The 72,089-nt window shown below is 40.4% G+C and overlaps 2 protein-coding genes across 2 annotated transcripts; one reads left to right on the top strand and one right to left on the bottom strand.

The window, feature by feature from the left end:
• Positions 1-12,341: 12,341 nt before the first annotated feature.
• LOC133778297 (leucoanthocyanidin dioxygenase-like) lies at positions 12,342-14,365 on the top strand. The gene is made up of 2 exons (XM_062218179.1): positions 12,342-12,961; positions 13,617-14,365. Exons 1-2 carry the CDS (start codon positions 12,465-12,467, stop codon positions 14,179-14,181), a joined length of 1,062 nt encoding a protein of 353 aa, XP_062074163.1. The 5' UTR covers positions 12,342-12,464; the 3' UTR covers positions 14,182-14,365.
• A 3,133-nt stretch (positions 14,366-17,498) lies between these two features.
• Positions 17,499-44,932, bottom strand: LOC133778299 (glyoxylate/hydroxypyruvate reductase HPR3-like). Its single transcript, XM_062218181.1, has 2 exons — positions 44,389-44,932; positions 17,499-18,302 (listed from the first exon to the last, which is right to left on the bottom strand). Exons 1-2 carry the CDS (start codon positions 44,872-44,874, stop codon positions 17,784-17,786), a joined length of 1,005 nt encoding a protein of 334 aa, XP_062074165.1. The 5' UTR covers positions 44,875-44,932; the 3' UTR covers positions 17,499-17,783.
• Between the last annotated feature and the right edge of the window lie 27,157 nt (positions 44,933-72,089).

The following is a 72,089-nucleotide window of genomic DNA, read 5'->3' as shown; positions in this document are numbered from 1 at the left end:
ACCTAATCAAGAACCAATAACGAAAGTTAGGATCTGAATAAAAGGAACTAAAGAAAACTAAAGAGTTTTAAAGAATTGGACTTAAAGAATAGGAGTACCTTAGTTGACCTTATGGATTGGTCTAACTCCAATACCGAAATACACTAAACCTCACTTCCCAAGTATTTTATAAAGCTTAAGAATGCCAAAGCTTTTTCCCAACCCAAGTGTTTATCACTCTATGGTAGTACTAGCACCTTGGAGTCTGATCACAGCTGAAGAGTGAGGAGAAAGGCTGGATTCTAAGTCTTATTTATAGAGTTCTAGTAATATAAACTTCTTTTTGGCTTTGAATTAAAATAATGAATTTAATTGAAAATATTTGAATATTCTTCAGTCAAAGGCTTAGGACTTGGTCAAATCATTCAGAGGTAGGTCTAAGGAGCAAAGCTTGTTTTAAAAATTTAAAAAAAAATAAAAATAATAAAAATAGAATCCTAAATTCTAACTTCCTAAATCTCGTAACTCTAAACTCATCTGTAGTAAAATAAATATAACTGGAGTTTTAGAACTCTAATTTAGACCATCTTTATACCGTTAGAAAGCTAATTCAATTATCTACAACTTTCTAGAAATACTATTTTTCGAAATTCATAATATAACTAGCTTAAAAATAGGTCAGAAGTTACAATACCCTAAAGTTACGGAAAAATATATTTAATTGTCTAAATAACAACCTAATCCACAAATTTCTTAACTAACCATAAAATAACAAACTCTAATTCCCTAGTAATCATGCTTATGACAAGTGTCATATTCTTATTGGCTCTATCTAAACCTTTAGGTTATAATAAATAATACACCTAGGACCTGCAATATTAATCAAACCTTATGTTATAATTAATATTCTTAAACTATCAGTTAAACTTATAAAATTCATAACTATTGCTATGAGTTTCCAACTAAGTCCCGACTTGAACCAAAATCCACGGAATCTAACATACAGCAAACTAATATGAACTACTACTACTACTATCTAGCTAGTTAAGTAAATATTCTGCGACTCTACACCTGCTGGCCCCCACCCCAGCCCTTTGTGATCTTGAAACCTGGCTTCTCGAAGGTTGAGGAGCTCTGTGCTCCTAGGTAGCCTCCCTTTCATTCCCCAGTCTAGGTCTGTCCTGTCAGTTTCCATCCTGACTGCCACTGCAAGACGACCTCCGTGGTACAAGTCGTGGGACCTCTACGACTGGTGAGGGGTGCCTTATTGGAGATGGTGGATGTTTTATGGATGACGGCGACTGCCTTCCATTGTTGGGCCTAGATGGTGCAGAGTTGGCCCGGACAGGTTCCGGGTTATTTCTTGCAGCTTTGGGATTTGGGTTCCAAGCTACTGGAGGAGCTCTGTTATTCCCTATCCTTGTTGACAACTCCACAGTCGGGTTGTTAGTGGCCTCAGACCGGGTGTTTCTTCGAGGCCTCGGCTAATCCTGATGTGTCCCTTGTTCTGCCCTCCTGGCGGCCGTACTCCCTTGGGGACGTCCTCTAGGTCTCCGAGGTGGTGCCTGGGCCTCAGAAGCTTGTCTGGCTAATTCCTCACTGCACTTTGTCGCCTCTGCCAATTGTTTGCGCAGTTGGTAATTCTCCAATTCCACAATAGGAACATATCTTTCTGAATTATAATAAAGATCCTCATTAGGCCTGGGAGCAGGCGGCCCCCGAAAATCGGATGAATCACTTCTTTCTTCAGGGGCCGGGTCAGCCATGGGCTGCTTTCCAGGTCGTCATGGATAGTCTTCGATGCGAGGAGTTAGCTCCTCTAGTATCTGGGGCAATGGTCGCCCACCAGTGCTGGGGTTGTTTACGGCGGCCATTGATAATTAAGAAGGTTTTTAGATTAAACAGGCTAACATTTTGTTTAATGGCTCTCAATGAAAGCACCAAACTGTTGACGTCATTTTTTGTCAACTTAAAAAAGGAGAGCAATAAACACTAAATTATAAAAAATCAATGAAAAACACACGATATTTTACGCGGTTCAGCAGTTAAAATCTGCCTAGTCCATGAGTCGATATTATTCAATTGTGGAATTCTCCCAAAGCTTTTAGAAAGCAGTTTAACAAAGTATTCCCAGTCCCCAAATTCAGCCTGCCTACAAATGAATTTCTCTAGTCTATTTATAAACTGGTTTACAAAACATCTTCCCTCTTATTTCATGAAGTTATCATACAAATTTCAAATAAATACAAATAAATGCTCTTAATTACATAATATCCCATGGTAATCGGGATTTAATAGCAGATTACAACAAATCCCCTAGATATAGGGATTTTAAAAAAGTAACCGTATTCAAACTAGATTACTGACTTCGAACATATAACTTACATACTTTCGAGATCGACTAATCATCGCGAGCTCTCCACTTTGGTTTTCCTCGGCCTTAGCAAATAACTTTATCGAGATCATCCTCTCTGAGCTCGCAATGCCCAAGCTCGAACCTTCTTGACTAATACTAGATTGCCACCAATAAAACTTATACAAGTGTTGAACGCTTGTAATTGTAGCTTCGAACTTGACTTGTAACCTCGGGACACCTTCGAGACCGCGCACAGTTCCGAGCTCACCAATTCCAACGTCGTCGTTTTAATACTGAGCAAGACTGTCAAAACCAATTCACATAAATGCTGATGACATGACACACTTGCTTATTTCGAGCTTACACTTTACGAGCCTCTCTTTCGAGACCATAATTTCTATTCTCGAAATTTGGGTACAACAATTCCGTTAAAGTTAACAAAAAAAAACCGCTAAAACAAAAAATTTCTGTTATCTACGCACTTTTTATATAGAAGAGAAATATATATATATATATAATATTTTGGTGATTAAATGTCATTTTTTGTGACTAATATTTGTAACAACAAACATTTTATTAATAATAATTTTTAGTCACATAATAGACTAAAAATAAGATTTATATTTTATAATTCATAAATAAGTTTTAAATAATTGATCGATAATCTTTCAATTGATTTCATCAAACCATAAATATAATTTTTTCCCCTTACCAAATTAAATCTCCGAATCCAAAATTATGATATATATATAATATACAATAAAAAATATCTTTTCTCTTGTGAGGGATGGATGCATTCCTTTGAGTCTTCAAATTTTAATTGTTGAATTAATAATTGAAATAATCAGATGATTATTAATTATTAGATGCCTAACTAATTGTTGGGAAAACCTATTGCAATAAACACAAAATTTTCCCTCTTTGTATGTAAAAAATTGAGATTACTTATCAAACACCACAACTAGCAATATCAACCAAAGCAACACAATCAATATAATCATAAACAATGATAAAAGTGAGACACCAGGATTTTTACGTGGAAACCCAATGTGGGAAAAACTACGGGGACTGTAGTCTGCTTAAATCATCTACTATTACCAAAGTACAATAATGAGATTACAATGTTCTTCTCTAGTATAACTAGAGGCTCATAACAACATCATGATTACAATCTTGGATCAACAATAGATATAGTCATCATCTATAAAGATGGATACACTAAAGAAAAAGTTTGGGTCTCACCAAATGGGAATAGTGGGAGAGCACCTCAGAGAGGACAAACACCAAATCTGAACTGGTATATTTGTAGAGCGCCTTGCTAGGATTCACCACCCAAAATTTGAGCTAAAATGGATGCGAATCGACCACTCAATCTTCAAGTCAAAGTGCCATAACCTACTTTTTCTCTCCTTTTTCCCTCTTTTTCTTCTTTATTCTCATGGCTAGGTTCTCTGTCTAAAATAGCACCCGACTCCTTTTCTTTTTGATTAATGCAGCTCACATAAGCTGCCTTCTTTTTCTTTTCTTTTCTTTTGGGCTCAAAGCCCTTATTTGGTCCTTTCCCAACAATAGGGGCAAACCCAACAATTCTCCCCCTCCCCCGCCTCAGTTGGTGGGCTCCAATAAGCCCGCTCTTCACCTACAAGCTTTAAGCTTCTCCTTAGGCAAAGATTTTGTCAACATGTCTGAACCATTCTCACTGGTATGCACCTTTTCTAAGTGCAATTCTTTCATCTCTAGCACATCCTGAATCCAGTGATATCTAACATCAATATGCTTAAATCTAGAATGGAATGTTGAATTCTATGAGGGGTGAATGGTGCTTTGACTGTCACAATAGACAATATATCTTTCTTGTTGGAAGCCTAATTCTTGTAGAATTTTTTCATCCACAAAGCTTCCTTACAAGCTTCAGTCACAGCTATGTATTCAGCTTCTGTAGTAGACAAAGCAACACATTTTTGTAACCTTGATTGCCATGAAATAGCTCCCCCTGAAAATATCATCAAGAATCCTGAAGTGGATTTTCTGGAATCCCAATCACCTACCATGTCTGCATCTATGTACCCATCAAGTATAGGTTCACCATTTCCAAAGCATAAACACAACCTGGAAGTACCTCGTAGATATCTCAATATCCATTTCAGTGCTTCCAAGTGCTCTTTACCAGGATTAGAGAGAAATTGGCTCATAGCTCTAACTGCATGAGCAATATCTGGCCTAGCACAGACCATATCATACATCAAACTACCTACCGCTGGCAAGTAAGGCACTTTGATCGTTTCTTCTTTATCTTTCTCACTTGCAGCACATTGCTGGGAACTAAGCTTGAAATGGCTTGCAAGTGGAGAACTAATTGCTTTGTTGAATCTTTCAATAAATTTTTCTACATAAGTTTCTTGAGATAGCCAAAGTTTCTCATTCTTCCTGTCACGGAAAATATTCATGCCAAGTATTTATTTCACCGATCCTAAGTCTTTCATAGCAAAAGACTTGCCCAACTCTCCTTTTAGCTTTTAAATTTTTCTAGCATCATGACCAACAATTAGCATATCATCAACATACAGCAAAAGAATAATAAAATTGTCATCAGAAAACTTACTTGTGAACACACAATGATCAGAAGTAGTTATGTTATACCCATGGCTCAACATGAAGGAATCAAACTTCTTGTACCACTGTCTAGGTACCTGTTTGGGTCCGTATAAGCTTTTTTTGAGCTTGCACACAAGATTCTCCTTTCTTTCGACTTTGAAACCCTCTGGATCCTCCATGTAAATTTCTTCTCCCAAATCACCATGAAGAAATATAGTTTTCACATCAAGTTGTTCAACCTCTAAATTCAAGCGAGCAGCTAAACCAAGAACAACTCTAATAGAAGACATTTTCTCAACAGGAGAAAATATTTATTCAAACTCAATACCTTTTTTTTGACTGAATCCTTTCACAACCAGTCTTGCCCTGTACCATTGTTGTGAGCTATTGTTTTCAGTCTTCAACCTGTAAACCCATTTGATCTTGAGAGATTTCTTCCCTTTAGGCAACTTCACCAAGTCATTTGTGTGGTTCTCAAGCAAGGATCTCATCTCCTCTTGCATGGCACTTACTCTTGTGCTCATGTAGAACAACTTCTTGGTAAGTTTCTGGTTCTCCCTCATCAGTAAGCATCACATACTCATGAGGAGTGTATCTTGAAGATGGTTTACGCTCTCTTGTGGATCTTCTCATTGAATTCTCAACTGGTGGTGGTGGAGGTGCTTGTTCAACATGTTCACCAGTTGGCTCAACATCATAATCATCATCAAATGTAGGGACACCTTCATTGAAATTCTCACCACGATCTTCTTGTTCATATACCTTTTCATTGGCACGCTCTTCATGGTTTTCCTATAAATCTCCCCCATGATCTTCATGTACTATAGGTGGAGGAACTGAGCTAGTACTCACGGGAACATCAACAGAGGAATTATGCTTCTGAACTTTGTCACTGTCTTCAAACATTTGATCTTCAAGAAACACCACATCCATGCTTCTAATTATCTTCTTGTTCATTGGATCCCATAATCTGTATCCAAACTCTTCATGACCATATCCCAAGAATATACACGGTTTTGCCTTATCATCAAGCTTGGCCCTCTCATCTTTAGGAATATGCACAAATTCTTTGCACTCAAAGACTCTCAAATGATCATATAAGACATCTTTCCCTTTCCATACTCTCTCATGTACATCACCGTTCAGAGGAACTGAAAGAGAAAGGTTAATTAAGTCAAAGTGCAGCTCTCATATCCTCCCCCCCAAAAGGACTTAGGTAGCTTGGCATGAGAAAGCAAACACCTAATCCTTTCTTCAATAGTTTTTTTCATTCTTTCTGCCACACCATTATGCTGAGGAGTTTTTGGAACTGTCTTCTCAAGCCTGATACCATGGAGTCCGCGCTACTTCTCAAATGGACCCTTGTACTCACCACCATTATCTACTCGAACACACTTTAACTTTCTTCCAGTTTCTCTTTCAATTCTGGCATGAAGTTCTTTGAAGACATCGAACACCTGGTGTTTAGATTTCAAAGAAAAAACCCAAACTTTTATAGAATGGTCATCAATAAAAGTAACAAAATAAATTGCACCTCCAAGAGTTTTAGTTTGCATAGTACAGACATCTGTATGTTTCAATCAATAACATTTGATCTTCTAAATGGTGGATGTGTATGAAAAGAAACTCTATGTGTTTTTCCAGTTAAGCAATTATCACAAGTTTTAAGAGGTGTACCTTGCAAATTCGGTAAGAATTGATTTCTAGCAAGAGTTTGAAGTCCTTTCTTGATGATATGACCGACCCTCTGGTGCCAAAGATCAATGCTTGCATCCTTTTGAACTGCATTAATCTCTCATTCGTGTAGCTTAGCTTCCATGACATAGAGAGTATTCATTTTCTTTCGTCTCGCCACAATAAGAGAACCTTTGGTGAGCTTCCATTTACTTTCACCAAACCAGTTTGTGAACCCCTCATCATCAAGTTTTCTAGTAGATATCAAGTTAAGGCAAATGTCTGGAACATGCCTAACATCTTTGTGAATCAATTTTCTCCCAACACTAGTTTCCAAGCAAATATATCCAATACCCACAATCTTTGATGCACCACTATTTCCCATTCTGACATTGCCAAAATCACTAGTAGTGTAAGATGTGAAGAAATCACCACGAACAGTAACATGGAATGAAGAACCATAATCAATCATCCAATTGCAATCTTGGGTTGCAAGACTAACACACCCATCATCACAAACAATGAAAACATCACCTTCAGTGGCAACTTTATTAGTCTCTTTCTCCTTTCACTTCCCTTCATTTTGGTATCTTTTCCATATTCTACAATCCCTCATTATGTGGCTTGGCTTGTTGCAATGAAAACACTTGATACCTTTTCGAGACTTGGATCTTCCTTTAGAACCTTGATGATTTCTACTCTTACTCCTTCCCCGCCTTTCTTGTTTTTCAATAACAAATGCCCTAGAAGAAGATTCACCTTGTTCTTTCCTTCTAGCATCTTTATTAAGCAAGTTGCTTTTAACCATGTCCATGGTCAAAGTCCCATCTAGCGTGGAGTTGGAACTCGTTATCACCAAAGTTTCCCAACTTTCGGTAAGGAGCTAAGAAGTAATGATGCTTGCATCTCATCATCCATCTTCATTTTCATGGCAACTAACTAGTTCACAAGACTCTGAAATTGACTTGTATGCTCAACCATACTACCACCATCATTGTACTTCAAATCAACAAGTCTTCTAAGTAGAGACATTTTATTCACAACTGTTCTTTTTGCAAAAAGATTCTCTAGCTTTTTCCAAACAACATCAGCTTTGGTTTCATCAAATATATGCTTATGCAGATTTATGTCCATCCATCGTCTAATATAAACAATGGATTTTCTATGTTGAACTTCATTTCCTCATCATCTATCTTAGACGATTCCTTACTAACCTTAATAGGTTTATATAAATCTTTACAATATAGCAAATCTTCCATCAATCGCTTCCAAGTGGAATAATTTGATAAGTTTAATTTTATCATCCCATCCGATTGCTCCATTTTTCAAAAAACAAGAAAACTAACACCAACCAACCTGGCTCTGATACCACTAGTTGGGAAAACCTATTACAATAAACACAAACTTTTCCCTTATTGTATGTAAAAAAATGAGATTACTTATCAAACGCCACAACTAGAAATATCAACCAATGCAACACAAGCAATATAAATCATAAACAATGATAAAAGTGAGACACCAAGATTTTTAAGTGGAAGCCTAATGTGGGAAAAACCGCGGGGATCGTAGTCCGCTTAAATCATCCACTATCACCAAAGTCCAATAATGGGATTACAATGCTCTTCTCTAGTATAATTAGAGGCTCACAACAACATCAATTTTACAATCTTGAATTAACAATAGATATAGTTATCATCTATAAAGATGGATACACCAAAGAAAAAGTTTGGGTCTCACCAAATGGGTATAATGGGAGAGCACCTTAGAGAGGACAAACACCAAATCAAAATCGGCAGATTTGTATAGCATCATGCAAGGATTCACCACCCAAAATTTAAGCTAAAATATATGAGAATCAACCACTCAATCTTCAAGTCAAAGTGCCAAAACCCACTTTTTCTCTCTCTAGCTTTTCTCTCCTCTTTCCCTCTTTTTCTTCTCTGTTCTCATGGTTGGGTTCTCTATCTAAAAAAACCACTTGATTCCTTCTTTTCTTTTTGATTAATGCAGCTCACATGAGCTGCCTTCTTTTTTTTTCTTCGGAAATTCACATATTTACCTAAGATTTAAAAAAAAAACTAAAAATACAGAATCTGTAAAAAATTACAAAAATACGAAATGACATAATCGTAAATACAATTTTTTTTTTTTTTTTGTAAATAAAGTTTACAAATTTGTAACAATATAGTTTTTTTTGTAACCAAAGTTTACAAATTTGTAACTAAAATTTACAAGTTTGTTACCATATGTTACAATTTTGCAAACAACATTTACAGACTAATAAAAAATTGTAACAGACTATTACAAAAATGTTACAAATTGTATCCATATTTTTGTAAGGGGCATGGTGCAAAATGACCCTTAATGGTGTGTGAAAATAAGTAAATGTCTATGTTTTTAATTTTGTAGTAAAATAGTCTAACCACCTTTTTAGTAATACCTATTACTGAATATGTCATTTAGAAAATTACTATTTTATTCTAAATATTTTAATATTATGGTATATGTACATTATTTTTTATTTTAAAGTTAATTTATTTTTATTTTTATGGGTTGTTGAATGATATACCATACCACAAAATATATATACTGAGTTGAAAAATAATATACTAACAAAACTTACAAAATTATTACTAAAAAATGTATATACTATGCTAACAAAATTATATATTACCATTAAAATTTCTATACCATGATACAAAATTATATACTACCATTATGTATAATAAGATAGAACTAAATATCATAAAAAAGTAATATACCATACCACAAAAAACATATACACTAGTTGGAAAATAATGTACCAATAACCCATAAAAAAACTTAAGAAATCAATATAACTTTAAAATAAAAACTAACTAAACAAAACTAATATATATATATACCACTATATTGAAGTCATACGGTCCTAAATAAATAAATAAAATTATAAAAAAATGACAATTTAGGTAATCAACGATGTAAAATTGTCATTTATCTACAATTTTAAAAATGAGGATATTAGCTTCTTGATGCCATTATTTTGGGCAATTTCCTATTATTTATCTTTTTGTAATTTTTGTAAAATTTCGTATTTTTCAAAATTTTTTGAAATTTATAGTGTTATTTGTAAATTTTTTTTCTTTTTTTTTGGGCTCAAAGTCTTTATTTGGTCCACACCCAAGAAAAGGGGTGGACCCAACACTAATTATATCAAACTAAACATAGAGTAGATATAAATATGGAAGAAATTAGACTGGGTGCCCACTTTTAGATAATCATTGAGGATAGCATAAGAAGCCACTTAACCATCATATCCAACTCATTTTACTGTTAGTTAATAGCTTTGAATAATATTTAATAACAAATAAACACAACAAATACATAGTTAAAGTAATAACTAAAAATATATACATTTTATTTTGTTAAGCCTAGTGGTATAAATTTTAAGCCTTGTGGTTTAAATTTTAAAGAGTCGTGATTTAAATTTTAAGTCTTATGGTTTAAATTTTAAAAAGTTGTGGCTTAAATTTTAAGTCTTGTAGTTTAAATTTTAAAGACTAGTGATTTAAATTTTAAGGAGCCATGGTTTAAATTTTAAAGGAACATGGGTTATATTTTATATGGTCGCGGTTTAGATTTTAATCACGTGGTTTAACTTTTAAGCCTTGTGGTTTAAATTTTAAAGAGTCGTGGTTTAAATTTTAAGGCTTGTGGTTTAAATTTTAAAGAGTCGTGATTTAAATTTTATGTCTTGTGATTTAAATTTTAAAAAGTTGTGGTTTAAATTTTAAGCCTTGTAGTTTAAATTTTAAAGACTAGGGGTTTAAATTTTAAGGATCCGTGGTTTAGATTTTAAATGATCATGATTTATATTTTATATGGTCGCGATTTAGATTTTAATCGTGTGATTTAACTTTTAAGCCTTGTGGTTTAAATTTTAAAGAGTTGTTGTTTAAATTTTAAGCCATGTTGTTTAAATTTTAAAGAATCGTAATTTAAATTTTAAGTCTTGTTTAAATTTTAAGTCTTGTTTAAATTTTAAATAGTTGTGATTTAAATTTTAAGTATTGTGGTTTAAATTTTAAAGACTAGTGATTTAAATTTTAAAGAATCGTGGTTTAGATTTTTAAGGATCATGATTTATATTTTATACGATCGTGGTTTAGATTTTAAGCCTAGTGGTTTAACTTTTAAGCATTGTGGTTTGAATTTTAAAAAGTCGTGGTTTAAATTTTAAGCTTTGTGTTTTAAAATTTTAAGTCTTGTGGTTTAAATTTTAAAGACTAATGGCTTAAATTTTAAAGAGTCGTGATTTAGATTTTAAATGATCATGATTTATATTTGATATGATCGTGGTTTAGATTTTAAGCCTAGTAGTATAACTTTTAAGCATTGTGTTTAAAATTTTAAGGAGTCATAATTTAAATTCAAGCCTCGTGGTTTAAAATTTTAAAGAGTCGTAATTTAAATTTTAAGCATTGTGGTTTAAAATTTTAAGCCTTGTAGTTTAAATATTTTAAAGAGTCATGGTTTAAATTTTAAAGACTAGTAGTTTAAATTTTAAATAGTCGTGATTTAGATTTTAAGCCAAGTAGTTTAACTTTTAAGCAATTTTAAATTTTAAAGAGTCGTGGTTTAAATTTTAAAGAGTTGTGGTTTAAATTCAAGCCTTGCGGTTTAAATTTTAAAGAGTTGTTATTTAAATTTTAAGCCTTGTGGTTTAAATTTTAAGCATTGCGGTTTAAAATTTAAGCCTTGTGGTGATTTAAATTTTAAAGACTAGTGGTTTAAATTTTAAAGAATCGTGACTTAGATTTTAAAATATTATGATTTATATTTTATATGGTCGTGGTTTAGATTTTAAGTCTAATAGTTTAACTTTAAGCCTTATGGTTTAAATTTTTATAAGTCGCGGTTTAAATTTAAGGCTTGTGGTTTAAATTTTAAAGAATGATGATTTATATTTTGAGTTTTGTGGTTTACATTTTGAAGGGTTGTGGTTTAGATTTTAAGCCTTGATGTTAAATTTTTAATGGTCATGGTTTATATTTTATATCTTGAGGTTTATATTTTATATCTTGAGGTTTATATTCTAAGCCTTGATTTTTACATTTTAAAGAATAATTTTTCATAGATTAAATACATTCCTATAAATATAGTTGTTACACATATGACACACTACAATTAGAATGTATTTCCAATTTAACTATAATATGACACATATAATACACATTACAACAACACTTAGAACCATGTGCTCAAATAAGGATAATTTAGGAAGTCTTGTGATAATAATGAGTACAATTCAACTAAATATATTTAGTGTATAATTTTAATTAACTGCTGTAAAAGTAGATAGTTGTCGTATGATATATTTAATTGTTTTTTTTTAAAGAAGGGGTCAAAATCCAAAGCATATAAATTATTATATCTTAGTAGCAAAGTCTAAGACTGTTAGACACTTTACGACTCTACTTACTCCCCATCCCATCCCATCCCATCCCCATCCCCATCCAAGCTTGCCTTCATCTTCCAGTCAAACCAGTCCACACATCTCACTCACTGGTCTTCATGCAGAAAGAGGTTGGCAAAACTGCCATGTCACGTGACCAAACTTGTACAACTCCCAATCTCTATAGCAATATACTATACACATAATATGTTGCCTTAATTACACCATGCATGTCCTGCTAATCTTTTTACCTACCTTTCCCCAATACGACTCTTATAAAAGACATGCAATGTTCCCAAACAAAAGCACGTCAAGTTTAGTTCTCTATACACAAGTCTCTCTTCTCCATTTTAAGAGCTTCAAAAACGTTTGTCTTTTTTGATCATTGAATAGTATTTATTGAAAGAAAGAGAGAGAGAGAGAATAATGGTGACAGCTCCAAGAGTAGAGAGCTTAGCAAGCAGTGGGATTCAATCCATCCCAAAAGAGTATGTGAGACCAGAAGAGGAGTTAAAGAACATAGGCAACGTTTTCGAGGAGGAGAAGAAAGTTGAGGGGCCTCAAGTACCGACCATTGATTTAAAGGCCGTAAATTCTGATGACCCTGCTGTGAGGGAGAAATGCAGAGAGGAGTTGAAGAGGGCTGCGGCGGAGTGGGGTGTCATGCACCTCGTCAACCATGGCATCCCCGACGAGCTCATCAATCGAGTCAAGAAAGCCGGGCAGACCTTCTTCAGTCTTCCCGTTGAAGAGAAGGAAAAGTATGCTAATGACCAGGCCTCTACGAAGATCCAGGGCTATGGTAGCAAGCTTGCTAACAACGCTAGTGGCCAGCTCGAGTGGGAAGACTACTTCTTTCACCTTGTTTATCCTGAGGACAAGCGTGACTTGTCCATCTGGCCCAAGACACCAGCTGATTATATGTAAGTTTTCGTTAATGTCAAGCTTGAAGATTTAAGGGTTTTGACTTTTGATCGTTATCATCACATTCACACACACTACTACTCCAAAACCAAAAGCATATATCATTGAAATTACTTGAGCTAGCTCTTTTATTATAAATTTCTCTCTGTTTACACCCTTTGTTTTTTTGTTTTTTTTTCTTCTCCTCTGTTCTTGCCTGACTCAGAGCAGGTTCTGTGTTAAGTGAGGCCGAATAAAAAATGCAATATATTTTGTTTATTTATTATATAGAAAATGATGACTTTCTAAATCTTAGAATATTTTTGTATTGAAAAATGATATTTAAAAAAAAAAAAAAAATTAAGACCCCTTTAAAGTGAGGGCCTTGTATGTCTATATCTATAGTCAGACTAATATGAATCGAATGTCCATACTAATTAATACAGATAAACCTCATTTTCATGATCCATGTATCTATATTATTAGTTATAATGCTTAGTACATATTGTAATGTAGTAATTAATGCAACTATATGTTTGTTGCCTAAATTTTCAAATAGAGTGATTATATTCATGATAATTTGTTAAAAAAAAATAAGAGAGAAATGAAGAACATAATAATAAAAAAGTATACATAGTAGGATTTATAATTTGGTATCTTTTTATTGGGATGCAGTGAGGCAACAAGCGAGTATGCAAGGCTACTAAGAGGACTAACAACCACCATATTGTCAGTACTATCTCTAGGGTTGGGATTGGAAGAAGATAGGCTAGAGAAGGAAGTTGGAGGCGTAGAAGAGCTTCTCCTCCAAATGAAGATCAACTACTACCCAAAATGCCCTCAGCCAGAGCTGGCCCTCGGCGTGGAAGCCCATACCGACGTCAGCGCCCTCACCTTCCTCCTCCACAACATGGTCCCAGGGCTGCAGCTGTTCTACGAAGGGAATTGGGTGACAGCCAAGTGTGTCCCCAACTCCATCATCATGCACATTGGTGACACCATTGAGATTTTGAGCAATGGCAAGTACAAGAGCATCCTTCACAGGAGTTTGGTCAACAAGGAGAAGGTTAGGGTTTCCTGGGCTGTTTTCTGTGAGCCACCTAAGGAAAAGATCATCCTCAAGCCGCTGCCGGAAGTCATCTCTGAGGCGGAGCCACCACTCTTCCCTCCACGTACTTTTGCTCAGCATATTGAGCACAAGTTGTTTAGGAAGACTCAAGAGCTTAATGGTTCCAAATAATCATAATCGATTCATCATCAGTATATTGAGTCTTGCTACTAGTTTGGATTAAAAAGAATTTTTATATTGTCATGTTTTCTGCTTCATGCCCTGGCTGTTTAATGAGACCTTATTGTTATAATAAGTCTCTGTTTGTTACTTGTATCCTTTGCCTTCAATAATAAATAAATTGTGTTTGATTTTATTTTTCCATTCACATAAAAGTACTATACATCTCACGATTGGTCTTCTGATTTTTTTTTTCACATACACCAATTTTAAGGTATTCACAAAAATTTATACCTAATGTATATCATATTTTCTAACTATTCACGATGAATATAACACCACTTTGAAAAACGCACATAAATTTTGGATTTCATATTTATTTAGTGTGTCACAGTCAATACAACAATTTTTAAAATTGTTCGATTTTGAAGATGGGTTAAATATTGGAACTTTCGGTACTGTAGAGAAACTGGTTTCCTTTGGTTTTTCAGAACAAAACCTGTCCTCTTTTGTTTTTTCTTCTATTCTTGCCATTAAAGCTCTAAATGATACTTTTTTCAACAAGAAATATCTAAGTGGCAATTTCAGAACATCCTTGGGTGGGTTCTGGATTATTTGGAAGGCTATAAATTGTAATATATTATTGTTTGTCCTAAAAACAACTTGGTATTTTATTATTTAATTAATATCATTATACTGCTTTGTATATATGGTAAAACATTTTAAAATTGTACATTTTCACATTTTGTTAAATATTTATTAAGTTTTTTTTATCATGAAAATGGATAGAATTGTATAGTTTTGAATTGAAGTATTAAAATAATATTAATTAAATAATAAAATACTAAGTTAGCTCCTAAACAAATAGGAAACTAAAAAAATAATATTTACATTCCCATCAAAGTAGTAATAAAATAAACTAAGCCACGATGAGAATGAACCATATAAGATACTAAATATGTAGCATGAACCATGACTAGAGCTACACAGCTAATGTTATAAAAAGGATAAAAAAAAACGTGGACCGTTCTTGTTGGGGCTATTAGGCAAGGAATCTCACTTCATTAGATAAAGTAGTACCATGTATTTTATTTTTCACCTGCTCTATTGAAACTTAAGTGTATATACATTTCATAAGGTTTCTGCTCAACAGTCAAACCAACAAGTCCAAGCAAAGAAACTTTTAATGGCTATGCAACTTAGTAAAATTGGAAAAGAAAAGAAAAATCCCACTTTCTATTCTCTCCAAGGCATCAAGTTTGGGTATAAACTGCCAATTAAAATTCCAAAAACTATACTTTCTAAATGAAACTAAACCAAACCAATTGATGAATTTGTTCAGCTTCCAAAGACCCAGATGGGTAAAATCCTACACCTTGGATAGACCTCAAATTTACATGATACTAAATAGCTTCTTCAACCAAGGTTATGCTTGATTTGTAAATGTAGGTTAGGTATTTTGACACTACATGAAATATATGGGTCTCCGCTAGACACGATGTTGTGGTTGTGCCGGCCGGCCCAAATATCAAACACGAAGGTACAACATGCCACAACATGACAAACCTAAATGTACAATATGCAAGCACAAATAGAGTAGACAAAAAATACAATAAAAAAAAACCGACATTAAACTTGATAATTTAACATTAATAATAATAGAAATATATATTTTATTTACTTGTGAATTATTAAATTAAAATAATAATAAAAATCTAATATAATTTTGAGTATTTAACATAAATCTTTTAGTATAAAATATGAGGTTTATATATTTTTGGACTTTGTGTTTTGACAAATTACATTTAAAACGGTTACACCCAGATTTCGAGATAAGAGGTTATGACCCCGAAAGCTGAGCTCGTCAGTTGTGAGCTCGAAATGTATGAAAACATTGTATGGTCCGGTCGTAAAATCTTTGAAGTAAAGCAACGACCTCGAAGATGTGTAACCTCGAGATATTTTCTGAGTTCGAAATGACACGACACTGGGATATATCTTCTACCGATTGTCTTCAGATAAGACAGTCCGAGATTGGGGAGTGCAAGCTCAGATGTAATAGCTTCGACAATACTTACCTATCCCGAGCGTGGCCTGAAGTTGGGTGGCAAGTTTGTAACAGTTCCATAAGTCTCGACAGTCACAATGCCGATTGCTGATCTCGAAGACCTGATAAGTCACCTGAGATAGCCCATTATGTGTGAACATAGTTATTGTTGCGTAATCCCAATATTTAAGGGATACCATTTAGTCTGTTATCTGTTCCCGATTTTTATGGAACGTTTCCATGTATATAGGAGATACTGCATTTAAAGTAATTATTTCAATTGATATTCAGAATATCTTCCCGAAATATGTGGGAATGAACTCTCTAACATTCCCTATAAATAGAGAAGGAAACACCACTTGTAAATGATCGATTTCTGATTTCTTGAGAGAAAGCTTTGGGTAATTCATCTCTGAAGAATTTCCAGAAAACTCAAAGTCTTAATAACATAGACTCGTGGAGTAGGCAGAATTAACTGCTGAACCACGTAAAAATCTTCTTGTTTCTCTTCATCATTCATTCGCTCCATTGTTTATTTTTTAATTGCTCTATAATAGTTGACGAAAAACGGCGTTAACAAAGACCTTATGTTTTGTAAAATAGTTTAATAGACCTCTAAATTTGACTTTGGTCAAAGATTTTTGAACTAAAATATCAAATAATTCACCAAACTAACAACTCAGAACAAAAACATAATCATTTTACTTAACAACTGTGTTGTTATATTCAATTTTTTTGTCATCAAAATCAAATTTAGAGGTCTGTTTGAACTATTTTATAAAATACAGGACCAAAAAGTAATTTGGAAACACATAGAACAAATAGCTAATGGGACAAATGACAAGATACAAAAAAGTATAAAGCCTAAATATGTGTTCAATATTTTGGTTTTAGGTTAAAAAAGGATTTTCAAGTAAAGCAAGTACTCATCATTTTGGGGCCAGATACAGAGCATACATATGGCTCAGCAATGGGGACTCAGTGCAGGTAATCGATCCCATTGCCATTACCGTATCTATTAGCTCCTCTCTTTTTACTTCTTGTTCAAGGTAAAATGGCTAGTTGGATATTGGCATGGTGACTTGGACAAGAGCTGCTATCAAAGACATCTTTTATTTTATTTTTTGGAAAAGTAAATGAAAATCTTGGAGCGGAAATAGATTTTTTTATTTATGTTCTGTTATGCTTTACTCAGTTAACTTCATAGCATATCGTACTTTGATTAATATACTAAGCAAATTGAAAACTTTACGGGGGAGTTTGGTATGGGGTAAAGTAAATATGGGAATGAGAATCTAAAACTATTCTTATGTTTTGTTCAAATTTGAAAGGGGTAAATTGATTAATTTGTGTAGGTCTCACATCTATTTTAAAGGTAAAGTGAAACCTTTTATACACAAGAGTTTAATATTACATCTATCCTAAATCCCTCTACACTTTCTAATGCAACTCAACTACTCAAAACAAACACCCCCTAAATAAAATAGTCCAAACTGTAAACACATGTAAAAATGAGAAGACAAGTTCATACAAGTTCATATTGATTAGTCAAATAAATTATTTTAGACTAGCTGACCGGAGATAGCAAAGGCTTATCTGAGAAGAATGCTTTAAGGTTGGCGAAGATTAGCTGGATCATGGAATCAATGGAAGCTTGGGTCGCGACAGCACAATGGGGAGACAGAACAACATTATCCAAATCATACAACTCTTTGGGGACACGAGGCTCGTTCTCAAACACATCAAGACCAGCTCCACCAAGCTCTCCTCGGCTTAGAAAACGAACCAATTCTTGTTCATCAACGAGATCCCCACGCCCCACATTGATGATCACTCCTTTCTTTCCAAGGGCCTTCATAACATCTTTGCTTATTATATGGCGAGTTTCAGTTGTCAGAGTGCAACACACCACAAGAATGTCACTTTCGAATGCGAGATCACTGACATTTGAGAAGTAAAGGAATGGCATAGATGGCCTCTCCTTTCTTGAAGTGTAGGAGATCCTACAGCCAAAAGCAGAAAGCCTTTTTGCTACCTCTAAGCCAATTCTCCCTAGCCCCACTATCCCAACTCTCTTCCCTCCTATCTGCAATTACAACAGTTAAAGATCATAAACACTACACAAATAAGTGGCTTTTTAAACACTGGTACAGAAAGAAAAACAGAGTTACAATCTGTCAAATTCTCATGAGCACTCTCTGTGCCTAAACAAACAATCCAAAAAAACGCATAAAGAAAAGAACCCACTTGCATCTCTTTTATATAAAGTGGGTAGATAACAAAAATTATTGGTTTTAACAGTTTTTTTTAACAAAATATTAAAGTATATTCTTATATTTAACAAAATATTATTATATTTAACGATAGATTGCAAATATAACTTAAACTTAAATAAAATTAATTAAATAAATTAAAATTTATATATTTTTTAGATATTTTACTATAATAGTTATTTAAAAATAATAAAATCATACGTTTTATAACTTAAATAAAATTTAATTAAACTTCATATATGAGAATAATATCATATTAAACATTTAATATAATCTATTATCAACTAACAACAAATTTAAAAAAAAACTAGCAACAAATTTAAATTTAATTAAAATCCGTATAATATATATATACTATTAATACTATATTAATATAATTAATATATATAATAAAATCTAACAACAGCAAACTTAACATATGTTTTATAATCTAAATAAAATTAAATTATGTATATAATTTTAGAGTTGTATGTATATACATGTTTTAATATTAACATATGTTTTATAACTTAAATAAAATTTAATTAAATTTAAACTTTACCCGTTAGAATAACATCATATCATCTAGCAACAAACTTCTTTTAAAAAATAAAATAAAATAAAAAATAGCAACAAACATAAATTTAAAATTCATGTATAATATTAATATTATATTAAACATGTAATATATAATCTGTTGTTGTCACTGCCAAATTAAAAAATTGTAACAAACAGAAACTTAACAAAACTAAATTAATAACAAGACATTTTAAAGATATTTTATGATAAATTAAATAATTAAATTATATTTATTTAAAAATAATAAACCTACATATCATTTTTTATCTTATAAATTTGTGTAAGTTTGTTTTTTTATTAAGTGATTAGAGCTCTTTTTATTCATCAAATTCGCCAAAGGACACTGTGAGATACATTAGAAATTAAAAATAGTTGATGCATGTATACTACTCTACATTATGACTTTTTCTATTCTTATTTTATTCTATTATTGATTTATTTTTCTATATTATTGTAATTTATATATATATGTCATGTAGCCATGTAAATATATATCCATATTAATGTTGTATTTAAATGTGTATATGTAGAGATTATTCATATAACTATTTATATATACTATAGAATTGTAATTCATTATATTATATATATATTAAAAAAAAGTGAACCAACAATTTTTATTAAAATTATAGACAATGTTTATAATGAACAAATTTTGTCCATATATTGAAAGTCCAATAAGTTGGGCCCAATCCAACAAATTAAACTGACTAAACCAATCGGGCCTATTAAGACATATGTCAAGCCCAACATGGCACCCTGACTAGTAATACAAACCTAGCCAAACATAAGTAGAAGGCCATGATAACTAATCAGATCACCCAACTGGACAATCCATACCCAGGTCGGATCCGATTACACTCTGTCAGCCAAGGGAAAGGAATGAGTGGAGAGTGATACGACTCATCCTAGGAAAGGCGGAAGGTAACCGCTAGGAGCGAGTTAGACGGATCAGGTGGACGAAAAGGCAACGATATGGAAATGAACTATAAGAAGAATCCTAAGGGGATGAATCGGGGGATCGGATAGTGAGTATTCAAAACTACTAGACTGGACGAGATTCTCGGTAACAGAATTAGTCAGCCTGACCTGACCTGACCGGACCGCCTAGCGCCGTCGTCACTACCGTGATAATCATTCTCAATTGTTCTCATTCTTGATTACCTTGCAATTTTACGATTTATATTACTTTCAATAACAATCCAACTGACTTGAGTATCGGAGTCCCTTTGGTTGACACCCCACAGGTGCTACCAATTGAACTTTCCGTTCCTCTATTTGTTCTTAATAGGTTGCTGGTGCCCGTTTAATCAATTGTAGGAAATCACATCTACAATTTGGCGCCCACCATGGGGCCCTAGAAACCAGACCACCGACAAAGAATTATAGAGTTCATTTTGAGAGCCATGGCCGACGCACAAGAGAGGTCCGACCTAGCTGCCCAACTTGCCGCCCTAACCGAGCAGATGAACAAGGAGCGTGAGAATAGGGAGATGGTTGAGGCGGAAAACACTGGACTTTTTGTATAGATCAAGGCACTGAAGTCTCAAAACCAAGGAGTACAATCATCTTGCTTTAGGGTTTTAGTCAACCCAATGCAATCTTTGGGAAACGGCACTCCAGATGCCTACAATGGCAGATCTGATCGACTTGAGGTGGATCTGACATCCTCGGTAAGAAATAGTAACACTCCTATTAATCAACATAACACTGTGAATGCACCTTCCAATGCAGGTGATCGTACGATCCTCAATAGTAGAAACAGCTAGTTAGCCTACGTGGCCAATCAAACGACTCTGGGTGCTGGAGTCAGTCAGTCAGCCCTAGGCAGACAAACCAATGCACTTGAAGGCAAACAAACGACTTTCGGGGTCGAGACCAGTCAATCGATCCTTGGAGCTGGACCATCCGTTAGACTCGAAGTTAGCCAGCCTCCCCCTAGAGTTGGAGTCAGCCAACTTCCCCCTAGAGCGGGAGCCAGCCAGGTGTAACATGACGGCCTTGATGGCATGTTACAAGCTAGGATGGCGCTCGGTCAGATGCGCACGCGAGGATGCATGCTGGTGAGCATGCTGATGCCTAGTTTGTACGGCAGTGGCATTTTCGTAAATATCTTCAATAATGCCCGGAAATGGACGAGACTTGGTAGGTTCCATATTGAAGGGTCAATGAACGCAATGGTATGATCGGATTTGGGAGATTCGGAGAATTGGTGAGCTGGAAGCCAAATATGTCTCCCAAGCAAAAATCATATATGTTCATGGTAGAAGGCTAAAAGCTCAGAAGGCTATTTGTAGGGGGAGCACCTGGTGTCAGCTCTCCACCACCCCCTGGCGCAGGTGCGTCAAGTGAGCTACTACTAGTTGGGAGGACTAGTAGGGCGGGCATATGAGGACCACGAGGGGACTCATATGTCTCCATGAGTAGGAGTACTCATGGACCGCCCTGGTAGTGCGTCGAAGTGTGCTGCCAGAGGTTTAAGGGTACGGTTCCCTTGGCTTGCCGGGATGCCTCTTGCATGGAACGTGGCCCAACCCTTCAAGAGATGTCGTGGCGCGCCATGGCCATGAATCTCTACACGAGATGGCACGAGAAGTCATTCGTGGGACTTGTTAGCATGCAAGCATTGGAGGGTGCACTATGCTAGAGCAGGACAGAGGTCCAGTGTGTGCTACTAGTCTGGCAGCCAGTCTCGAGGGCCTGCCAACATGCAAGATGGTATGGTGCCTTGAGGATTAGACCATGGACGTATTAAAGTCCTTGGTCTGTGACGTGAGCTAATCGGATAGTATCGAATGGGGCATGATGAGAGGTGTTGGCACGTCAGCTTGGTGTTGGCTCTTGGCCACACATGCTACCTTGACTTGCGAATGTATGGGTGAGCATCGGTGTTGGGATTTGCCTTGCCATAGTGAGAACCTATGGACAGTGTGAGTGTCTTGGCTAGATAGCCTTGATGCCTGATTGCACTCATAGATGCTTGAGAGCATGACTCAGCAAGAGTTGTTCGAGAGACGGAAGTGTGCAAAGGCACACGGTTGCGCGAAAAATGTGCCTATTGTTATTCGAATGGTTGGAAGGCTGACCTTGGCTCAGAGGAGTCAAGGTGCCGCACGGGCATTTCCGCTGTCAAAATGTCAGCCCGTGACACCAGGCAGCCCTTGGAGCTGGAGTCAACCAGGCAGCACTTGGTGCCAGTCAGACCGGACACGAACATAGCCTATCACTGACCAACAAGCCAGCCCGCCAAGTGTCACGGGCTGACATTTTGACAGCGGAAATGCCCGTGCGGCACCTTGACTCCTCTGAGCCAAGGTCAGCCTTCCAACCATTCGAATAACAATGGGCACATTTTTCGCGCGACCGTGTGCCTCTGCACACTTCCGTCTCTCGAACAACTCTCGCTGAGTCATGCTCTCAAGCATCTATGAGTGCAACCATGCATCAAGGCTATCTAGCCAAGACACTCACACTGTCCATAGGTTCTCACTATGGCAAGGCAAATCCCAACACCAATGCTCACCCAGACATTCGCAAGTCAAGGTAGCATGTGTGGCTAAGAACCAACACCAAGCTGACGTGCCAACACCTCCCATCATGTCCCATTCGATACTATCCGATTAGCTCACGTCACAGACCAAGGACTCCCATACGTCCATGGTCCAATCCTCAAGGCACCATACCATCATGCACGTTGGCAGGCCCTCGAGACTGGCTGCCAGACTAGTAGCATACACTGGACCTCTGTCCTACTCAAGCATAGTGCACCCTCCAATGCTTGCATGCTAACAAGTCCCACGAATGACTTCCCGTGCCATCTCGTGTCGAGATTCGTGGCCATGGCGCACCACGACATCTCTCGAGGGTTTGGGCCACGTTCCATGCAAGCGGCATCCCGGCAAGCCAAGGGAACCGTACCCTTAAACCTCTGGCAGCACACTTCGACGCACTACCGGGGCGGCCCGGTAATGTCCATGAGTACTCCTACTCATGGAGACATATGAGTCCCCTCGTGGTCCTCATATGCCCGCCCTACTAGTCCTCCCAACTAGTAGTAGCTCACTTGACGCACCTGCGCCAGGGGGTGGTGGAGAGCTGACACCAGGTGCTCCCCCTACAAAGAGCCTTCTGAGCTTTTAGCCTTCTACCAGGAACATATATGATTTTCGCTTGGGAGACATATTTGGCTTCCAGCTCGCCAATTCTCCGAATCTCCCAAATCCGATCATACCATTGCGTTCATTGACCCTTCAATATGGAACCTACCAAGTCCCATCCATTTCCGGGCAATATTGAAGATATTTACGAAAATGCCACTGCCGTACAAACTAGGCATCAGCATGCTCACCAGCCTGCACCCTCGCGTGCGCATCTGACCGAGTGCCATCCTAGCTTGTAACGTGCCATCAAGGCCGACACGTTACACTCTCCCACACTTCAATTGTCGATGCCCTCATCGACAGACCGCTGGCCAATCTTCCTGCCTCGACTCCTAAGCTCACTCCATGCTTCTTCCGAATCTTGAGTCTGCACTAGTCCCTCTACTACTGTAGAATCACCAACTTGGCGATGATCTCCCACGTCCACCCTTGGACTCGATCACGGACCCCATGCCACCTTCGCTATTCGGAATGCTCCCATGAAGTAGTGCCGCTGCACTCGAATACTCCTTGCATACATGAACTCCTCCGAGTCCATCACGATGTCCCTCCAGTCAACCAAGCAGCCCTTGGAACACTGACCCCAAAGCCAACACATCTTTTGATTGTTGCTTTCCCGCCAATTTTCCAATGCCTACTCTCTTATTGACAAGGACGGAATTAAGGTGCACCCCTCAAGGTGAGGTTCGCAAACCAACCGTTCCCAACGGCACCTACGAAACATCCTTCCATTGAAGGCATGTCTCTCTTCAACGTGGCACTCATGCCAACTATAGCCTTATGCAGTATCTAGTGCATCCTTGCACACAGACTTCGCGAAGTAGTCTCCCAGACTTTTGGCCCTCCGGCCTTACTGCATACCCAAGGCTTGATGTGAAATGGCCACTCCTGACCATAAGCATCACTGCTCCTCTAAGCTTCTACAATGTGGTCAATGATCTGACATCATTCGAAACCACTGCATTGCCTTCTGGCTCGTGCTCATGCTGACTCTCAGCATCGTGCCTCAAGTTCTGACCCCAAATCAACCTTGCCTAACTCTAGACGACCTGTTGAATCTTGACAAGCTTGACTGCACTTTACCTCACTCTTGAGGTCTGAAGTTGTCCCAATCCGCTATCTCCCTTCGGCATATGTTCTCTGAATCATTCGGCTTGTGTTCCCATAAACACGTGTCCCCATAAAACACTAAGCATATCTTATAACATGCTGCAAAACCTGCCCAATCTTGATCTCAGCCTACGCCCATGCATATTGTCTATCTGCAGTTTCAATTGGTCACCTGACCTACTCGCATCAGTCATGCATGTCTTCGCACTGTACAACCCATCTGTTGTTGTGTTTCTCTCTAGATTCACACACCAAAACTGAACAAGTACCCTGACCCTTCGAACATATGAATTAGTGGGCTCCCCCACTTCAACTTGGGAATAACTTCTTTTCTCGAGGTGTACCTCTCAAGGTATAGCTCGCAAGCTAACCGCTTTTCTCGTGCGGTCCCTCGTTCCATTTATCACTTTTGAAGATTATGTTGAACTAATGTCTCGGCCATTCTGACTCTTCGCCCCTCGACATAACTACGTTACCTTAGTACCTGAGTCTTGTTGACTTTCACCTTAGGCAAACGTTGCACTGATGTTACCTTAGTACCTGAGTCCTGACGACTTTCACTCTAGGTAACTGGCTCTGTCTTTGTCTCTGAGTCTCCTTGACTTTACATTCTGAACAACTAACGATCTCCATGATAACTCATCTCGATGCTTTTGTAATGGAACATCGGTCTGCTATTTGGATGTTTGAACCGTGAAGGTCTCTCCCCCACTTCAACTGTTGGCGTCCTCGAAAACTTGCCCACACGCAAGAACGTCTGACCGCCCCAAGTCTTCATGCACACAACAAATCTAGAAGTGCCCCCCGTAGGATGTGACTCTCGAGTCAACTACTTCGTGTAGCACCACTGTCGATTCCCTTATGCATGCACTGTCCAATTAGCTATCTAACTGCTCTATACTAGCATCTCGCCCCTCCGGGCAGCTTCTCTCGGCTTCTATGGTCACTAAGTCCCAATAGCAAGGCCCTCCGGCCCACATTTAAACTCAAGCACCATCTCTGCCTCCTTAAGCCTTCTTGCAGTACTAAGTTTCCCTGACGCAGCCCTCCAGCGCTCTCGAAACTCTAGTACTATTCTGACCACTGCGAGCGGTCTACTCGGCCCTGCTGGCCTTTGATGCATATATTCCACAACATAGAATATCTTACAATGCTCTAGTGTTGCTCACACAAGCTAACATCTCTGTGAGCCAACACGTCCCACTCAATTGTCTCGGCGTCTCCCCTCCGGACTAGAACAAGTAAACATGCAAACACTTCCAAGTACGACTGCCCTCTGACGATCGCGGCCACGACCACCTTGGTCTCCCTGTGATGCCATTTGGCACACAAGTAGCAACTGAAGCATTCCATGCTCAACTTTATCTAGTTCCCCAAAGCTGTCCACTCTCGACTTCTGTCGTGACTGACAAGCGTCTGACGGCCACTATTATGCTCACTCACTATTGCGTACAAGTTCCCTTTCCAACAACAGCGCTCCACGCGACTTACACTGTCACTCAGGCAAACCTGAACTAGTGAACCAAGCATAAAACCTTGACCTCTCGATCAAACCTTGTCTCATGTCAATGAGTTCCAACTCTTTTGTAGCACCTCTCCACAATTGCACGTGGTTGTTGTCTTTCTAGCATCTCTGAACTTTGATTCGAAGCAGCCATAACTTGTCCCCTCTCTAGGATGTCCAGTATTCCCACGAAGAAGAGCAACCAAGTCTCATCCCGTCTCAGCCTACTGATCCTTTCTAGGTGACTAAAAGGCTCAATGACATCTGTCCAAGCATCCAGACCATTATGGTCCTTCAGCACGCCTACATCCTTTCTAGGATGGGCCAACCAGGTTCACCCCAACTTGAGATGAACCTGGCTCTGATACCAACTGTCACGGGCTGACATTTTGACAGCGGAAATGCCCGTGCGGCACCTTGACTCCTCTGAGCCAAGGTCAGCCTTCCAACCATTCGAATAACAATGGGCACATTTTTCGCGCGACCGTGTGCCTCTGCACACTTCCGTCTCTCGAACAACTCCCGCTGAGTCATGCTCTCAAGCATCTATGAGTGCAACCATGCATCAAGGCTATCTAGCCAAGACACTCACACTGTCCATAGGTTCTCACTATGGCAAGGCAAATCCCAACACCGATGCTCACCCAGACATTCGCAAGTCAAGGTAGCATGTGTGGCTAAGAGCCAACACCAAGCTGACGTGCCAACACCTCCCATCATGTCCCATTCGATACTATCCGATTAGCTCACGTCACAGACCAAGGACTCCCATACGTCCATGGTCCAATCCTCAAGGCACCATACCATCATGCACGTTGGCAGGCCCTCGAGACTGGCTGCCAGACTAGTAGCATACACTGGACCTCTGTCCTACTCAAGCATAGTGCACCCTCCAATGCTTGCATGCTAACAAGTCCCACGAATGACTTCCCGTGCCATCTCGTGTCGAGATTCGTGGCCATGGCGCACCACGACATCTCTCGAGGGTTTGGGCCACGTTCCATGCAAGCGGCATCCCGGCAAGCCAAGGGAACCGTACCCTTAAACCTCTGGCAGCACACTTCGACGCACTACCGGGGCGGCCCGGTAATGTCCATGAGTACTCCTACTCATGGAGACATATGAGTCCCCTCGTGGTCCTCATATGCCCGCCCTACTAGTCCTCCCAACTAGTAGTAGCTCACTTGACGCACCTGCGCCAGGGGGTGGTGGAGAGCTGACACCAGGTGCTCCCCCTACAAAGAGCCTTCTGAGCTTTTAGCCTTCTACCAGGAACATATATGATTTTCGCTTGGGAGACATATTTGGTTTCCAGCTCGCCAATTCTCCGAATCTCCCAAATCCGATCATACCATTGCGTTCATTGACCCTTCAATATGGAACCTACCAAGTCCCGTCCATTTCCGGGCAATATTGAAGATATTTACGAAAATGCCACTGCCGTACAAACTAGGCATCAGCATGCTCACCAGCCTGCACCCTCGCGTGCGCATCTGACCGAGTGCCATCCTAGCTTGTAACGTGCCATCAAGGCCGACACGTTATACCAAGCAACCACAAGCTCTTTTTCGATCCAAGATCTCGAGTTGCCTCGAAAGTTGGTTAAGATGGAGGCGTTCATCCAACGGATTCCTGGGATGCCGACTCCAATTAAGAAGAGTGCAACAAGCTGTTATGTAGACTCTCCATTCGTAGACGACATTGCACTAGTGGAGATGCCAAAGAAGTTCAACTTCCCAACTATGAAGATGTTCGACAGGACGTCTGACCCAAATGATCACATTGCACAATACCGACAGAGAATGTTCACCGTGGACATCCCACGCGACATGAGGGAAGCGTGCATGTGTAAGGGGTTTGGTTCAAGTCTAATAGGACCAGCCCTCTAGTGGTACACAAATTTACCTAATAATTTTATCTCTACTTTTGCACAATTAACTGATACTTTTGTTGAGCAATTTGCAAGTAGCAGAAAGTTAGCAAAGATATCAGAAGACTTGTATGCGATTTTCCAAAGGCGGGGCGAACCTTTGAGGGATTATGTTGGACGCTTCAACAAAGAAAAGGTGTCCATCAACAATTGCAATCAGAACACCGCCGTCGCAGCCTTTCGCAAAGGTCTCCGACCTGATTCGGACCTCTACAAAGAGCTAACCAAGTATCCATGCAAGATGATGGAAGACGTTCTAGCCAAAGCCTGGGCATAGATCAAATGGTAAGAAGACGAAGTCAATTACTATCGATCCTCCCCACGGAGAGAGACTCGGAGGGAATCTAGGGCAGACAGACGATCAAGTGACAAACGCTCAGAGCCATACCCATTTCCCAACAGATCTAAGAACAGGCGAAGAGACTACAATCGATCATCTGAGACACGCTCTCGAGATGGACCCAAAATACCAGAGTATAATCTTTCAATCTCACCAGCAGAAGTAGTGTTGCCATTAAAAGGGCTGGGTGACAGAGTGACATGGCCTGAGAAGATGAGAACACCGGCTGATCAAAGAGATAGAACCAAATGGTGTGACTTCCACGCTGACCATGTACACTGCACTGACGAATACATTGCTTTGAAGCTCGAAGTATCAAACCTTCTAAAGCGTGGACACCTGACTGATTTCCTTTCATACAAGGGCAAGCAAACTTTCCAATAGAGGGGAGACATACCAGACGGCTGAAGAGAAGTAACCCCTCCAAGACCACCCATTCATGAGCGAACAGTGAATGTTATAATAGGTGGCTCTGAGGTAAGCAGAGTCACCCATTCAACAACTAGGAGACATACCAGGCAGACCAACTGGGTCGTAGGAGAATCCAGTGGAATAGAGAAGACTACGACCAATTCACCAACTCAAACCATAAGCTTCTCAACATCGGAGTCGGCCAGACTCCCCAATCCACATCATGATGCTCTTGTTATTCAACTTTATATTGCAAATTGTTTAACTAAACACATTCTTATTGATAACGTGTCCTCAGCTAATACATTGCAAGACAAAGATTGTGAGAAAGACTACTGTCCTCATTGGCTTCAGTGGAGAACAAAAGAACATGGTAGGGGAGATTGAGCTACCTGTCTACCTTGAGGGGGTCAACTTGTGCACGGGGTTCCTGGTGGTAGACTCCCCTTTTCCTTACAATGTCATTCTGGGCTGACCCTGGATACATGAGATGGAAGTCGTACCATCAACCTATCACCAAGTTCTGCAGGTTCCCAACCAAATGGGGAGTCAAGGAGATCAGAGGACAGCAGAAAGATTCAATGGCATGCTATCAAACTACCATGAAGGCCAAGCCTGCACAATCATAGCAATTACAGCAAGATGAACTTATTATCTCACAATCTGACTGGCCGAACATAGAGGAGTTAGATGAAGTCCAGATCCATCCAGACTTCCCGGACCACAAAGTCCAAATCGGATCAAAACTAGACCCTAAAATCAGAGTCAAACTCATTGAATTTATCTCTAATAATTATGATTACTTTGCGTGGTCCCATGCGGACATGGCTGGAATTGACCCCGAATTAATTATCCATAAATTGTAGGTTGATCGAGACTACCCACCAAGGAAGCAAAAAAGAAGAAAGTTCCCTCCTGATAGAAACAAGGCAATCAATGAAGAGGTCCAACAGCTCATAGAGAATGGATTCGTAAGGGAGGTCCAATATCCCGAGTGGCTGGCCAACGTGGTGATTGTAAAGAAAAAGAATGGAAAATGGCGAGTGTGTATCGATTTTATAGATCTCAACAAGGCGTGCCCCAATGACTCATTCCCATTGGCACACATAGACATGCTAGTAGATGCCACAGCCGGCCATGAGCTCCTAAGCTTCATGGACGCATACTCAAGATACAACCAAATACTAATGCACCCAGACGACCAAGAGAAGACAACTTTCATGACCAATCTGGGCTATTATGCTACAAGGTCATGCCATTCAGACTAAAGAATGCAGGGGTGACTTACCAACACTTGGTGAACAAACTGTTTGCAGACATGCTGGGGAAGACTATAGAAGTTTATATCGATGACATGCTCGTCAAATCTTTCATGGCAGAAGACCACATCAATCATTTAAAACAGTCATTTGATATTCTTAGGAAATATAACATGAAGTTTAATCCTACAAAATGTTCATTTGGTGTGACTACAGGGAAATTCTTGGGCTATTTGGTGACTCAAAGAGGGATCAAAGCCAACCTAGCTCAGATAGACTCTATCCTAAAGATCCTGTCTCCCAAGTGCATCAAAGACGTACAGAAGCTAACCGGCAGAATAGCCGCATTATGCAAATTCATTTCAAGATCTTCAGAGCGGTGCCATCTGTTCTTTAATACATTGAGAAAATAAAAAAACTTTGAATGGACAAGTGAATGTGAAGAGGCACTAGCACAACTAAAATAGTACCTGACTAGCCCGCCTCTCCTCTCAAAGCCAAAAGACAATGAGACACTATTCGTCTACCTAGCAGTATCTGAGACGGTAGTCAGTGCAGTCCTAGTCCGAGAAGAGGAAGGCAAGCAATCTCCAGTCTACTATGTAAGCAAAGCCTTGCTTGATGCAGAAACCCGATATAGCCAATTGGAGAAGCTTGCACTAGCACTCATCCACGCAACAAGGAAGTTATGCCCGTACTTCCAGTGCCATCCAATAGCGGTCCTGACCACCTTCCCGTTCAAAACAGTCCTCCATAAACCGGAACTATCAGGCAGACTTACTAGGTGGGTGGTAGAGCTCAACGAGTACGACGTAACATACAAGCCACGTACTTCCCTCAAATCTCAGGTATTAGCTGACTTCATTGCAGATTTTACACCTAACATGCATGTGCGGGCAGAGAAAGAACTTTACTGTTTGACCGAGGGACAATCAGCTGGAATCTAGAAGTTGCAAGTAGATGGCTTAAGTAACACTAGAGGAAATGGACTCAGACTCATACTAACTTCACCAAGGTGACATAATCGAACAAGAAATCCGGTGAGGGTTCAAAGCTACCAACAATGAAGCCGAATACGAAGCAATGATAGCTGGACTCGGGCTAGCCAAGGACATGGGAGTCAAGAGGATCATGGTATTCAGTGATTCCCAGTTGATAGTTAACCAAATGCAAGGTAGATATCATGCTCGGGATAACAAGATGACATCCTACCTCAACAAGACCAAAGAATTGCAGTCAGACTTCGATGAGTTCACCATCAACCAAGTACCAAGAGGGGAGAACAGTCATGCAGATGCATTAGCAAACCTTGGATCTTCCATCCAAACAACCGACCCCAAGACGATACCAATAGTATATCTCCAATGGCCAGCTGTCTGGAAAGGTGAAGAAGAGCAAGTTAGTGACATCTCCAACAACCGAACATGGATGACTCCAATAGTCGAGTACCTGGAGCAGGACATACTTCCTGAAGATAAGAACGAAGCACGTCGGGTCAAGGCTCAATCAATCTGCTTCACTATTATATGAGGTAAACTCTACAAACGTTCCTTTTTTTGGTCCAGATTTGAGATGCATTAACCCTGCAAAGGCCAAGTACGTACTGGCTGAGTTGCATGAAGGAGAGTGCGGCAACCACTCTGGAGGACGAAGCTTGGCGCACCGTGCCCTAACACAAGGCTACTACTGGCCAACTATGCGAGCCGACTCCTCCAACTATGCAAGATGATGTGACAGATGCCAATAGTTCGCTCAAATATCCTGCCAACCTCCAGAGCATCTCATCTCAATCACATCCTTTTGGCCATTCATGAAATAGGGGATGGACATAGTAAGCAAGCTTCCAACCGCACCAGGACAAAAGGTGTACATGCTTGCAGTAACTAACTACTTCAGGAAGTGGATCGAAGCAAACTCATTCCACCAAGTCAGAGACCAAGAAGTAAAGGGATTCATTTGGAAGAATGTAATCTGCAGATATGGAGTACAAAAAGAGATCGTGGCGGATAACGGTTCTCGGTTCATCAGTTTTGACTTCCAAGACTTCTGCAAATTATGGAATATCAAGCTCAGCTTCTCCACACCAAGGTATCCCTAAGCAAATGGACAAGCAGAGTCATCCAACAAGACTATCATGAGCACCATCAAGAAGCCCCTTGAAAAAGCTAAGGGAAGATGGGCTAACGAATTGCTAGGAGTCCTATGGTCCTATCGCACAACAGCTAGAACATCAACAAGAGAAACACCTTTCTCTCTAGCCTATAGTATGGAAGTAGTCATCCCAACCAAAAGTGAAGTCCTCACAGCCAGATATGAGCTTACTACATATGAACATAATTGGGAGAACATGTGCCATGAGCTCAACACAGCTGACGAAAAAAAGGGAAAGAGCTTTAGTGAGGATGACTGCCTATCAACAAAGCGTCGCAAGACACTACAACAAGCACGCCTGTACTCGGACATTCAAAATTGGAGTTTGGGTCTTTCGAAGAGTATTCCAGAACACCAAGGAATTTAGAGCAGGTAAGCTCACCCCTACCTGGGAAGGTCCCTGCCTGGTCACTAAGGTAGTTGGACATGAAGCATACAAGCTACAAGCCTAAGAGGGACGCGACATCAACAATAGCTGGAACACAATCCACCTAAAACAATATCACACTTGAACTCTACCTACTCTTCCATACTTCTCTTTCATCTATTGATCTTACGAGATCTTAAATCAACCACGTACTGACACTATCATCCAGGAAGTGTCAGAATTACATTTGGGCTTGATCCCTGAAAAGGGTATGTAGGCAGCTTTACGGAGTGCAGTCCCATTATCATCCATTGTGATTTTTGAACCTGACCGGCAAAGTCAGACAGACGAACTATACTGACCACGAGTCAGCCTAACTGCAAAGCCCAGTCAAGTACAACATAAAAAGTCTAAGTCTAAAATAACAAGTATATTACACTTAAACTAAGGGAAAAGGAAGGGTAAATCAATAAGATAAGAAGAATCAATTAGGCAATCGTCCGAACATGACATACATAAATACAAAAAGATAACAACAAAATACAACAAAATAAAGTTACAAGTTAAACCAGCCAGCCATACACGAACGAACTGGACATGTTCAACTAACTAGAACAAATGAAATAGTAAAAGGCACTACAACAACACAACAAAACGAAGCCAGTTCGAGAAGTCTAAAAGGTTTCATACTAATATAGTCATTCGATAGAGTAAAATAACTAAACAGAGTAACAAGTCAATCATCCTAGAGTAGATCAACAGTGGTGAGATCCCCAAAAGAAGCGGTCACCTTAGCGGCTTGAGCAGCCTCCTCAGCTTTCATCTTCTCCAACCTTTCCAAGTCGGAAATGTACTTGGTGATGTCCCATTGATCAACCATGCCATTGCGATATTGAATTGCCATATGGCCTTGACATTGTATTTCAGCCTCCAATCCAACCATCAGGAAACGATGTTCCAGTTGGGCAACCTAACTCCGAAGTCCATCCAATTCAGCTAAATGCAACCTCAATCGAGTAGCATCCACCTCCTTAGCCTCAAGCAGAGACTAAAGAATCTTAATAAGGTCATTATATTCCTTTGTAGCTTTCCCAAGCTTCTTATTCTCATGTCTAGGGGAATCACGATCACCCTTTACCATTTTCAGAGTCGTTTGTAAGGTCTGGATGGTCTAATTTAGATGGATGACTCCTTGTAATCCCTACAGTAAAATCATACTCATAAATCACCAAGCAAAAATAATAAAGCAGAATAACCAAAGAGAAGGGTCAAGAATCACTGACCTGAAAAACATGGGCCAAAGCAATCTCTCCAGACTTATCTGGGTCAACCTTGTTGAGCTTTTCTGTAACAACCCAAAATTACTAATAAGGCTTAAGGGCCTTGATTAGTGAGCCGGGAGGGCACAATTGGTAATTATGTGAATTACTAGTCAAAAGCATGATTATGTGATATGCATGATCCTATGATTATATGGATATGTGAGATGCATGTTTATGAGTATTAGATAAGCATGCGGGTCCTGTTTAGCTTGTAAGGGCATAATTGTAATTTTGGCCCGTTAGGGCATAAATGTGATTATTTGTGATAAACTGTTGAGACCACATTATTATGTGGATATATATTTGCCGCATACGGCACGAGGCGATCCTAGGGAGCAAGTTAGCGGAAAAGTCACAACGGGACCTGATACCCAACTCAGGGCGAGTCAAGGTGTATTTTGGATAATAGACTTTTATTTGGGATATTGAGTTATGAAATTAAATAATTGGAGATATATTTGAAGTTAGAAAGTCCGGGAGGGGATATTGGAGAAATTTACCATTTTACCCTCAGGGACGTTTTTGGTACCCTGAGCCTTAGGATTAACTTAAGAGGCTTAAGTTAGATAAAACAAAAGGTAAGAAGTGTTTAGAAGGCTGCCTGAACCAACTCTGCCTCTCCAGTTGCTCTCTCTTGCTTCCTCTAGAGACATTTTCTCTCAAGTTAACCATTGAAGCTAAGGAGGAGTCTTGGGCTAGGAATCACTTGATTTAAGGCTAGGAACTTGGGGATTAGCTCTGCAACTACTAGGTGGATTTGTTCTTATGAAAAGGTAAGCTTTTAATTATAGTTTAGCACTTGAATTCTGTGAATTGCTGGCTGTTTTTAGAGGTTTATGAGCTTTTGGGTTTCAAGGATTGAAGTGTGATTGTGATGAGTCTTTAGGCTAGTTTTCATATGGGTTTTGTTGCTGGAAGTATATTAGAACTGTTGTGATAATTAAAATATGTTATTGAGATGATTTTGGGTTAGTTTGGTTGAGATTTGGTAGATGAAAATGGAGATTTTTCTGGGTTCGAAAGGGTCAGGCCGCGACCCTCTAGAACAGATGTGCACCAGGAAGAAGGGCGGGTCACGGACCGTGTGTGTTGTTTGGGGAGGCTTGGCCTCTGGTAGGGGGCAGGCCGCAGCATGGAGGGCCTACTTAAAGGCATTTTTGGCCTTGAGGAGGTTTAAGGTGCGGGGACTTAACCTAGGGTGCTCGGGATCGATTCCACTACCGTGCTTGGTGGAATTTGATGTCTCGAAGGCTAGAACTTGGTCCGGAAACCTTTATTCATTTATTGTTGATGGAATCCTTTATCATGGTTGTGACTAGGTGTACGCTAGGGCTCGGGGCAGGATCGTGCTCGAGGGTCGTCTTTCTTAATCAAAGCACTCGGAATTAAAGGTAAGAAAACTGCACCCAGTTGTGATTTATGATGGGACTAAGGGTTCCCTATTCTTGTATGCATTATGTAAGGTGGTATTATGCCATGTGAATGTAAAACAAACGACCTAAGAGTGTCGGAGTTTATATTAGCGCACAGGACGCGGCTCGGTCACTGGTAGCTGAGGACAGCTTAATAATCACTGAGCTCGGTTTAAGCGGACCGGAGTCAATGGGTTGAACACTAGGCTTGGCCTAAGTGAGCCAAAGACAATGGATTAAACAGAGGGTGCGGCCTAAGGGCATCGACCCTAGTTATTTCATGACATGTGTACTGTTGTTCACTTGATGTATATGATATAATGAATATCTAGTTGTTAGATCATTGGTTTATCGTCTATTATCCTTGATTAAGTGAATGCTATAGCTTGCTGGATAATTGATTAATGTCTTGTGAATCATTTGGTTGTGTTTTGTGACTATTTGGTTATTGATATTGATTGTGCTATGATATTATAGTTTTCTTGCTGGGCCTAGGTTCACGGGTGTTGCGTGGTGCAGGTAAAGGCAAGGGTAAAATGAATCGACCATGGGTTGGAGAGCTCTGGGGGTGAGATGTACATTGTCAGCTGCTCGGCCGCCACGGTCGAGGGATGGTACAGGGACGGAAACCTAAAATGTGTATTTTGCCATTAGAGTGGCCTTGGTTATCTATAACATTTGGAAATCTTGTATATATGTCATTTAAACCCTGATTTGGGATCCCATGTACCAAACATTTATTTAACTGAAAATTATTCGTTTATAACCAAAATCTTTTAAACCTAACTTGTTTATGTCTTTAGATTCACATTTTTATTTAAATGACTTGGTTAGCAAGTCTCGAACTATTTTAAACACACAGTGTAACGGTCTTGGTTATCCAAGGCGTTACATTTTCCTTATCCTTAGGCCATAACAATTTGTTAACCTCACCCAAGTGAGGCCCCACGTCCGAATAAGCGCAGGTTGAAGACGGAAACGAAAGCGAGACATAATCATTGAACATGTCAGGCAAGTCAAGTGGAGTGGGTCTTCTCTTTGGTCTACGACTCTTTGGAAGCGCAACTAGCTCTTCAGGAGTAGCCGGCTCCCCCTCGGCGCTATAACTGCCCCCAGTAGCTTTCTTCGCCCGAAGCAAGCGATCCAACGCATCCGAGTCGGAAAGGGGAAGGAAATTAGACATATTCTCGTCTGTAGGGAATCAGTCATCCAAGTCAGTCAGAAGAAATGGTTGATACCCAAGAACCTCAAGAGATCTTTTGATAAGAACAATACGAGAAAAGGCACAATTCTAAGGAAGAAGAATACCTTTAGAAACCGTTCGAACGAGACGCCACAACGAAGTATTACAGAGAACTGGCTAGGACAAAAGAAGCTTCCAATGACGCTTGTCTGATGAAATTCCATGAACCCTAGCAACACGACAAGCTGCCTCTCGAGAATCCCACAAATAGGGAGTATGTAGACGGCTTGCAAAACAAATAAACAGACTTGGCAGATAAGTAAAGAAACATCAACAAGAAAGAGAGACCACCATTAACTAATATAATTATACCATCTTTAAACATAAGTAACAACTCACAAGTAGGTTGCCACTCACGAGGGATGCCGTACTCAGCCGGCCATCCCAACTAGTCAAACGAGATAAAGAAGTATCGATACTACCATCTCGTTTTGTCTCTAGAACTTAACTCGTGAATTAAGGGCGGATCCCTCCATTTTACAGTCAATTGAAACCTACCCTTGTCGTGAACATGTTCCTTGAGGTAATAAGCATACAATAACTTAGCAACCCCAAAAGGTATTTTATACAATTCTCTTAGGACTTCTAAACACATTACCACTCTCCAAGAGTTAGGCATTAGTTGACTAGGGGAGATCCTGTGGTAAGAACACAGTTCTAACACAAGCTTGGGGATAGGCAATCGAAGGTTATTTTTGAAAGGAAGCTTGTACATACATACCCAACCAGGCAGGTCCCAATCAGCCCGTTCGAATCTAGAAGGAGCATGAAGGTCAAAATATTCAGGGATATTGAAGTAGTAACGAATGGTAGCCAGCTCATCCAAGCGAATTTGAGATTCAGGATTAGAACTGATAAGCAAATGACTTGGCCTACCACCCTCAATGGGATCATTGCTATCAACACCCTTCCTACTGAAATGGTTATAGTCACCTAACAGCTGCTCAACATGCATTGCTACCGTCACTTTATCACTACCATCCATCCCAGAAAGGCCTTCAACCCCATCACTATCCTCATCCTCAAATGAATAAGACACTTGACCTGGTGAACCAGCACAACTGCCTCGATTGCTGAAAGGCATGAATGCCACCTAGAACAAAACACTAACTACGTTTGGGGAGATAAAAGGAAAGCAGTGGGTGCATAACCAATAAGACACTCTAACAAGTTCAGAGCAATACTCAGTAAGCTAAGAGCAAGCCCACTCAATCAAGTTAACTAAGCCCACCATTAAAAGGGCACCGTATTAGAAACAACTCATGCAACAAGTCCAAATCATGTTATTCATGCTTGCCTTAATAAATACTACATGAAAATAGTGTTGAAACATCTACTAGACATCCTATCACGCATACACTTAAGTCAAGAAAGTAATTGGAGGTGGCTTGGCTAACTAGTCAGCCTGGCTAATCAAACAAACACTACCTATATAGCAAACTACTCTCCCATCATTATTCATGACAAGCAGTAAAAATTCAAGATGTTACCATTCCCTAAGATCAAACACAAACAACTAATAACAGAAAATCGAACAAAAACTACAACTACAAGACGTGAAAAACGACATAAATATCATGGAGAACACGAAGAATGACATAAGAACATTCAAAGCATAAGAAATGGAACAAAGGCTTACCTCTTGAGAGCTTTTTTTTTCAAACTTCCAAGCTTTACTCCAAAGGCTCCAAGATTTGAATGAAAGAGTGAATACACTTCTTCACTTACATAGCCCCAAAAGGGCCTTGGATCGTTGACAACTGTCGATAATCCTTAAAATCTTCATGTAAAATAATTATGAAAAGAGTTGAGCAAGCTTACCTAGGAAGCCTAATCGGCCCAGCTGGCCCCATGCACCCGGGCAATTGGACGCCAAATGCCCATGCGCATATACCATTTGGACACTCGGTCTATCGGCCTTGTGTGACCTTAGGCGTACTCGACCTCTCCTCTAAACCGCCCAAGCACGCTACCTACATGGTCACCCTGCCTTTAGGCTCCCTAGGCGCACTAGGAGCAGTCGACCTCCGACCTCTAGACTCCCTTGGCGCACCAGAAGCAATCGGCCAGGTGCAGTTGGCCACCCGGCCTCTTGATTCCCTAGGCGTACTAGGAGCAGTCGGCCACGCGGCCTGCCTGCTTGCCCGCGCGCAGAAGCCTTGCACCATACCCTCACACCATGCACAACGTGCACGCAAGTGCCCCATAGAGAGCAGTCGGCCTCTCGGCCTACCTACCCAGTCAACCCAGTCAGCCACCTCGACAAAAAAAATGTTAATCGAGAGATATTCACAGGAGATCGTTTACGAACATTATTCGACATTATAAACTCTCTAGTTGAATAAATTCTAACTAGAGAGTGAGGGACAAACTGTAGTGGACAAATTTTTTCCATATATTGAAAGCTTAATAAGTCGGGCCCAATCCAATAAATCAAACTAACTAAACCAATCAGGCCCATTAAGACATACATCAAGCCCAACATGGCACCCGGACTAGTAATACAAACCTAGCTAAACATAAGCAGGAGGCCATGATGACCAATCGAATCACCCAACCAGACAATCCATACCCGGGTCGGATCCGATTACACTCTGTCAGCCAAGGGAAAGGAATGAGTGGAGAGTGATACGACTCATCCCAGGAAAGGCGGAAGGTAACTGCTAGGAGCGAGTTAGACAGATCAAGTGGACGAAAAGGCAACAGTACGAAAATGAACTATAAGAAGAATCCTAAGGGGATGAATCTGGGGATCAGATAACGAGTATTCAAAACTACTAGACTGGACGATATTCTCGGTAACGGAATTAGCCAGCCTGACCTGACCGGATCGCTTAGTGCCGCCATCACTACCGCGATAATTATTCTAAATTGTTCTCATTCTTGATTACCTTGTAATTTTACGATTTGTATTACGTTCAATAACAATCCAACTGACTTGAGCGTCGGAGTCCCTTTGGCTGACTCCCCACTGGTTCTCCCAATTGAACTTCCCGTTCCTCTCTTTGTTCTTGACAAGTTGCTAGTGCCTGTTTAATCAATTGTAGGAAATCACACCTACAATGTTTTGCCCTAATATTTCTAATACATTTATGTCATACATTATATTAAATATCTTTTATTTATTTTTATAATATTATTTATTTATTTAAAATTTATATGATAATTGAAAAAATGTGTAATAAAAATAATATTATGTTTGAATAAATATTTACAAATTTAAAACTAAATAACCTTATATGTTTACAACTTTAAAACTAAGTAAAACAATGCTTCTAGCTAGTATATATATATATTTATAAGACAGCAAGTAATTAAGAAAGAGAAGAATAGTTAAGCTGAGTCTTGAGTTGTTCTCTTCCATGGCGAAGAAGAAGAAGTCGATACGTAGGCCTGAAATTCATGAAGAAGAACAGGTTGAGCTGTTGATACACGATGTGTAGGTTTCGATTGTTTCAGGCCCTGAGGGATTGGAAAATGTAGGCCAGGCAAATGATGGTTTGATTACTCTAGATGCGACTGGGTCTGGGGGTTTGAATCTCGCATGTGAAGCTGATCGACTGAATATTAACACCCAGGGGTCTGATGCTAAGGGAGATGGAATTGGTACAGGTCCGACTGGTGCATCCTGGGCGGATAAGGCAGATGAAGGGGATTTTCAAACTTCGGCCCATCATCAATGGCAGTAGTTCACGGCGAGTAAGTTCTCCTTTTCTGACCAGAAACTAGAATTTACTGAACCATTGTTTAGAGATGGGCAGAAGTTTGCTAAGGTAGATATTGAAGAGGTTAAAGTTCAATCTGCGAATTGGAGTTCGGCAGTGATTTGCATGGTGCTTGGTGCTAACCCTCCAATGGCTGTTTTTGAAGGGTTCATCAAAAGAGTTTGGGGCCATCTAGGGATTGCTCAAATCGCTAGAATGACGATGGGGCTAACTATGGTCAAATTTAACGATGAAGCTACGAGAGATCATGTATTGGAGAATGGTGTGCTTCAATTCGACAGAAAATCTGTTATTATTAGGCCATGGACAACGGATCTCAGTGCAATCCAATTAATTCACTCAATTCCATTATGGATTCATTTACATGACCTTGGGCTTCAGTATTGGGGTAGTAAGTGTATCAGTGCACTAGTGAGCACTATTGGCAAACCGCTTATGGTAGACAAGTTTACTAGGGAGCGTTCAAGAATTCAATTTGCTCGGGTTCTTGGGGAAATGGAGATAATTGATAATCCTTCTAGAAGTCTTTAGTTTATCAATGAGTATGGCTAGATTATGGAACAGGGAGTAGAATATGAATGGTTACCTACTAAATGTAAGGTGTGCTCTGGGTTTGGGCATTCTATGGTGGACTGTCGTAAGGAGCACAAAACTTAGTGGGTGAAAAAAGAAGTTGTGGCTAAAATAGAGGCAGCAGAAGAGAAGAATAAATATTCTGAGGAGCTTAATGAAGAGACACCTGAAGTTTTATCTAGAGCTACTGCTGTAGAGGATAGTTCGGTTCAGAATTCTAAGGAGTTACAACTTCCAGTTTTGGCTAAGTCTAATCATTTGAAGGAAACAAATAAGGGTGAGCAATGTCAAACACCAAGGCGTGTGGAAACACAGGCTAGGCAGGGACTAACAACTGGTAGTAGTACTCCTCCTCCTGGTCAAGTTCAAAAACAGTCAAATAAGTTTGTAGTGCTTCAAGAGCAGAAGAAGGTTGGCAAAGAAGGTAATATTGGACCTAGTTCTTCCAATGGATAATTGTAATATTCTGAGTTGGAACTTGAGAGGGCTGAATAGTTCTAATAAACATATTTCAGTCTTAGATATATGTAGTAGGAATAAAATTGGAGTTGGAGGTTTGTTAGAAACTAAAATGAGGGGGAATAAAATTGTTGAGTTCATGGAGCACAAACTTCCTAATTGGGAGTTTTACTCTAGTCCGACTATTGAGGGCAGACTTTTGATAGTGTGGAGGAGAATCTTTGTGAGAATGACTATTTTGGAAGAATCACATCAGTTTGTTCATTGTATGGTCAAAATGGCTGGTCAGAGGGAAATTTTCTATGTTACTTTTGTCTATGGGTACAATATGATGGAGGGAAGGAGGAGATTATGGCAAGGTCTTAACATGATTTCTCTTTCTGTTAGAGCTTGGATTGTGTTAGGGGACTTCAATGCCCATTTCTCTGGTTTAGACAGATCAAGAGGAAAACCAGTTTTTGGTTTAGAGTTGGCAGATCCTCTTCGTTGGCTAGCTGATACTTAAGTTGAGGCTCTTAAAAGCATTGGTTCCTATTTTCCTTGGACAAACAACCAAGAAGGTTCAGCTAGGATTTACTCTAAGATTGACCATGTTTTCATGAATGAGGAGTGGCTTGATCTATTTCCTCATTCATTGGCTGTATTTAGATGGGAGGTAGTCTCGAATCATTGCTCTCGTGTTGTCACTAACATGCCTATGGAGAAGATGAGAATCAAGCTGTTTAGATTTTATAATTTTTGGACTGCCCATCCAGATTTCAAAGAAGTAGTTATGAGTAGTTGGAGGACCCCTATTAAGGCTACTGGGTTGAGAGCAATATACTTAAAGACTATGAGGCTTAAGCATAGGCTAAAGAAATTCAATAGAGATGCTATTGGAGATATAGATCTGAACTACTATTCGGCTAAGGAGGCTTATCAGGAAGCTCAACTTCAAGCTCAATTTTATCCCCAAGATCACAGCTTGCAAGAGGCAGTTAAGGTGACTGCTGCTGAGTTCACTATACAGGAGCATATGTACCATAGCTTCCTTGCTCAGCGTAGTAAACTTACTTGGATTAGAAAGGGGATATGAACACTTCTTATTTCCATGCTTGTTTGAAAAAACAAAGAGCAGATAACAGTATTGCTACTTATATTACTGAGCAAGGAATTTGATTGATGATTTTTAGGAGGTAGTGGCTCACTTTGTTGACCATTTTAAAAGCTATTTAGGCAGTCCAAGTTCGGCTACTGGCAGAATAGATTTGCAGTGTATTGAGATGGGTTCCAAGCTCTCCATAGATCAGCAACTGCTTCTCTTAAAATCCTTTTCTAGTAAGGAAATCAGGGCTGCATTTTTTGGAATTCACATCACTAAGTCTCCAGGACCAGATGGATTCGACTCTGGTTTTTTCAAAGAGCTATGGCAGGATATTGGGAAAGAAGTCTGTTCAGCGATAGTTCAGAGTTTTGCCACAAGACAATTTCCTTCTGAACTTCATGAGACCACTCTTTCCTTGGTTCCTAAAGTCTCTAATCCAGCTTGGGCTATTGACTACAGACCTATTGCTTGCTGCTCCACTTTGTACAAATGTATGGCTAAGTTGTTATGTTCTCGCATGGCTTTAGTCCTTCCTGTCCTCATTCAGCCGAACCAGGGTGCTTTTGTTAGGGGTCGGTCAGTTGCTCATAACATCATGATATTCCAGGACCTAATCAAGAACTATGGGAGGCCTTCAACTTCTCCTAGATGTGCCATTAAAATAGATCTTAGTAAAGCATATGACACGATTGATTGGCAGTTTCTTGAAGATCTTTTGAGGGCCTTTTGTTTCCCTATGAAATTTATTGGTTGGATAATGGTCTGTGTGAGAAATACTTCTTACTCTTTACTTATGAATGGTAGAGTTCAAGGTAATTTTAAGGGTAAAACGGGGCTGCGACAAGGTGATCCAATGTCTCCCCTTCTATTTGTGCTTATTATGGAGTATCTGACTAGAAGCCTTCAACTTGCTGCTTAGGCTTCTACTTTCAGATATCACCCTATGTGTAAGAGCCTTAAGCTACTCAATTTGTGCTTTGCTGATGACTTGATTCTTTTTTGTAAAGGAACCCTTTCGGCAGTGAGCATTTTTAAAGAGGTCCTAGTAAAGTTTAGTGCGGCTACTGGTTTATCTATCAATACTAACAAGTCTCATATTTACTTTGGAGGAGTCAATGCAACAGAGAGAAGGGTTATTGCTCAAGATATTCAGCTGCCTGAGGGATCCTTTCCTCTTAGGTATCTCAGGGTACCTATGAGACCAACTAAGTGGAGACATGAGGACTGTGAGATTATTATTCATAAAATCAGGTTGAAACTGTTGCCTTGGACCAGTAGGCATCTGTCATATGCAGGTCGAATGCTTCTTATACACTCAGTTCTTTTTGGTCTTAGGAATTACAGGATGAGTGTCTTTATTTTGCCTTTGAGTATTGTTAAGGAGGTAGAGAAGTTATGCCGAGTATTCCTGTGGGGAGCTTCAGGGAACAGAAGTAAGCTTCATATGGCTTCGTGGCATCAGGTGTGTCTCCCTAAAGCTTATGGATGTCTCAGGTTTAGGGATGGGGCGAATTTGAATAGAGCCTTATTAGCTAAGTACATTTGGGCTGTTTCAGAAAAATAGGACCTTCTTTGGGTCAAATGGATCAAGGAAATCTATCTGAAGGGAGTTAATTTCTGGAGTTATGTTATGAAACCAGATAGTAGCTGGTATTGGAGGAAATTGTGCCATTTAAGGAGCAAATTCAGTAAGATAGAGTTACTTGCTGCTGGGATTTCAGGGAAGTTTAAGCCTTCGAAATTATATAACAGTACCTTAAAACAGCAGCTAGTGGGTTATAAGCATGCAGTTTGGTGTAAGTTGACTCTCCCTAAGCACCAGTTTCTCCTTTGGCAGGTGGTCAATGCTCACCTTCTCACTAGAGACAATTTATCTAGAATCAACTTTCAGTTGAACAACCTCTTACGTCCAGTCTGTGAAGATCAAAATGAAAGTCACACTCATCTCTTTTTTTAGTGCTGTCTGTCCAAGATGACACTTAACCTCATCTTTGCTTGGATTGGGTTTAAAGCCTGGCCTAGTAATTTCAATGGTTGGGTGGTTTGGCTTCACTGTGGGCGGAATGGTATCACTGATTCTATACTGAACTTGGTGTTACAGGTGCTAATTGAAGTTTCTTTCTTCTTGATAAAAAAAAAAAAAGTAATTAAGAAAGAACCATTTTGAAAATAGCTAAGCTAATAGATTGCTGACTAACTGAGACCAAGGTATAAGCATTTTGTTAGTGACTTAATCCATTGACCAAATAGTTTTTAACAATGAAAAGCAGAAACCAACAGAAAAATCTAACCTTTGAGCCAAGTGGGTATTCTCCTCCGGAAGGCCAGAGCCCGGAGCGGACATACCTATCGGCAGCCGAAACTCGTCGCAGAACACCGAATAACAGAGCGACTGCGAAGTCGGCAACGTCCTCAGTGAATGCGCTTCCGGCGTTAGTGACGGCGATGCCTCGTTGCCGACACGCGGACAAGTCAACATGGTCAGTGCCGGTTGAGGATGCAACGATGAGTTTGAGAGAAGGAAGGTGGCGAAGAGTGTCTTCGGTGACTTGGGTTAGCTCCACAACGACGAGAACACGTACGGAGTGAGCATGGCGGGAGTAGAAGGAGTGGAGTGGCAGCGGAGACAGGTGAGGGTCGAGTAAGCGAAAATGGTTCTTCAAAAGATTAGTCAATGGGGGGAAACTAACGGAAGGGGTGCGGTGAATGAGGATCGGAGGAAGGTGTTGGTCATCGGTACTGATCTGATCTTTGACTGAGCTTTTGTTGGCTGCCATGGTTTCTGGCACTTTTGGCTCAGATGAAGTGTTGACTTTATCTTTTTTTTCTCAGAACTTGTTTGTTTGTGATCACTCAGATATAATTTATATTATAAATAGAATAATGTTATTTAGTAAAATTTTTGTTTTTAAATTTTTTAAATGTAAAAATAGAAATATTATTTTTATTTTTTATTTTAAAAAAATAAAAATATGATTGGTAATTATTTTTGTTTTTTATTTAAAAAAATAATATATGCATTTTATAATTTTTAATTTTATATTTTGTTTAACAATATAAAATGAGATGCTTATTTAAGGAAGAGAAGAAAAAAAATTAAAAATTATTTTAAAAAAAATTTGAAAATGAAAATTTTTATTTTTAAAATTTAATAAATTTTAATTAATTTTTTTAAAAAATAATAAATAAAAATAAAATTATTAAACACTATTTTAAATTTAATTTTCAAAATTTTAATTAATTAAATAAAAATTATTTTTTTTAGTGTTAACAAGGAGTTCTGATATTATACACAATGCTTATAAATATATAAATATATGTATGGGTAAGTAATCAATGATACATCAATATATGTAACCACTGATGATTAGATTAATTTTAAATATTGTATCATTATTGAATTGAATCATTGTGACTAATTTAATAATTAACTAAAAATAATTAATAAGCATTAAGAAGCCGCCTTTAACCTGATACTAACAATCTTATATATAATATTTTATTTCCTTAATAATATTGATTAAGATTTGTCTCGTTTAAAAAATAAATTTTACTATTATCACTTATTATAATTATTTTCTAAAAACTAATTTTTTTATTCAAAATATTGGATTGAATTATTTTGCAATGAAAATTTATAATTGTTCATGCTCTTTATACTTAAGTTCATAATATAAATTTTTAGCATTTAAATCGTTAATCAATTATTATTTTTAATATATTTTTTTTCACGAAATCTTAATTTTAGGTTTATTTAAATATGAGGGTCAATTAGTAAAAAAATATCCTTTTAAATTTAATAATAATAATAATAATAATAATAATTATTATTATTATTATTATTATTATTTCGACAACTATTCACGTAGCATTTGACATACATTTTTTTTTTAATATTTACTTCAATTTCGACTCTTAGAGTACCATATGTTCTTCTTCATTCACTCCTCAATTTGCTTTCTTTCTTATTCACCTTATTCCTCATTCTCCTTACATATCTATCTTAAGTTCTTCTTTCCTTTCTTTGTACACTTTGTTCTCTCTCTCTCCCTTTGTTGTGAATAAACACACTTCAAGAACAAGTTAGTTTAAGTGATAATGCGGAATAACACAAAATGACAATTTAGTAAAACCAGAAAAAAATAACCAAATATGTAAACACAGAGAACACCAGAATTAACGAGGTTCAATCACAAACAAGTTCTTGTTTGGATCTAATCCTCGGGAGGAACCACCTTGTGACCAATCTTTATTTAAAATGTAGCTCAGAATTACAGAAGATGATCTTCAAAGATCAAACTCGAAATGGTGTCATGCACTTACAAAATTTCCTCACTTAAGGGTGCTGTGATCAGACACACACAGTCCCTGTACATCCCTCTGCACTCATTATTTTCTTCTCAAAATTCTCTCTCTAGATCGTAACCTAAAATTGAGAATTAAGAACCTATATATAGACACATATATGGGCTCCAAGAGGTTGGGAAAAAAAACTAGCTAACTACCTAACTATCAAAACAGTTAAGTAAGTTAACAGACTATTCCAAGTGGCTAAATTCTAACAATTCCACCTAATTTAGTCACTTGGTAACACTATAAAATTGAGCTAAAAAAAATAAAAAATAAAGAATTTGGTCGTTCCATCAAACATTGAGAGTGCCTCTTAATAGAGGCAACTATCTTCCTTCAATCTTCAGTAAGCTTAGGCATAGCCTAAACTTTTCTCTTGTAACTGGTTTGGTAAACATGTCAGCTGGATTGACATGTGTATTGATCTTCTTCACACCAAATTTCTTGGCAACTATAATATCTCTAATAAAGTGCAACTTTATGTCTATATGCTTTGATCTCTCATGGAACATGGGGTTTTTCATCAAATGGAGTGCACTTTGATTGTCACAATGCACTGTGATGTTGTCTGAATTGTATTCCATTTCTTTTGTCAAACCTTTGATCCATAAAGCTTCTTTAATGGCTTCAGTTGCAGCCATGTATTCTGCCTCATGTGATGAGAGTGCTACAACCTTTTGCAAATTTGATTTCCAACTTACACAACCTCCTAAGGCTGTAAACACATAACCAGTTAATGACTTCCTTGTGTCTAGATTTGCAGCATAATCAGAGTCTAAAAATCCAGTCACTTCTTCTTCCTTTTGATCTGATTCACCTCCATATACCAGACCTGTACTCATTGTCCCTTTGACATATCTCAGAATCCACTTGAGTGCAGACCAATGATGATCTCCTGGATTAGCAATGAATCTGCTCACTACACTCATACAGTGAGCAAGATCTGGTCTTGTATAGACCATGGCATACGTGAGACTACCAACACAACTAGCATAGGGAACCTTCTCCATTTTCACCATTTCTGCCTCTGTTTTGGGAGATTGTTCTTGTGATAACTTGAAATGAGGTGCTAGAGGTGTAGAAACAGGTTTGGCATCTTTCATGCCAAACTTTTCAATCACTTTCTTGAGATAACCTTCCTAAGTCAGAGTGATTGTATGTGGCCTTTTTCTAATAATCTCAATGCCTAGAATTCTTTTGGCTGCACCTAGGTCCTTCATCTCAAACTCACTACTGAGTTGCTGCTTTAACCGGTTTATACCAGATTTGTCTTTGCCAACTATGAGTATGTCATCAACATACAATAAGAGATAAATCTGATTAAGATAGTAAACACATGGATCATGTTTACTCTTGATAAAACCAGTTTTCCTCATGAACTCATCAAACTTTAAATTACATTGCCTAGGTGCTTGCTTTAAGCCATATAATGACTTATTTAAGAGACACACCTGATTTGGATCTCCACTTTCATATCCCTCTGGTTGTTGCATGTAGATTTTCTCTTCTAAATCACCATGTAGGAAAGCAGTTCTAACATCCATTTGCTCCACCTCAAGGTCAAATGCAGCTGCCTTTGACATAATAAGCCCGATTGATGTTTGCTTAACAACTGGTGAGAATATGTCATTAAAATCCACCCCTTCTAGTTGTGAGAACCCCATGGCAACTAATCTAGCCTTGAATCTTGTTCCTTCTATTCTTGGAATGCCATCCTTTTGCTTGAAAATCTATTTGCAGCCTATCACCCTCTGGTTTGCAGGTCTAGGAACAACTGTCCAGGTCTTATTCTTCTTGAGAGAATTCATTTCTTCATCTGTAGCCTTTGACCAAGCTTTTCCATTCTTCCCTGTAATGGCTTCTTCATAGCTAGTAGGTTCATCACTTTCAATTTCTTCTGCAACAGCTAGTGCATATGCTGTAAACTCAGCATAGCCATATTTGTCAGGTGCTCTAATGTCTCTTCTTACTCTATCACGAGCCAACTGGTAAGTACTTAATCCACCTTGAGTTGCATCTGTGTGTATGTCAATTTCAACTTCTGTTGCATCATCTGGTGGAACTTCTGTAATTTGGCCAGATTGGATGCCTTGATCCACCTCAAACTACAAGTTGTCACCTTGTGACTGTGATGAACTTGCTGTAGCATCCTTCTTTGACTTCATGGCCATTTCATCTTCTCTAAACACGACATTCCTGCTTATGAGACATTTCTTATGCCCTGGTTCAAGGCACCAAAGTTTGTAGCCTTTAACTCCATCAGGGTACCCTAGAAACATGCACTTTAGTGCCCTTGGTTGCAGCTTGTCTTGCCTGATATGAGCATAGACAGTGCAACCAAAAACTTTCAGGTGCTCAAAACTTGGTGGTTTCCCTGTCCATATTTCTTGAGGAGTTTTGAAGTTTAGTGCAACAGATGGACATCTGTTGATAAGATAGCTGGCTGTTTTCACAGCTTCTCCCCAAAATGATCTTCCAAGACCAGCACCCTGTAGCATGCATCTTACTCTTTCAATAAGAGTTCTGTTCATTCTCTCAGCAAGTCCATTTTGCTGAGGGTTACCCTTAACAGTTAGGTGTCTAGCAATTCCCTCTGTGTTACAAAATTCCTTGAATTGATTTGAGCAAAACTCCAAACCATTATCAGTTCTTAGCTTCTTTATCTTGCACCCTGTCTGATTTTCAATGAGCTTCTTCCATATAGTGAAAGTGTTGAAAGCATGATCCTTGTTCTTTAACAGAAATACCCATACCTTCCTTGTATAATCGTCCACAATGCTCAAAAAATAACTGGCTCCACCCAAAGTTTGTATCTTAGAAGGACCCCACAGATCAAAGTGAATATAGTCGAGTTTAGCTTTGGTTGAATGTATACCAGGTGTGAATTATATCTTGCACGACTTGCCATAAACACACTCTTCAGAGAAACTCAGTTTTCCCTTTAATCCACCTTTGAACAAACCCTGTTTGTCTAATTCTTGCATCCCTCTCCCACTTACATGACCAAGTCTGAGATGCCATAGTCTGACATCATTCTTGCTGCCTTGATTGATTGCTAGTGAGACTTGACCTGAAATTTCATTACCAACTAAGTAGTACAGGCAATTACTTAGTTTTCCCTTGATTGCAATTAAAGATCCTCTAGAAATCTTCATAGTACCATTATCAATCTTGACAGAAAAACCATTAGAATCAAACACACCAATTGAAAGTAGATTTCTTTTAAGATCAGGAACATACCTGACTTGTTGTAGAGATCTTATAATGCCATCATGCATTTTCATTTGAACAAACCCTATCCCTTGAATTTGGCATGCTTTGTTGTTTCCAAGCAGTACAGTACCCCCTGTTTTCTCTTCAAGAGAACTGAACATAGCTTTGTTTGTGTCATGTGGAAGGAGCATCCTGAGTCCAAGATCCAGTCATCACCAGAATCTGTTGTTGACACAGTAAGCACATCTGCAGAGTCATAACCCTGTGTCACAACACCAGCTTCCCCATTCCTTTGCTTATCTCAATTCAATTTGTTCTTCAAGAGATAGCACTCATCCTTGAAATGTCCATCTTTCTTGCAGTAGAAACATTTCTTGTTTGTGGGAAATCTTGATTTGGATTTTGGTTTGTTCCCTGTTTTGGTTTTCTTGAAACCCTTCTTTTCTGATCTTCCTTTAATAAACAGACCCTCACCACTCGAGTCGTGAGAATCATCAGATTTCTTCTGAATTTCCTTCGAGTTCAATGCTGCCTTCACCTCTGCCATTGTCAATGTGTCCTTCCCATAAAGAATGGTGTCCACGAAATGTTCATATGCCTTTGGCAATGAACTTAGCAATATTATTGCTTGATCCTCTTCCACTATCTTCACCCTAATATTGTTCAAATCAAGAACAATTTTATTGAATTCGTCCAGGTGCTTCCTAAACTCTTTGGAATCATCCATTCTCATCGTGTAGGCTTCTTCTTCAGATAGAGTTTATTGGCCAGAGATTTCTTCATGTAAATGGTTGCAAGCTTTGTCCACAGACCCTCTGCAGTAGTCTCATCAGAAACTTCTTGAAGTACTTCATCTCTGAGGCTCAACAAGATTGCACTGTGAGCCTTTGATTCGATTTCTTGAATATTTTTCTTGTCATCTCCAAGCTCTTTGAGAGCAGTAGCATCAAGTGCTTCAGAGATGCCTTGATGAACTAGAAGAGCCTTCATCTTAATCCTCCAAAGACCGAAGTCATTTGTCCTTGTGAATTTGTCAACTTCGAATCTGGTTGATGCCATTGATGCCGAGTTCTTGAAACTTGAAACTTGGTTCTTGAAACTTTGATCTCAAACCTGGCTCTGATACCACTTGTTGTGAATAAACACACTTCAAGAACAAGTTGGTTTAAGTAATAATGCGGAATAACACAAAATGACAATTTAGTAAAACCAGAAAAAATAACCAAATATGTAAACAGATGCTATAAGACAATGTTGTAACATTAAACACAGAGAACACCAGAATTAACGAGGTTCAATCACAAACAAGTTATTGTTTGGATCTAATCCTCGGGAGGAACCACCTTGTGACCAATCTTTATTTAAAATGTAGCTCAAAATTACAGAAGATGATCTTCAAAGATCAAACTCGAAATGGTGTCATGCACTTACAAAATTTCCTCACTTGAGGGTGCTGTGATCAGACACACACAGTCCCTGTACATTCCTCTGCACTCATTATTTTCTTCTCAAAATTCTCTCTCTAGATCGTAACCTAAAACTGAGAATTAAGAACCTATATATAGACACATATATGGGCTCCAAGAGGTTGGGAAAAAAAAACTAGCTAACTACCTAACTATCAAAACAGTTAAGTAAGTTAACAGACTATTCCAAGTGGCTAAATTCTAACACCCTTAATTTAGTTTTCTCTCTATTATGTTCTTTTTACGTTATTTTATTACCAAGATTAAAATGTTTTTGTTTTCGTTAGTAACTATAAGTTTTAGTTTAATTTATTCATGAGGTTTGTTATGTATTTTATTCAATCATCGTTATCATTTATTTATTTATTTTATCATATGTTGAAGGACATACACTATTTGGATTGTGTATTGTTTACCGAGTTTTTCAGAAACTAGAATTATAACAGATAAAAGAGTTTAGAAAGAAAGAGTTATAAGTTATCATACAAGGAATTTTACGTGGTTGGGGCGTTAAAAAACCTTAGCCCACGAGTCAATTGTATTAAATCTTTTAGTAGCTTTAGTGATGAAATTTCCCTGAATTTGAGCAGAGTGTATGCTTACAAGAGAAAAATCGGATCCCTTCCACAGTGCACAACTGTTCATATTTATAGGCAGTTGAATGCTTTGGGTTTGGGCCGGACTAATCAGGGCCCAATAGGAGTATAAACATCATTTGCTCGCTGATGGAGGCTTAATACGAAAGATTTTATTAAGTAGAATACGCTAATCAGGGCCTATTGGGTCGGCCCTAGCATAACCACGCCAAAAGGCCGACAACAGTACGTAGCTCTAGTTTGGTTCACACGGGCTTTTAAGGAGATCCGGGGGACAGGATCTGTCAGAGTAGTGGTGATACGATTCTGGAATAACGGTGTACATTCCGTATGTAACCTCTTCTGCAGGTTAGTTGTGGGGACAAAACTTCGTGTTTCTTGGGGCGATGTCAGTATTAGGGACAACTTATCGCGCCCAACCTGGTCGCCAGGTCCGAGTTCGTTTACTAACATCCCTCTTCATTAACCAAGATCCTGGTTCGTTTACCAGGATCCAAGATCATCTACGATCCTCCCGGTCCATTTTCAAACTTGGAGGAATTAATATCCTTACTGCATTCCGAGCACATCATACAAAGGGTCCGAGAGAATGAAACATGCCAACCTCACGATCCCCTCTTTCATTCTGGGACAACATTGAGCTGTATCAATATTTGTGCGGTCGTGACTCATCTCCTCTATTGGGCCCGATCTGGGCCTTAGGTCCCTTCAGGGTGGCCCATGGACTGAATGTACGGGCCCGAGAAGGGAGGGAGGAAATGGGATAACATTTACCCCCCAAGCCTTTATCTGTGCTTGCGCAGTGAAGGCTTGCTTCCATTCCCGGATCAATTCTCGACATCCTGGTTCATTCCTCAGGAGACGGGTCCGTTTTCGTGGATCATCGATAGCCGGTAACTTGTATAAAAAAACATTTGAGTTAGCATCCCTGATCGAATCCCAAGGGCCCGAACCATTTACCAGGACCCTAGTTCGTTTACCAGAGCCCAGGTTCGTTTGCTTCAAGGTCGTTTGGATGATCCTCGACCTCTTAACTTCTTCATGCTACACACATGTGTCCCCCTATAACTGGCGCGTTGATGGTACTCACGTCTGGCAGATTAGGAGACAATCTCTTGGTTACCATGTCGGCAACCAAACGTCAGCGTAAATTCCGAAGCGTCCCATCTGCACGATCGGATCCTTTAATATTTCTGCATCATTAAGGATCGTTGGATGGGATGACTTTTGAAATGCCTTTCTTTTGGACCATTGGATCGAGGTGGCGCGAATTGCGACTTGGGGAACCCGCAGTCCGATACTTGAGTGGGCTAATTAAAACCCCTGCCTGATCCGGGACCGTCTGATGTAGGGGGTCGTTCTGAACCGTTAGATAAAAAACAGGCTTTTGGTCCTTATAAATACCCCCAGACTTTCATTTACAAATTTTACGCATTCTGAACAAACGAACCCACAGAGAGAACTTTTTATGTCCGAGCTTTCCGATGAAATTCTCTGTCAATTACTCTGTCTTCGTCGTCGTCTCTTTTCGACGCGTCTGATCTCTGCGCCCCTGCCTGAAAGTGTGACCTCGGCTCTACCATTGGAAAAACTTCTATGTCACCTCCACCTGTTCAAGACTGTGATTCTGCTGTCACTGTCTCCGGAAACACGTCATCCTCCACGATCAGCACTTTACAGTAAGTTTTCCAAACCTTTTACTTATGTTTTCTCGTGCTTATCATTTTGTTATATCACTTTTATAGATATAGGGCTGTTAGAGCTGGGGCCACCATTTAGGGTTGCTCTGTGTAACGACCCAATTTCGCTATTAAGGCTTAAGGGCCTTGATTAGCGTGCCAGGAGGGCATGACGAGATTTATGTGTGATATTTATAAATTAAATGCATGATTGTGATTTAAAGCATGTTATATGACTAATTGTTTATCTGAGATGCATGACTATGTATATTAGTATGCATGTAGGCCCGGATCGTGTTAGAAGGGCATAATTGTAATTTTGGCCATGTTAGGCATAACTGTATTGATATGTGATGATTGTTGAGACCACACCGTGATGTGGATGTTTCTGTGATTTGTGACTCGAGGCGATCCCAGTGAGCAGGCTAGCGGAAAGTCTTAGCGGGAATTTATACCCGGCTCGGAGCGAGCCTGGGGGTATGAACAGGAATTCAGAGGATAGAGTGAGATGTACCTTGATGATGGGGAGTACTTATTTGATGGTTTATCAGGTGTTGGGAAGCAACGGGAAAATATTAGGGACACTTGAGGAATTAGTGGGAATTTGGGTATTATGACTAAAACGCCCCTTTATGGACTTAAAGGTTTAGAATTTAATAGGGTGGGCATTTTGGTCATTTGACCTTTAAAGATAGATTTTTAAGGCTTTATATTGTGAGTGGGATTGTTAGAGAGTGTGAATGCTGAAGGAAAGAAAGAAATAAAGGAAAGAAGGAAAAGAAGAGGGAAAACAGAGGGGTGGTTCGGTTGTGCACTCTTGCACCATTTTCCCTCCATTTTTCTTGGAGCAAAGCTTGGTGGAGAGCAATGATAGGCTGAGCATCAAGGATCTTGGGTTAGGCTTGAGGATTGGCTAGGGGTTAGCAAGATCACATCAGAAGTTTGAGGTAAGTTCTTGGAGATTTCTGTTTTAGGGTTTTGGCTGGTTTGAGCTGTGTTTTGAACTGAGTTGTTGGGAACTTTAGGGGATTTCTGGGCAAGCTTTGAGGATGAACAAGCTAAGGAGGCCTAGGGTTGAATCAAGGTCGAAATTGCATCAATGGTAAGAATTCTAAGCCTTTAACTTTGTTGTTGAATGAATTTCTGGTTTTTGAGTTCATCATGCTAGATTTTGAGATTTGGGTTGAATGTGATTGGGTTTTGAGTTCTTGGGATGTTTGGGATGAGTGTGGAGTGTGTATAAGTTTGATTTTGGGTTTGGAAAAGGTTTGGACAAGTTTGGAGTTGAAATGGGAGGAGAAAATCGCAAGATGCGATTTTTGGTTCTGCTGGGCTGCAACTAGCGCTACAGCGCTAGTCAGTGGGCGCTGTAGCGCTAGCCCCTGTTCTGGGGGGGAGTGTTCTGCTTGTAGCGCTACAGCGCCCTCTTTAGAGCGCTGTAGCGCTGCACTGTTCACAGAGGTGAATTTTGGGTTTTTGATGAGGGATTTTGACCTAGGGTTCGGGGCTCGATTCCGCCACTTTGTTTTGGGGATTTGGGACTTCCCGGGGGCTCGGGATTGGTCCCGAGGCTAGGTATTCGGACTTGGGGTTCGGTGTTGACTTTGACCTATGTTTGTGCCTAGGTGTGCGCTAAGGCTCGTGTGGGATCGTGCTCAAGGAGTCAGGTGATCTAAGCTATTGAAGGGAAAGGTAAGAAAACTATAACACCCGAGGTTAGGACATGGCCCCAGATTGTATTATGTGCAAATGTTTAAACCTTAATTGAATCATGATGTGTGTGAATGATTATTTCGAATGTGCTATATGTGTGATTATGATGAAATGAGCGGCAAGGGCCGAGTACGGCGTAAGCCGGGGCGGCCGTGGGCCGAAAGTAACACCTAGCACATGGGATGCTATAATCAGGGCGGGGCCCGGTGGATTCATGTGTTATGCTATAATCAGGGCGGGGCCCGGTGGATACATGTGTTTGCTTAGTCTAAATGGTTGACTTATTTATTTGTGGATTATCTGTTATGATAAAACTGTATACATTGCATATGTTATGTTCTGCATGAGTTTTCTTGCTGGGCTTCGGCTCACGGGTGCTCTGTGTTGCAGGTATGGGTAATGACTGAGTCAACCAACCATGAGTACGGAGAGCGTGAAGCGACGTGTACATGTTTGGTCTACCCGACTGCTTTGGTTGGGGGTTTATTCGAAAATGGCTGTAATAATCTATGATTTTATGATTTCTCAACTGTAACCTTATTTCAAGATGTAATTAGTTTTCAAACCTTATTTTGGGATCCCAAATGTTTAATAATAGAGGTTTTAATGAAATGACGCATTTTCAAAGATTACAGCCTTAACTTTTAATTAGTCACACTTTTGTTTCAAAACCTCGGTTAGCGAGTCCATTGCACACTGTTTTGTCTTAAAAACTCACTTAGTAACGGCTCTAAGGAAGTAGGGCGTTACAACTTGGTATCAGAGCGAGCCAAGGTTTATTGGTTCTGGAGATCGACCGAACATGTACGCTCGCTGTCAGTGACAAGCTCGACTCAGGGTTGGTTGGTATGATTAATTGACATGTCTGAATATATGTTTGAATGCCCTGTTTGCCTGCTTATTTTATATGGAGCATGAGGAATGAAATGGCATATGCATGAGATGCTGTTGGGCTAGGCCCTTGATTATTGCATGTTGAGATTGATGCATGCTGAATAATACTATTATGCATATGGATGAATATTAGCATAATGGTTCGCATATTGAGTGTATGTGGCTAATTTTCCGGATTAAATTCATATGTTATATCTATATATTGGCTTGTATGAAGCATGTTGAGACCTGGATATACTTAGTGATGTTAAATCTGGTAGCTAAATGTTTATCATTGTGATTTTGGCCTATTTATGCTTTTTGGGTGCATGATACCTGTGGATATTTGGAATTAGTTGTGAGTTGGTTCAGGGTATGAACCTCTGAGTTCAGGAGTTGGTCAGTTTTGACAGATGAACTCGAGTTGTTGGTTCCTAGAAGGGTTTGGGGACCTGATATTGTGTTGAAAAAGGGGTTTCTAGATGTAAGTTGGAGTTGAGATCTCCAGTTATCCCTGAGAGCAGCAGCAAAGGGTCACTAGTGTGTGAGTTAGCTGTGGAGTTTGTTAGTTGAGATGGGATAGAAGAACAGCGGATTCTCTGGGGAGATGGTTGAATTAGATGTTTTAACAGTAAGGTTACCGGTGATGGTTTACTGTGAGGTATGGACAGATAAGGGTACTATATGAAAGGCGTATAGGATGTTATCCTCTAGAGTTGAGGAAGGTACGAGCTGACAAGGAATTTATCAATAGATGAGCTGAGTTAATTCCACCCTTGGTTAAGGGGACGAGAGATCCTGATTAGAGGGTTATGTTAAATGTTGAGGTAGAGGGATGCCTGGAATTGGTACTCGGGCTGAGGTACTGGCTTAATGGGTTGGAAAGAACCTAGATGATGAATGGTTAGAAGAGATTTTAAAGACATGATTTGAACTATGGAGACTGGTGGACTTATAAGTTTGGTTTGGACTGTTGGGGGTAACGACAGCGTAGATCAATGAGTTTGGTGAATTGGATAGTTCATTTCAGAAATTTATACAGATGGATGTATCTGGGATTGGTGGCGACCCATTTAAGGGCATGAGATCTGGAATAGTCTAAGGCATTTGGGCTGCTTTGAGGAAAGAGTTTTTGTCTGCATGTGGATGGCGGAGAGGGCCATATTGTTTGAGGAACTGATGGTTGATGTATAGAGCATGAGTGCTAGAGCCGCAAGGGCGGTGCTTCCTTTGATGGAATTAGTAAAGATAGATTCGTGATAATCAAGTTGAAAGAACCCCGGATAGTGTTGTGGCTTTTGGATTGCCAAGAAAAAAAAAAAAAAAGGGAAAAGTCTGACTGATAAGACGGTACTTTTGTTGATAGAACGCAGCGAGGTCGGATTCTCAATTTTGAGGTACAAGGACTCCAGACAGTGCTTGGGCACCTAGATTGAGATTGGAAAGAAGCTTGATCGAAAAGGTAGTTATCGAGATGGCGACAGGAACCAGGAGGTTAATTGGTATGCACATGAGGAAGAGGATGCCACCTGAGAGGAGGTCAGGTGAGGACATGACCTCTACGAAGAATGACTCGAGATGTTAGGATGGATTTCCCATGGTGCGGGAAACGGAGAACTGGAATGCACCGATACATTCGAGGTTCGAGGCTGAGTCCTCAAGGATGAGTATTTAACTGGCGAGCTTATGCTTTGGGCATGTAACGAACTAGAAGGGGCTCGGTGTTGAGAATGTTCCGCGAGGGAGATGGACATAGAGAGGTTGCCTCAAAGGTGCCATTTGAGAGGCCGAGGACAGTAATACTTATTGAGAAGGAATTAGAAACTCTGGCAGATGGATTGTTGAGGATTTCATCTGGAGTACGTAAAGGAGACAGAGCTGACCAGTGGGAAAGTTACGTGGGTATGTAAAGAAAGATTTAGGGGATACTTCAAGGTCAGACTACAGATAGGATTGGTATAAGGAATGTTGTAAAAGACGGTTTTGGCCGACAGAAAGTCTATTGAAGCGATCGAAGGAATCTGAGCCTAGTGTAGCCAGTGTGCTATACTGCGGGGATTGTTGGCATCGTCGGGTTAGCACAAGAGTTTAATGTTGGATACAAGATGGGACGATGTCCCCAAGAGTTGATCTACGACCTGGTGACTACCAGTTGGAAACCAAGGATAAAGACTTTTCGTGAATTGATTAGGTTGCACCGGGCAGGGTGTGAGGAATTGGTAACAAGGATTCTGGAACGGTTCGAGCTGCAGCAGCACAGGTAAGTTCTTTAGGCGGAGAATGCGTGAATGGTATGGGCAAGTCCCCTTCAAGCTCACGAACAGTGCATGTGGATTACTCCCAGACGGAAATGGTGAGCAACTGATAATTATGCCGAAGACGTTGTACACAGAAGGCAGAGTCATAGGTAAGGTTCTATGGAGTGTTAGTTTGAGCATCGTCAGGAATGCTCAGATTTGAGCTACAAGGAGAAAGGACAGGTAAGAGAAGAATTGATCTGAAGCCGCAAAGAAGCTAATGAAGAACGTCTGAAAAATTGAAGGCATACGAGGCTGGTAAGCGCGTCATCTATTGCACAAGCATCTTCGGGGACAACTACATCAGAGATGAGAAGAACAGCAAAACTTGAGGTTAGACGGACTGAGTGAGTCGAGTCAGAAAGAAATTCAGAAGACAAGGTAAGAATTGATTAATATCTGGGAATGCTAGAATGTGTGTGTGTTATGGCTAAGTTAAGAGTGGTGGCATAAAGGACTTGGTCTATGGTGAGGTACTTGAGTGTTGGGTATTAGTAAAAAGGTTAATGTGAGAGGCACAGATGTGGTGAAAAGTACTAGACGGATGATCAGTGTTTGAATCCTCGAGTGAGCGAGGGGAGATTTAATTGGAGACGGAACTCCTAGCTGGGAGGCGTGTGTCAGTCGGCGAATAGCGCCATAGATTGTAATGGGGTGGACAAAGCAACGACTGAGGTCGGCATAATGTCAATGGGTAAGGGTTAGCTGGTGAGTGCCACTGAGCTATGGAATCCGAAGTGTTGGCTTGAGTTGAAACAGGGAAGGACCCTGTCATGGTGTTACAGTAGGATACCAGGATCGAGTGAAGGATCCAGGTAGGATATGGTTTTGAATGAGGATTCTGAATGGACATCATTCCACCTCCTAGGGTACGTTGTACCGGGAGGGCTGAGCGGGTGACAGCGTTTAGGTGATGTGGTAGTATATCATGGGGATAGACCACATTAGACCTTAAGTAAGGTATTTGGACATGAAGAGTTTTAACTCGGTTGTTTGAAGTTAATGTTGATTGGGTCGAGTGAACTGGTTTCAGGATGGAGCGTCGATGATATCGAATTGAGACCCTTTAGTAGTTTAAATTTTGGAATGGGCCTAGAGGACGAAAAGAGCAGAGTGGGAACCTGGAATTATCAGTTGATTGCAAGTGGAATGGCAGTCTGAAAGTTATCAAAGATCTTGAAGAATTAAGCGCTGAGTAGGCGAATACTTGAGGTATTAAGGGAAGTGTAATCCCTGGTGAGTTAGCCGTGGTGGCAAATGTTGGCGTCTTGTTATAGTAACACGACATAGGACATGGTAAGAGACGAAGGGTAATGAATACTACTAGTTGGCATTGGTTCAGAGAGAAAGCCAGAGAGGTTGTTGGAATCCTTAAGGCAGGAGTGTCTGCATATTCGAAAGAATAAAGAGCTGGTAAATTGCTAAGTTATGAGGAAATAAAGTTCCGGGAAGAAAGAGTTGCGTCTCTGCGTAATAATAGATGAGGATCTGTAAGGTGTTCAGAGAAAGAAGGGAGAATTCTGATTCTTAATTCGGCATAAAATTCGGAAGTTGTACTAAGGGTTAGGCCAGCGGGGCCTACAAGCTGATCCCACCTAGTAGAGGTGATGATTTTGAGTATCTCTGGAATCAGAAATAAGACAATGAATTGGTCATTGTAATCAAGGCAGACCCTGAGGCTTCAACAGGGTTGCGGTGTAAACGAGAGGCTATCGGGAGCATGGCTATTAGACAAAATCTTGAGAGGCAAGATTGTTACTCCTGTAAGAGTGTTGTTGAAAAGTAAAGTAAAGGCGGTGGACCTTGGAAGTTATGGTCAGAGCTGCGGGTTTATTGACTGATGTGTTTGGATAAATTTCGAGGACGAAATTTTATGAGGAGGGGATAGTTGTAACGACCCAATTTCGCTATTAAGGCTTAAGGGCCTTGATTAGCGTGCCAGGAGGGCATGACGAGATTTATGTGTGATATTTATAAATTAAATGCATGATTGTGATTTAAAGCATGTTATATGACTAATTGTTTATCTGAGATGCATGACTATGTATATTAGTATGCATGTAGGCCCGGATCGTGTTAGAAGGGCATAATTGTAATTTTGGCCATGTTAGGCATAACTGTATTGATATGTGATGATTGTTGAGACCACACCGTGATGTGGATGTTTCTGTGATTTGTGACTCGAGGCGATCCCAGTGAGCAGGCTAGCGGAAAGTCTTAGCGGGAATTTATACCCGGCTCGGAGCGAGCCTGGGGGTATGAACAGGAATTCAGAGGATAGAGTGAGATGTACCTTGATGATGGGGAGTACTTATTTGATGGTTTATCAGGTGTTGGGAAGCAACGGGAAAATATTAGGGACACTTGAGGAATTAGTGGGAATTTGGGTATTATGACTAAAACGCCCCTTTATGGACTTAAAGGTTTAGAATTTAATAGGGTGGGCATTTTGGTCATTTGACCTTTAAAGATAGATTTTTAAGGCTTTATATTGTGAGTGGGATTGTTAGAGAGTGTGAATGCTGAAGGAAAGAAAGAAATAAAGGAAAGAAGGAAAAGAAGAGGGAAAACAGAGGGGTGGTTCGGTTGTGCACTCTTGCACCATTTTCCCTCCATTTTTCTTGGAGCAAAGCTTGGTGGAGAGCAATGATAGGCTGAGCATCAAGGATCTTGGGTTAGGCTTGAGGATTGGCTAGGGGTTAGCAAGATCACATCAGAAGTTTGAGGTAAGTTCTTGGAGATTTCTGTTTTAGGGTTTTGGCTGGTTTGAGCTGTGTTTTGAACTGAGTTGTTGGGAACTTTAGGGGATTTCTGGGCAAGCTTTGAGGATGAACAAGCTAAGGAGGCCTAGGGTTGAATCAAGGTCGAAATTGCATCAATGGTAAGAATTCTAAGCCTTTAACTTTGTTGTTGAATGAATTTCTGGTTTTTGAGTTCATCATGCTAGATTTTGAGATTTGGGTTGAATGTGATTGGGTTTTGAGTTCTTGGGATGTTTGGGATGAGTGTGGAGTGTGTATAAGTTTGATTTTGGGTTTGGAAAAGGTTTGGACAAGTTTGGAGTTGAAATGGGAGGAGAAAATCGCAAGATGCGATTTTTGGTTCTGCTGGGCTGCAACTAGCGCTACAGCGCTAGTCAGTGGGCGCTGTAGCGCTAGCCCCTGTTCTGGGGGGGAGTGTTCTGCTTGTAGCGCTACAGCGCCCTCTTTAGAGCGCTGTAGCGCTGCACTGTTCACAGAGGTGAATTTTGGGTTTTTGATGAGGGATTTTGACCTAGGGTTCGGGGCTCGATTCCGCCACTTTGTTTTGGGGATTTGGGACTTCCCGGGGGCTCGGGATTGGTCCCGAGGCTAGGTATTCGGACTTGGGGTTCGGTGTTGACTTTGACCTATGTTTGTGCCTAGGTGTGCGCTAAGGCTCGTGTGGGATCGTGCTCAAGGAGTCAGGTGATCTAAGCTATTGAAGGGAAAGGTAAGAAAACTATAACACCCGAGGTTAGGACATGGCCCCAGATTGTATTATGTGCAAATGTTTAAACCTTAATTGAATCATGATGTGTGTGAATGATTATTTCGAATGTGCTATATGTGTGATTATGATGAAATGAGCGGCAAGGGCCGAGTACGGCGTAAGCCGGGGCGGCCGTGGGCCGAAAGTAACACCTAGCACATGGGATGCTATAATCAGGGCGGGGCCCGGTGGATTCATGTGTTATGCTATAATCAGGGCGGGGCCCGGTGGATACATGTGTTTGCTTAGTCTAAGTGGTTGACTTATTTATTTGTGGATTATCTGTTATGATAAAACTGTATACATTGCATATGTTATGTTCTGCATGAGTTTTCTTGCTGGGCTTCGGCTCACGGGTGCTCTGTGTTGCAGGTATGGGTAATGACTGAGTCAACCTACCATGAGTACGGAGAGCGTGAAGCGACGTGTACATGTTTGGTCTACCCGACTGCTTTGGTTGGGGGTTTATTCGAAAATGGCTGTAATAATCTATGATTTTATGATTTCTCAACTGTAACCTTATTTCAAGATGTAATTAGTTTTCAAACCTTATTTTGGGATCCCAAATGTTTAATAATAGAGGTTTTAATGAAATGACGCATTTTCAAAGATTACAGCCTTAACTTTTAATTAGTCACACTTTTGTTTCAAAACCTCGGTTAGCGAGTCCATTGCACACTGTTTTGTCTTAAAAACTCACTTAGTAACGGCTCTAAGGAAGTAGGGCGTTACACTCTGGGTGCACTAGAATAGTATAATCAAATTGTCTGAGTTATCCCGGATCCTTCCAGGTCCGCTTCATCCCTGAACGAATGGTAATAGGCTGGCTTGGGGAAAATTTAGAAAAACTCTTCTTATTTGTTCTTGATCAGGGTTCTGCAGATCTTTGGTGATCCTGGATCTGATCCAAAGGGGACTCTTCCAAGCAGTTCGTAGGAGAGCCCCCGTACCTTAACCAAACTTTTTGGGTTTTGGTGATAACTGCTTGGTTGTTTGCTTCCTTTCCTTTTATTCCCAGATCATCAGTCATGAGTCACGACGTCACCCTCCACCTAGAAGAGTATGTCCAAGCGGCCCCTTTCGTCCTGGAAAGACATAAACCCCCCGCGGCAACACTTGGGAGATGGACGGGGAGAAGAATTTGTTCCAAAACTACCGGATGCTGGACGTTCTGGAGAGGCATTTGGAAGTGGAGTCCACTCCTAGACTTTTTTATAACCACCTTGCCAGGAAGGAGTAAAAGGCCCACACCAGTATGGGCAAATTTGGGGCCTGGAGCATGGGCCACAGCAATGCGGGAGCCACTCTCCCGCTTCACAATTATTTTGCGCAGTTCCTGAAGTTTGTGGGGATCACGCCCTTTCAGCTCTTGGCCCAAGCTTACCGACTTCTCGCGGGATGGCGCATCTTTTGTGTGGCGAGGGAGATACCGAAGCCGACCCCAGCTGAGGTGTTGTACTTTTATAAGCTGGAATTACAGCTTAATGCCAAAGACAAGACTCGGGATAGGTTCTACGGAATGAAGCCTCGCGACAATTATCCTGCTCCCACCAGCTCTTGGAAACACCCCCCGGATGTCAGACACTATTGGTTTATGACATCCATGTTCCTTTTGGATAAGAATCCCACGCTGGTGTTGGACTTCCAGTGAGTGGGTAAGTAATCTTTTTTCCTTAGTTCAATTCGTTCTTTTCATTCTTTTTGTTATCCACTTTCAAATTACAGTCCTGGATGACAGGACCATATGCCTAGACCCCTCTCACCCAGTCAATCCTTGATTGGAAAAAGTTTTACACCACTTTAAGCGCGGGAAGATCTAAACATAGGAGGCTACGTAAACACCGACAACCTGCAAACAATTGGGATGTTGGCAGCCAATTAGACAATTGTGGCCCCTAGCCTCTGGGGGTTGCAATGCGAGAAAGACCCGACCTTGAGGGAGGAGTTGGCCTCGTTCATATCGAGGCCGTGGAAGACGCGACCCAGGCAGACGCGGCGAAAAGGAAGAGGGAGCAAGCCCAACAAACGGAGAGGGCCACCTCCGAGGAGCTGGGTGCCCTCTTCGAAGAGGCCTAGCCGAACACGGGGGCTCCCGGGGCTAATATATCGGGGAAAGGTAATTCGCCTTTGATTTTGACTTATGCTCCCCATTTTGAGGAATTAGTTAGGGATAGACTAGTTTATCGAGGCCACCTGTTCCGGGCCATTAGAGAAATGGGACCTTCATCCCCCATCGTCGTAGACCTGGAGACTCTCATGTACTCGTCTGGGTTCCTTCAATATGGTAACTTCCTGGACCTAGATGACATGGGAGACCGAATTCATTCCTTCGCTTTAGGAGAGTTGAGTCAAGCCCGAGTTCTAGATAAGGGTTCGTCCCGGAGGACCTTAGACTAGTTTTTTAATTACTTTTTGTTCCCACTCGTATTTTTTTGCTGACTTTCTTTCTATTTTTCTATTTCAGAAGATTCTGACATGTCCAATCCTGTGGCCAAGATGAAGCAGGCCATGGATGCTCGAGTGGCCATGGCTAGAGCGTTGGCCAAGAAAGCTGCCAAAGGCGCGCCCAAGAACAAGGTGTTGGACGTGATTCTCGGGGGTTCGGTGCCGAAAGCGAATGTGGTCGGGGAGGCCTCATCCGCAATACCTCTTATGACGGTTCATACCAAAACTATCCCGTCCCATCCTGCTCGACCTCCGGTCATTCAGGAGTCTCTGGCGAGTCGGGGGTCAGAAAAGAGAGCTGCAGCCCGGCTGCTAGTGTGTCTGCAAACCAGGCCAAGAGGGCTAAGACCAAGGACCTTTCCTTGGTTGAGAATTCCTCCGGGGAAAGCCAGTTCACCACTCGGGAACTTCCGGAGGCTCCCATACTCCCCCTCAATCTGGCTCTTCCCGAAGAGGGGGTGATAACTCTACAAAATAGAATTATTTTACCATATTTTATATGTTAATTGTTGCTTAGTTCTTGAGTTTTTAATTGATTTGTTAAGTTTTTAAGTAATTTTGAATTTATTGGGTTTATTTTGATTTTATTTATTTTTGGGTTTTTTTATAATTATTTTGTTATAAAATGTTGTAGTTAATTATTTGAATTATTATTTTTTAGTTTGAGGTAAAAGAATGTTGTATTATTAAACTTATATGTTAAATATAAATTAAGTTATAATTAATATTTTCAAAGAATTAACTTGATTTATTTTATAGTTGAAAATATTTTATTATGATTTATTTTATGTTTATTTTGTAGGGAATTTATTGCATTTTTTGTGCTTAAAAATAAAGAAGAGAAGAGAAAAAAAGTGGTATTTTTTAGAAATTAAAAGGAAGCCTCCCTCCTGGCCCACACCAGCCAAGCCTGGCTCCCTGCACCACCGAAGCCCCCACAGGTCTGCCCCTTCAGCAGCCCAGGTCCAGCAGCCCAGCACCCTTGAGCCCCATCCACTCGGCCAGCCCATGCTCCCCCAGCCTTCCCAGCCCAGTTGGGCCCGTTCCCTCTGCCTCCAAGCCCACTCGGGCCTCCTGCCCAACCAAGCCCCTCAGCCCAACCAACCCCCTACCCAGCCGACTGCCACACCCACCAAGACACCAACAATTCCCCTTGAGCCCATCATTTTTTCCTTTGTCCCCTATGTCCAAAAATGCCACATCTTTTACCCACTTTTTCCACACATTTCACCACAACATCATCATTACACCCTATAATTTACCTCTACATACCATATTTACTTTATTTAATTAATTTAAGTTGATTGTTTTAATGATCTTATTTTAGCTATAAATATGGAATTTCAAGACCATTTTAGGGTGCTTAATTTTTGGTTACCATCTTCTTTTCTACTATTTTCTCTCTACCATTCTCTCTTCCATTTTGGGATTTTTCAAGAGCATTTTCAAGTATGTATTTTGTTTATTTTGTAATTTCTATTCTAGTTATGTGCTTCTAATCTTTTTCATAAGATTATTAAGATCATGATGAAGCAACTTATAACTAGATAATATTTGTGTTGTATGTTGATTTCCCTTGTAATGCAACAAAGTTTATGGATTTTTCTTCTTCATATATGTCTTTCATCTTTAATATCTCATATTTTGGATTGTTAGATAATATTGCACTTTGTTATTCATTTTGCAAAACATAATATTCTTTGTGTAAGATGTGTCATTAAATTGTACACATCCAAGACTTAGAACAAAAATATTATGTTTTGTCTTATAAATAATGTTATTTGATTTTTTGTTGTTTCATTAGGTTGATTCACATTAAATACTTTGAAATTATACTTTTTTTGAAAAGTGAAGAAAAATGCTATCTTTTTAGAAATAGTTTGTGCTTAAAATTATAAATCTATTTGGAAAATGATAGTTTGACTTATTTTAACTATCACTAAAACTTGGGAATCAATATACTAATAAGTTTTATTAAACTTATATTTTGTGGATTCTAGTATCTTAATTATCTTTCCTTTTAACACTTATTTTCAAATCAATATTGGTTTATTTTCATTCTCTTAAATAGCTTTATTTTAAATATTTTATTTTATGTTCATGACATTAAATCTCATCAATCTTTGGAGCTAGGTTAGAATTTATTAATTTTGGTTTAAAATAGTTTTCTTTTTTATTTTAGACAACTCCTTTGGGTTTGATCTTGTGCTTTCACGAACACTATATTTCATATACGATTCGTGCGCTTGCGAGTTATAAATTTTTAAAACATACCAGTTTTGGGTTCATTAGGGGGACATGATCCTGTGGGAATAACGGTCAAAGATGGTGTCCCGGATATGGGAAGATGGCCAGGGCAAAAGGGAGGAGGTTTATCGGGCGCTAACGATCCGGCGTAAGGTGGAGTTCATCGAGTGCTCAGCCACTTTCAGTGCCCCTCAGCCGATCATGGATCGGCTTGTCACTGAGATTAGGTTTCGCCCCAAACTGGGGCAGGACACAGCCCCATTTGTAGTGGATTTGTTGCAGCAGGTTGGGACTACCATGTCCAATCTTCAACTAAAAAGGTACGCCACCTTGGCTAACCAGGACGCCTTGTTCATCTCTCAGGCTATCCGTCACCAGGCTACCGCTGTAAGTCATCTGTTCATATCTTCCTCTGCTTTTCGTATTTTTAATCCGTATGTTTTCTAACTTTGATTTGTTCCAGGACGCTTTACTGGCCCATCGGAATGCTGACTTGGTGGGCGAGATGGCGATGAAGCTGGAGACGGGCCAGCTGGAATTGGAGGGGGCTATGAACTAGCAGGAAGCCGCTAGGGAAACCTTGGCCAAGGAGGTTGCCCAAGCCAAAGTGGACCGTGAGGAGGCCGTCTGGGCTCAGTTCCAGCTTGAAGAAACTCTTTCCCGGAAGGAAGCTGGTGGACAGTCTGGAGGCGGAACTTCTTCGTGTTTGGGGCTCTGAGGCATTGTCTAAGATCCTCCTAGAGGTAGCTGAAGCCTAGTCTTGCCACGATTGGGAGAAGATCACTACTCCTGAGTCTCAGGTCCGGGCCCTGGACAGTCTGTTTTAGCAAGAGGTGAAAATGCACGAGGAGGACTGTCAAGGGAAAGACCAGGCGGATGCCTTGTTGGAGGCCACCTTCGACGAGGCTATCTACATGGCCTGGCTCCAGGACAAGAACATGAACCTCCTGCTTTGCCCCGATCCCGCCGCGAAGAGAGCCGAGTTCGAGGCTAATGAGAAAGATGACACGGAGCCCTTGGCTGAGGAGGAGACAAATGGGGCCAACCCGGAGGCATCAGGACACGGCGAAGCCTAGGCCCGAGTCTTTTACTTGTTTTTCTTTCTCTCCTTTTTTGTTTTTATAATACTTTTATGGATGCGGGTGCGTCCAAGACAATTTTTATGTGTATTTATTTTTTCTTTTGCACAAATTTTTCCCGTTTCATCCATTAGGATCTCACTAAGTGTTTTACCACTTTGCATGAATAAGTCAAATGTTCGGTCCTGGTTCCAATGGCTGGGACCATTGGGGAAAAGTTGTAGAAAACGTTTATCTTGTCTGTGGAACCACGTTCGGGTCTCTATGGCCTGGAATGAGTCATCCCGACTTCATAATACGGACTCCAATGGCCTGGACCATTAGAGATCTCTTTTTAGATTTTAACTTATTAACTCACTTTAATCCTGTTGTTCAGGTTCCAACGGCCTGGGCCACTAGAGAGTTAAAAACTGTCACCAAATTTGTTTGTCCTGAATCTGGTGTTCAACTTCCAACGACCTGGGCCATCAGAGATTAGTTGAATAGCTTATTTTAGGCCTATGGGTAAGGTTCCCACATTTTGGGCCATTTATAAGACTGATTTTAGATAACTCATACCTAGGACTCACGTAATGGTTTTGGGCCGTTATGGCGAAAACGTGGATAGGTATTTGGTTCTTTGGGACCATGTTCGGTCAATCAATTTTCAGGTTTTTTATACTCCTGGACCATGCATGTTCGAGCAGGGACTAGGCCTGAGCCTTGCGTCCTATCGAGTCTGCACCCCTCGGATCATGTAGTCCGGGTTAGGACTAGGCCTTAGCCTTGCGTCATTTTGGGTGTGTACCCCCCGGGCCATGTAGTCCGGGTTAGGACTAGGCCTTAGCCTTGCGCCCTTTCGGGTTTGTACGCCCCGAGCCATGTAATCTGGGTTAGGACTAGGCCGACTAGGCTTGAGCCTTGCGTCCTATCGGGTTTGTACCCCCCAGGCCATCTAATCCGGGTTAGGACTAGGCCTTATCCCTGTTTCCTTTTTTTAGGAGATGGGTTTTTGCTATCCCCAGTCTGTACGGTCCAAACTGGGACTAAACTTTATATTTTACATCCTATTTGTTTTTGTTCTCGGACTTGTTCGTACGAATGGTTACACCCCCCCCCCCCAAGTGAGCGAGTACTGTAGTCTTGGGTCACTTGTTTGTGAAGACGGACACAAACTTTCATTTTTTACAATATTCCTTTATGATGTTTTGTACACATCATTTTCATGAAATAAGAAACTGCCCTGGGGCGTACATTGTTTAAAAGAAAAATTAAAAATAGGAACATGCCCTCCTGACTATTGATAGTATTTACGGAGGTGTTCCGCGTTCCAGGCCATTGGGACCTCTGTTCCGTCAAGTCGCCTTAAGCGATACGTTCCCAGACACACTTCATGTTGGATTTCGTATGGTCCTTCCCAGTTTGGGCCCAGAACCCCCACTCCCAGATCTTAGGTTACAGGGAAGACTCTTCTCAAGACCAGAACGCCAGTTTCAAACCTTCAGCTCCTAACTTTAGAATTAAAATGCCAAGCAATCTTGCCTTGGTACATCATCAGCTGAACTTTGGATTCTTCTCAGATCTCTTCAATGAGGTCTAAAGATTCTTGGAGTAAGGCGTGGTTCTGGGTGGGATCATATGTTTCCCGTCTGTGGGACGGGATAGCTATTTCCACTAGGATGACTGCTTCGCATCCTTATACCATGGAGTAGGGAGTGTGCCCGGTAGACGTTCTTTCGGTGGTTCGGTATGCCCATAATACGCGGGGCATCTCTTCCGACCACTTGCTTTTGCAGGCTTAAAGATTTTTCTTCAATGTTCCCTTCAAGATCTTGTTCACGACCTCTGTTTTCCCATTTGCTTGAGGCCTGGCGATCGCAGAGAAACTTTTGATGATGCCATGCCTTTCACAGAAATCAGTGAAGTGGACGTTTCCAAATTGCTTCCCGTTGTCCGACACGAACTTGTAAGGGAGGCCATATCGGCACACAATGTTGTTGATGACGAAGTCCAGGGCCTTTTTTGAGGTGATGGTGTTCATGGGTTCTACCTCGACCCACTTAGTGTAGTAATCGACGGCCACAATGGCATATTTCACACCACCCTTCCCGGTCGGGAGTGATCCTACTAGGACGATACCCCACACAGCGAAAGGCAAGGGACTTGTCATCAGGGTTATTATTGTTGGAGGGGCTCACGAGATCTTCGCGTAACTTTGGCATTGCTCGCACTTGCGGACGTAATCGACACAGTCCTTCTTCATGGTTGGCCAGAAATATCCTTGCCTTAGGATTTTCTTGGACAAGCTGAGTCCGGCTGCGTGATCTCCGCAGAAACCTTCATGTACCTCGTGCATGATTGTACTCATTTCGATCCTAGATACGCATCAAAGGTATGGCATGGATAGCCCTCTGCGATAGAGTTTACCTTCCATCATGACGTATCTGGGGGCTTGGTACTGAAGCTTCCTGGCCACTGCCCTGTGCACAGGCAACCCCCTGGTTGTTAGGTATTGGATGATAGGTCTCATCCTGGACGTGGAGTAGTCTTTAGCATTGATCAGAGGGGATTGAATACTTGGTACGGGAAGATGGTTGATCAGGACAAGCCCGAAGAGCTCCACCTCAGCATCTGTGGCCAGTTTTGCCAATGTGTTTGCAAACAGATTTTGCTCCTTGGGGATCTAGCGGATGGAATACTTCTTAAAAGACTGAAGCATTTCTCGAGCTTGTGCTACATAAGCAGCCATCTTTTCCTTTTTTGCTTGGTATTCCCCTGAGATTTGTCTGACAACCAATTGGGAATCGCTATGGACCTCCAGACTTACTGCCCCTACTTCTTGGGCCATACGCAATCCGGCCAACATGGCCTCGTGCTCAGCCTCATTGTTCGATGCATCGAATAGGAAACGTAGGGAACTTTGCAATTGGTGTCCTTGTGGTGACACTATGATGATCCCGGCCCTTGCTCCATTTTCGTTCGAGGCCCCGTCTACGAAAACCTTCCGTAAGGGTGATGTGGGATCGTCATCTTCAGTGATCCCAGTGCACTCCACGATGAAGTCAGCCAGGGCCTGCCCCTTGATTGATATTATGGGGACATACATAATGTCAAACTGACTCAGTTCCATGGCCCACTTCAGGAGTCTCCCCAAAAATTCAGGTTTTTGTAACACTTGTCGTAAGGGATGGTTGGTCTGTACTCTTATGGCATGGGCTTGAAAGTAAGACCTAAGCTTCCGGGATGCGATTAGCAAGAAAAATGTAAATTTTTTGATTAATGGGTATCGCGACTCCGCTCCCAATAACCTCTTGCTTACGTAATAGATCGGGAGCTGGGCCTTCTCTTCTTCTCATACGAGCGCGACACTGATGGCGTGTTTGGTCACGGCCAAATATAGGTACAATGGCTCTCCATCCATTGGATTTGCTAGGATTGGCACTCGGGCCAGATGCTCTTTCAGTCTCTGGAAAGCCTCTTCGCATTCGACTGACCATTCGAACCTTTGGCTTCCCCGAAGGATATTGAAGAACGAGATGCATTTGTACGTGGCTTTCGAAACAAAACGGCCCAGGGAGGCTGTAATGCCCTGGATAGCCAAGACCGTTACACTGTGTACTTATAAAGGTGCAAGACTCGCTAATCAAGTCAGCATTTTAAAAACGTGTCACTAAACATGTAAGAGCTAGGGTTAAAAAGGTTTTGGTCTCAAAAGACTCATTTCATATATTTAAACTATTATAAACACGGGATCCCATAAGAAAACAAAGTTAAAATAAGTTTACAGACTCCCAAAAGTACATAAGTAATCACTAGCCATACTAAGGCAAAACAGATAGTCTTCAGGTCTCGCGTCCCTGCCTAAACCTCAACCGTGGCGGCTGAGCACTTGGCTATGTACATTCTGCTCGCTGAGCTCTCCAATCAAGGGTGATCTAACTTGCCCTTGCCTTTACCTGCACCACGTAGCACCCGTGAGCCAAGGCCCAGCAAGAAAACATCTAATACAACTCAATCAATGTTAACAGACAATTAATTCATTAAGCATGTATTCCCATCAGATAATCCACAACAGATATTCTGCACATACATTCAGATTCAAGATACAATCTATCACATAATATTCAGGGCCGATGACTTAGGCCGCACCCTCTGTTTAACCCACTGACTCCGGCCCGCTTAAACCGAGCTTAGTGCATAATAAGCTGTCCTTGGCTACCAGTGGCCAAGCCGCGCCCTGTGCGCTAGTGAAACCCTTGGCACCCTTAGGTCGTTGGTTTACTAAATGGCTTGCATGGCATAATACCATCTTTTCAAGCGTTTACAATAGGGAGCCCTTAGTCCCGTCACATATATTCAACCAGGTGCAGTTTTCTTACCTTTAGTCTGTACAGCTATTGAATTACGAGCAACGCCCCTCAAGCACGATCTGTTCCCGAGCCTAAGCCTTTATTACCTAGTCACAAACAAAGTATAGGGTTCCATTAATACTCAGATATAGGTCTCCAGTTACAAAACTAACTCCCGGGAATCCAAATTCCACCA

This window comes from Humulus lupulus, chromosome 5, assembly GCF_963169125.1.
Source record: "Humulus lupulus chromosome 5, drHumLupu1.1, whole genome shotgun sequence".
Classification (NCBI taxonomy): Eukaryota; Viridiplantae; Streptophyta; class Magnoliopsida; order Rosales; family Cannabaceae; genus Humulus; species Humulus lupulus.
Note: the sequence above shows the minus strand (reverse complement) of the source record. Positions and strands in the feature narration are given on the sequence as shown.

Coding starts and splice junctions, on each gene's coding strand:
- LOC133778299 (XM_062218181.1), bottom strand. CDS start 44,874: ATGGCAGCCAACAAAAGCTCAGTCAAAGATCAGATCAGTACCGATGAC. Junction 18,303..44,388: donor AATACCCACTTGGCTCAAAG/GTTAGATTTTTC, acceptor TTGTAATTGCAG/ATAGGAGGGAAGAGAGTTGG.
- LOC133778297 (XM_062218179.1), top strand. CDS start 12,465: ATGGTGACAGCTCCAAGAGTAGAGAGCTTAGCAAGCAGTGGGATTCAA. Junction 12,962..13,616: donor AAGACACCAGCTGATTATAT/GTAAGTTTTCGT, acceptor ATTGGGATGCAG/TGAGGCAACAAGCGAGTATG.